The sequence below is a fragment of the Bos taurus genome, chromosome 1 (assembly GCF_002263795.3).
Source record: "Bos taurus isolate L1 Dominette 01449 registration number 42190680 breed Hereford chromosome 1, ARS-UCD2.0, whole genome shotgun sequence".
NCBI classification, from domain to species: Eukaryota; Metazoa; Chordata; class Mammalia; order Artiodactyla; family Bovidae; genus Bos; species Bos taurus.
In genome coordinates this window covers 5366659-5438747 of record NC_037328.1, presented here as the reverse complement: position 1 = coordinate 5438747, position 72089 = coordinate 5366659, and the positions used below count along the sequence as shown (strand labels likewise).

General features: G+C 38.0%; 2 protein-coding genes across 2 annotated transcripts; both read right to left on the bottom strand.

Moving 5' to 3' along the window:
- Positions 1–9861: 9861 nt before the first annotated feature.
- On the bottom strand, positions 9862–10091 carry LOC132346256 (keratin-associated protein 19-3-like). The gene has a single exon (XM_059890333.1). The coding sequence runs from the start codon at positions 10089–10091 to the stop codon at positions 9870–9872; it is 222 nt and encodes a 73-aa protein (XP_059746316.1). The 3' UTR covers positions 9862–9869.
- Positions 10092–49094: 39003 nt separating this feature from the next.
- LOC614544 (keratin-associated protein 19-5-like) lies at positions 49095–59681 on the bottom strand. The gene is made up of 2 exons (XM_005201136.1): positions 59558–59681; positions 49095–49336 (listed from the first exon to the last, which is right to left on the bottom strand). Exons 1-2 carry the CDS (start codon positions 59679–59681, stop codon positions 49095–49097), a joined length of 366 nt encoding a protein of 121 aa, XP_005201193.1.
- Positions 59682–72089: the final 12408 nt, after the last annotated feature.

Genomic DNA, 72089 nt, shown 5'->3' with positions numbered 1-72089 from the left:
ATGGACAGGGAGGCCTGGCGTGCTGCAATTCATGGGGTCGCAAAGAGTCGGACTCGACTGAGCGACTGATCTGATCTGATATACACATACCGAGTTAAATGAAACCCAAAGAGCCATAGTTTGTATTTTCAATTAGATAATTTATTGGTCATTAACATCAGTCATTTCTCAGGGCCCAAGCTAACAAATTCCAGGAAACATGAGACAGAGATGCTTATAACTAATAAATAAGTAATAAATTCTCTGAAATTCTTAAGGTTTGGGTGTATATAGGCCTAGGGAAATTTCAGTTCTTCGACTGAATAATGTTGTTTCAAATCCACTCATGGAAGCAGATGTTGGGTTACTAGAGCCAGAGTTTAGTAGAAGCTGGAGAAACCACATCTTCTAAAGAACAATGGACGGTGACAGCAGCCAGAGCCAAAGCTTCCGAAACCAGAGCCACATCCGTAGCCTCCGAAGCCAGAGCCAAAGCCCAGCGAGTGGAAGCTGCCGCATCCACAGCCACGGCCAAAGCCCAGGCCGCCAAAGCCTCCGTAGCCATAGCCCAGGCCTCCGTAGTGGTTGCTGTAATGGCACATGGTGTCAGGGGTGGGGAGTCCGGTTTGCTGATCAAGACCAGGTCCTGAGTGTGGGTGTCAGCTCGTGCGGAGGGATGCTTATATACCCTGGTCACAACACGTGGTGAAACACGTGGTCATTCCTTTGTTTCATTCCAAGTTAGGCATTTACCTGAAGCAAATTATTAACCTGCTAACACAAGGAGAGACACACATTAAATTGCTTGAGCTTGCATAACTGCCTGACTAAAAGGTCCTTGAACTCATTACATTCTTTTTTAATTAAAGAAAAGAAATTTGTCGTCAAAGTCACGAATTTGTGTTGGCACAGTCACAAAGTAAAAACTTCCTGAACAGAATTTTTCATTACTAAGCATATTGCATCATTCATATTTGACAATGTTTTCTCATAACATTTTTTTCTCATTTCTCCTTTTCCTAAAATTCTTTGGTTTCTCATGTATTAATTCCACCTGGATTTAAATACAATGATCTAAATTTAAAATTTAAATATGTAAAATTTTTCAAATAAATGTCAAATTTATTTCGCATTTGTATGTATATAATATATACATATACATATATATAATATATATGCATACACACACAAGAAAGCTATTTTGATTTTACATATGATGTACAAAACACCTTTTTTGTTAAAAATATAGTAAAATTTATCTCAAGAATGGAAAGGAGCTTTCCAAGGGAAAATACTTTCATAACCAGTTGAAAACCATTATAAAATATTGCCTCATATGATAATCCTCTTTTTCAGAATGGACAATACCCAAAATATGGTGTAAAAGTGCAGATGATCTTGGCTCTATGCTTTACAGTTACTATCTCTCTTCTCTTGTCTTCTTCATGATCCATGTATCCTTCTTCTGGAAAACCTCTCTTTAAATCCCACTCAGTATTCATCCCCAGACATGCTAGCATCAGCTAGGTCTTTTGTTTTTATCCGCTTGTTCCAATCAGTATTTTTTCTTTCTACTCATGTCTCTAATTTTATCATAATATTTTTGATCTTAAATTTTCTTTAGCAATTCCGTTCATCTCAGTCCCTTATCTTCTCTCAGGCAAAAGGCAAATATTTTTTTCCTAATACATTACCTGCTTATTAAAGTTTAGCCTTAAAATAAAGTTTTCTTCCCTTAAAATCATACAGCTTTTTCAACAGAGCATCTCAAAATCTTGATGTCCTGAAAATCTCCAAAAATGAATATGCAGTGATGAAATGACTGAGACAGGAGAAAGGTATTGGAAGCTGTTGGCTAGTCTTGCTGTTCCTTGGCTCACTCTGTGAAGAGAGCAGACCCAACCCATGTTTAAGCTCCTCTGGATCTAATCATATCTTGGACTTGGGTCTTTAACACCATTTCACTTTCCATGATTTAAATTACTACTGAGGCTTTTGATGTTTTGTTACTGTGGCTTTGTCTTGAGGCTTATAAATATCATTTTTACTGAAATATAAATGACATATATTATATTCATTTCAGATGTACAACATAATGATTCAGTATTTGCACACATTGCAAAGTGATCACCACAAAAAATCTAGTTAAATTCATCACCACACAGGAGTTAAATTTTTTCCTGTGTTAGAAGCTATTAAGATTTGCTGTCTTAATAACTTTCAAATTTACAATATAGTATCCCATGACATCTATTTTGTAACTGGAAGTTGTAACTTCTGACCACTTTTACCTATTTTGCCCACCCTTCACTCTTGCCTCTGCCAACCAACAACCTGTTCTCTGTATCTATGAGCTCAGATTTTTGTTTCTGTTTTTTAATTCCACACACAAGTGAAATCATATGATATCTGTCTTTCTTTTTCTTACCTATTTCACTTGGTGTAATACCTTCGAAATCCATCTATGTTCTTACAAGTAGAAAGATTTCTTTTTAAGACTGTGTAATGTTACACTTTGTGTATATATATATATATATATATATAATTCATTTTCTTTATTTATTTTGATTGTCTCTTAGGTTGATGCCATATCTGGGCTATTTTAAATAATGTTTCAGTGAACAAGAGGGTGCAAACATTTCTTTTTTTCATTTTTGCCCTGCTGCGTGGCTTGTGGGATATCAATTTCATAACCAGAGATTGAATCTGGCCAAGGCAGTAAAAGTTCACAATCCTAACCCCTAAGAAACCAGGGAACAATCCACGAATATCTTTTGAGTTATCATTTTTACAACATTCTTAATAATGAATTTACCCTACTGGATTTGTTTATTGTTTTTCCAAGCAAAAATATTTGGTGAATTAATGAAAAAAATTATTTCATATGTCACAACTTGTGATAATTCTTTAAGGTGACTTACAGACTGAAATGACTTTCAGGTTTTAAAGGAATATTTAACTCAAAGGACTAATCAATCTTACTGTTAATTCCTGTTTTCTCCTTAATCAAGTTTTATTTTTATTCTGAAAAAGAAAATAGTTGGCCAAAATTATATTTTTCACATTTAGTCATTTTGAAGTCAAATGATGATGAAAAATTTAACAAAGCTAAGAATCCCGTGAATGATTTAGTAAATCTACTAGGTTGAGTGTGATGGGAGCTAATTTATGTTATCTTCAGAGAAAATAGCTATGGTCACATGAAGTAAAATCCAGTAGATTCTACAATTTTTTTAAAACATGCTAAAAATGAAATATGGCATGATTTATTTGTGTAATTTCAAAGACAATAATAATATGAAAATATAAAATTAAAAATCAAGGTAAATTAGAAGTGGTCAAGAAGACATGGCAAGAGTGAACATTGACATTTTAGGAATCAGTGACCTAAAATAGACCAGAATGGGCAAATTTAAGAGGCCCATTATATCTACTTCTAGGGGAAAGAATCCCTTAGAAGAGGTGGAATGCTCCTCATAGTAGCAAAAGAGTCCAAATGCTGTACTTGGGTGCAATCTCAAAAATGACAGAATAATCTCTGTTCATTTCCAAGGCAAACCATTCAATAGCGCAGTAACCCATCTATGTCCCAACCACTATACCAAAGAAGCTGGAGTTGAATGGTTCCATGAAAATCTACCAGACCTTCTAGAATTAACATCAAAAAAAATGTGTCCTTTTCATGATAGGGGACTGGAATGCAAAAGAAGGAAGTCAAGAGATAACTCGAGTAACAGGCAAGTTTGGCCTTAGAGTACAAAATGAAGCAGGACAAAGGCTAATAGAGTTTTGCCAAGAGAACACATTGGTCATAGCAAACACCCTCTTCCAACAACACAAGAGACGAATCTACACACGTACATCACCAGACAGTCAATACCAAAGTCAGATGAATATATTAATTGCAGTCAAACCTGGAGAAGGTCTATACAGTTAGCAAAAACAAGACTGGGAGCTGACTGTGGCTCAGATCAGGAACACCTTATTGCCAAGTTCAGATTTGAATTGAAGAAAGTAGGGAATCAAATCCTTTATGATTCTACAGTAGAAGTGTCAAATAGATTCTAGGGATTAAATCTGATAGAGTGCCTAAAGAACTATAGATGAAGGTTCATGACATTGTACAGGAGGTGGTGATCAAAAGCATCCCCAAGAAAAAGAAATGCAAAAAGGCAAAATGGTTGCCTGAGGAGGCCTTACAAAGAGCTGAGAAAAGAAGAAAAGCTAAAGGCAAAGGAAGAAAGGAAGATATACCCATCTGAAGGTGAAGTTCCAAATAATATCAAGGACAGATAAGAAAGCTTTCCTAAGTGAACAATGCAAAGAAATAGGGGAAAACACAGAATGGGAAAGAATGGAGCTGTCTTGAAGAAAATTAGGGATACCAAGGGAACATTTCATGGAAAGATGGGCACAGTAATGCATAGAAAGAGCAAGGACCTAACAGAATCAGAAGGGATTAAGAAGAGGTGGAAAGAATACACAAAATACTATTAAAAAAAAAAAAATCTTATTGAACCAGATAACCACAATGGTGTGGTCACTCACCTAGAGCCAGCTATGTTAGACTGTAAAGTCAAGCGGGCCATAAGAAGCATCATTAAGAACAAAGCTATCAGAGGTGATGGAATCCCAGCTGAGCTATTTCAAATCCAAAAGATGATGTTGTGGAAGTCTTGCACTCAATATGACCAGCAAATTTGGAACACTCAGCAGAGTCCACAGGACTGGAAAAGGTCAGTTTTCATTCCAATTCCAAAGAAAGGCAATGACAAAAAATGTTCAAACTACTGCACAATTGCATTCATCTCACATGCTTGCAAATTAATTCTCAAAATTCTCCAAGCCAGCCTCAAGAGTACATGAACCGAGAACTTCCAGATGTTCAAGTTGGATTTAGAAAATACAGAGGATCCAGAGATCAAACTGCCAAGAATCACTGAATCATAGTAAAAGCAAGAGAATTCCAGAAAAAATAAACTACTTCTGTTTCATTGAATGTGCTAAAGCTTTGACTGTGTGGATCACAACACTGTGAGAATTCTTAAAGAGGTGAGAATATCAAACCCCCTTATCTGCCTCCTGAAAAACCTGTATGCAGATCGAGAAGCAACTGTTAAAACTTCACTTGGAACAATGGACTGGTTCAAAATTGGGAAAGGAGTACTTCAAGGCTATATATTGTCACCCTGCTTATTTAGCTTCTATACAGATTGATTATATTCTTTGCAGCCAAAGATGGAGAAGCTCTATGCAGTCAGCAAAAACAAGACTGGGAGCTGACTGTGGCTCAGATCAGAAACTTCTTATTGTCAAATTCAGTCTGAAATTGATGAAAGTGGAGAAAACCACTAAACCATTCAGGTATGACCTAAAGCAAATCCCTTATGACTATACAGTGGAAGTGAGAGATAGGTTTAAGGGACTAGATCTGATAGACAAAGTATCTGATGAACTATGGACAGAGGTTCATGATATTGTACAGGAGACAGGAATCAAGACATTTCCCAAGAAAAAGAAATGCAAAAAAGCCAAATGGCTGTCTGAGGAGGCCTTAAAAATAACTGTGAAAAGAAAGGAAGCAAAAAGCAAAGAAGAAAAGGAAAGATATACCCATTTGATGCAGAGTTCCAAAGAATAGCAAGGAGAGATAAGAAAACCTTCCTCAGGGATCAATGCAAAGAAATAGAGGAAAACAACAGAATGGGAAAGACTAGAGATCTCTTCAAGAAAATTAGAGATACCAAGGGAACATTTCATGCAAAGGTGGGCTCATTAAAGGACAGAAATGCTATGGACCTAACCTTCAGCTTTCTTTATAGTCCAACTCTAACATCCATACATGACCACTGGAAAAACCATAGCCTTGAATAGATGGACCTTTGTTGACAAAGTAATGTCAACTATAAAGAAGCAGAAGATATTAAGAAGAGGTGGCAAGAATACACAGAAGAACTGTACAAAAAAGATCTTCAGGACCCAGATAATCATGATGGTGTGATCACTCTCCTAGAGCCAGACATCCTGGAATGTGAAGTCAAGTGGGCCTTAGAAAGCATCACTACAAACAAAGCTAGTGGAGGTGATGGAATTCCAGTTGAGCTATTTCAAATCCTGAAGATGATGCTGTGAAAGTGCTGCACTCAATATGCCAGCAAATTTGGAAAACTCAGTAGTGGCCACAGGACTGGAAAAGGTCAGTTTTCATTCCAATCCCAAAGAAAGGCAATGCCAAAGAATGCCCAAACTACTGCACAACTGGCACTCATCTCACATGCTAATAGATTGATGCTTAAAATTCTCCAAGCCAGGCTTCAGCAATACATGAGCTGTGAACTTCCAGATGTTCAAGTTGGTTTTAGAAAAGGCAGAGGAACCAGAGATCAAATTGCCAACATCCACTGGATCATGGAGAAAGCAAGAGAGTTCCAAAAAAACATCTATTTCTGCTTTATTGACTATGCCAAAGCATTTAACTGTGTGGATCACAATCAACTGTGAAAAATTCTGAAAGAGAGGGGAATACCAGACCCCCTGACTTGCCTCATGAGACACCTGTATGTGGGTCAGGAAACAACAGTTAGAACTGGACATGGAACAACAGACTGGTTCCAAATAGGAAAAGGAGTACGTCAAGGCTGTATACTGTCACCCTGCTTATTTAACTTATATGCAGAGTACATCATGAGAAACGCTGGGCTGGAAGAAGCACAAGCTGGGATAAAGATTGCTGGGAGAAATATCAGTAACCTCAGATATGCAGATGACACCACCTTTATGGCAGAAAGTGAAGAACTAAAGAGCCTCTTGATGAAAGTGAAAGAGGAGAGTGAAAAAGTTGGCTTAAAGCTCAACATTAAGAAAACCAAGATCATGACATCTGGTTCCATCACTTCATGGCAAATAGATGGGGAAACAGCGGAAACAGTGGCAGACTTTATTTTTTGGGGCTCCAAAATCACTGCAGATGGTGACTACAGCCATGAAATTAAAAGATGCTTACTCCTTGGAAGGAAAGTTATGACCAACCTGGACAACATATTAAAAAGCAGAGACATTACTTTGTCAACAAAGGTTCATCTAGTCAAGGCTATGGTTTTTCCAGTGGTCATGTATGGGTGTTAGAGTCGGACTATAAAGAAAGCTGAGTGCAGAAGAATTGATGCTTTTGAACTGTGGTGTTGGAGAAGACTCTTGAGAGTCCCTTGGACTGCAGGAGATCCAACCAGTCCATCCTAAATGAGATCAGTCCTGGGTGTTCATTGGAAAGACTGATGCTGAAGCTGAAGCTCCAATATTTTGGCCACCTGATATGAAGAGCTGACTCATTGGAAAAGATCCTGATGCTGGGAGGAATTGGAGGCAGGAGGAGAAGGGGACAACAGAGGATGAGATAGTTGGATGGCATCACAGATTCAATGGACATGCGTTTGAGTGAACTCCAGGAGTTGGTTATGGACAGGGAGGCCTGGCGTGCTACAGTTCATGGGGTCACAAAGAATCGGACACGACTGAGTGACTCAACTAACTGAACTGATCAGAGTACATCATGTGAAATGCTGGGCTGGATGAAGCACAAACTGGAATCAAGATTGTCAGGGGAAATATCAATAACTTCAGATATACAGATGACACCACTCTTATGGCAGAAAGCAAAAAGGAACTAAAGAGCCTTTTTGATGAAAGTGAAAGAGGATAGTGAAAAAGCTGGCTTAAAACTCAACATTCAAAAAACGAAGATCATGGCATCTTCATGGCATCCCATCACTTCATGGCCAATAGATGGGAAACAATGGAAACAGTGACAGACATTATTTTTTGCGCTCCCAAATCACTGAAGATGGTGACAGCAGCCATGAAATTAAAAGATGCTTGTTCCTTGGAAGAAAAGCTATGTCAAACCTAGACAGCATATTAAAAAGTACAGACATTACTTTGCTGACAACGGTCCATATAGTCAAAGCTGTGGTTTCTCCAGTAGTCATATATGGATGTGGGAGTTGGACCGTAAAGAAGGTTGAGCACCAAAGAATTCATGTTTTCAAACTGTGGTGCTGGAGAAGACCCTTGAGAGTCCCTTTGACTTCAAGGAGATCAAACCAGTCAATCCTAAAGGAAATCAGTTCTGAATAGTCTTTGGAAGGACTGATGCTGAAGTTGAAGCTCCAATACTTTGGCCACCTGATGCAAAGAACTGATTCATTAGAAAAGACCCTGATGCTGGGAAAGATTGAAGGCAGGAGGAGAAGTGTTCAACAGAGGATGAGATGGTTGAATGGCATCACTGACTCAATGGACATGAGTTTGAGCAAGCTCTGGTAAAGGGTGAAGGACAGGAAAGCCTGGTGTACTGCAGTCCATGGGGTCTCAAAGAGACTGACATGACTGAGGGACTGAACAACAGCATTAGGGCTTGTCCATATACTAAGAACTATCATCTGATTGCAAGTGCGCATATTCAGTTAGTTCAGTCATGTCTGACTCTTTGTGACCCCATGGACCATAGCCCACCAAACTCCTCTCTCCATAGGGTTTTCCCGATAAGAATATTGCAGTGAATTGCCCACCTCTAGGGCATTTTCCTGACCCAAGCATTTAACCCACGTCTCCTGCCTTGGCAAGTAATTCATTACCACTGAGCCACCCATAAAGCCCTTTTTAAAACTATATTTGCTCAACTTATAACAAATATTATTTATTTTATATCATCATCTGAAGACATCACTGAGTTTTAGGAAAACAATTTAGAAAATCTGGTAGTTTACTTATTCCTTGTTTCTTAAATTGCAATGAAATGATTGTTTTGAAAGAATGATCTTTTATTTAAATTCCTCTTTAAATGATTTTAAAAAAATTATCAAATGAAAATTTTGATTGCTTGTAGATAAACAATTTTTTCTCCTTGATAACATTACTGTGCATTTAGTGTTTTTGTTTTTGTTGTTGTACAGTCACTAAATCATGTCCGTCTCTTTGTGACTCCATGAACTGAATGAAGTAGGACAGTCTTCCCTGTCTTCCTGTATCTCCCAAAGTCTCTTCAAACTCATATCCATTGAACTGGTGATGCCATCCAACCACCTTATTCTCTGCTGCCACCTTCTCCTCCTGTCCTCATCTTTCCCAGCATCCGTGTTTTTTCCAATGAGTTCTTACTGAATTACAAACACTTCAGTGCAGTAATGATGATGCAGATGATATAAGAGGGTGAGATGAGTAAGTTGAGTGACCAAAATTCGTATCTTTATTATTCAGTTTTTTAACTTTTAGATTTTATTATCCAGTTTTTTGACTTTTAGATCATTTTACTCCCTTATCTTACATGCATAACAAACTAGATGAAAGCAGAAGATGATGAATATAGGACAACATTATGACACACATTATAATTAATACATTCACAGAAAAACAGAGCTTATTTTTCCTAAAAATTTAGAAATGTGAATTTTAAGATTTGTGAAATGCCAAGTATGCTCTGACTACAGTTTTAATAATACAGATGACTACCAACTATAAAAAGATATATCTAACATGACCTGTTTTATAAAAATATTAAAGGAGATAATCCTTGTATTTCTAATTGACAAACAGAAAAATTACATACAGGTATATACACATACTGAGTTAAATGAAACCCAAAGAGCCATAGTTTGTATTTCCAATTAGATAATTTATTGGTCGTCAACATCAGTCATTTCTTAGGGCCCAAGCTAACAAATTCCAGGAAACATGAGACAGAGATGCTTATAACTAATAAATAAGTAATAAATTCTCTTTAATTCTTAAGGTTTGGGTGTATACAGGCCTAGGGAAATTTCAGTTTAAACAACTGAATAACGTTGTTTCAAATCCACTCATGGTAGCAGATGTTGGGTTATTACAGCCAGAGTTTAGTAGAAGCTGGAGAAACCACATCTTCTAAAGAATAGTGGACGGTGACAGCAGCCAGACCCAAAGCTTCCGAAACCAGAGCCACATCCGTAGCCTCCGAAGCCAGAGCCAAAGCCCAGCGAGCGGAAACTGCCACATCCACAGCCACGGCCAAAGCCCAGGCCGCCAAAGCCTCCGTAGCCATAGCCCAGGCCTCCATAGTGGTTGCTGTAATGGCACATGGTGTCAGGGGTGGGGAGTCTGGTTTGCTGTTCAAGACCAGGTCCCGAGTATGGATGTCAGCATGTGCGGAAGGATCTTATATACTCTGGTCACAACACATGGTGATACATGACGCCATTCCTTTGTACCATTCCAAACTGTGCATTTAAGGGAGGCCAATTGTTAATGTTTGCTGATACAAGGAGAGGCACACACTCATTATATTGCTTGACCTTGCATAACTGCCTGACTAAAAGTTCCTTGAACTCATTCCATTCTTTTTTAATTAAAAAAAAAAAAATTTGTTGTCAAAGTCACAAATTTGTGTTGGCATAGTCACAAAGTAAAAATTTCCTGAATAGAATTCTTCATTACTAAGCATATTGCATCATTCATATTTGATAGTGTTTTCTCATAAGTTTTTTTCTCATTTCTCATTTTCATAGCATTTTTTGGATTGTTGTGTATTAATTCCACCTAGATTTAAATACAATGATCAAAATTTAAAATTTTAAATTTATAAAAGTCTTCAAATAATTGTCAGTTTTATTGCCCATTTGCATATCTATAATATATATATAATATTCTAATTCAATATGTACAGATATGTAAATATATATAATATATATACATATACACACAAAGAAGCTATTTTGTTTTTACATATGACATACAAAGCATCCTTTCGGTTTATAAATTTAATAAAATTTATCTCAGGAGTGGCAAGGAACTTTCCAAGGGAAAATACTCACTTTCATAACCAGTCTGAAAACCATTATAAAATATTGCCTCACACCATAACCCTCTTTTCCAGAAGGGACAATAACCAAAATATGGCCTATAAGTGCAGATGATCCTGGCTCTATGCTTTTCAGTTACTATCTTGCTTCTCTTCTCTTCTTTATTATTCGTGTATCCTTCTTCTGGGAAACCTCTCTTTAAATCCCACTCAGCATTCATTCCCAGGCATGCTAGCATCAGCTATGTCTTTTGTTTTTATCCACTTGTTCCAATTAGTATTTTATCCTTCTACTCATGTCTTTACTTTTGTCATAATATTTTTGATCTTAAATTTTCTTTAGCAATTCTGTTTGTCTCAGTCCCTTATTTTCTCTCAGGCAATAGGCAAATATTTTTTTTCATAATCCATTACCTACTCATTAAAGTTTAGCCTTAAAATAAAGTTTGTCTTCCCTTAAAATCATACAGCTTTTTCAACAGAGCATCTCAAAATCTTGATCTCTTGAAAATCTCCAAAAATGAATGTGCAGTGATGAAATGACTGAGACAGGAGAAAGGTATTAGAAGCTGTTGGCCAGTCTTCTGCTGTTCCTTGGCTCACTCTGTGAAGAGAGCAGACCCAACCCATGTTTAAGCTCCTCTGGATCTAATCATATCTTGGACTTGGGTCTTTAATACCATATCACTTTCCACGATTTAAATTATTACTGATGATTTTGTTATTTTTTTTACTGTGGCTTCGTTTTAAGGCTTATAAATAGTATTTTTATTGAGTTATAAATGACATATATTATATTAGTTTCAGATGTACAACACAATGATTTAGTATTTGCATACCTTGCAAAGTGATCGCTATAATAAGTCTAGTTAAATACATCACCACACAGGAGTTAAATTTTTTCCTGTGTTAAAAACTATTCAATTTGTTGTCTTAGTAACTTTCAAATATACAATATAGTATCCAATGACATCTATTTTGTAACTGGAAGTTTGTAACTTCTGACTAGTTTCATCTATTTTGCCCACCCCTCACTCCTGCTCTGCCAACCAACAACCTGTTCTGTGTATCTATGAACTTTTTGTTTTGTTTTTTAATTCCACATGTAAGTGAAATCATACGATATATTTCTTTCTGTGTCTTACTTATTTCACTTAATGTAACGCCTTCAAAGTCCATCTATGTTCTTACAAGTAGAACGATTTAAGACTGTGTAATGTTACACTTTATATATATATAAAACACATTTTCTTTATCCATTTATTTTTATTGTCTCTTAGGTTGATGCCATATCTGGGCTATTGTAAATAATGCTTCAGTGAACAAGAGGGTGCAAACTGTTCTTTTTTAAATTTTTGCCCTCCTGCGTGGGTTGTGGGATATTAGTTTTGCAATCAGAGATTAAATCTGGCCAAGGCAGTAAAAGTTCACAATCCTAATCCCTAAGAAACCAGGGAACTCCCCATGAATATATTTTGAGTTACCATTTTTATAACATTCTTAATAATGCATTTACTCTACTGGATTTGTTTATTGTTTTACCAAGCAAGAATGTTTGTTGAATTAATGAAAAAATAAATTTTATATTGCACAACTTGTGATAATCCTTTAGGGTGAATTATGAACTGAAATGATTTTCAGGTTTTAAAGGTATATTTAACTCAAAGGACTTGTTAATCTTACTGTTAAATCCTGTTTTCTCCTTTATCAAGCTTTATTTTTATTCTGAAAAAGAAAATAGTTGGCAAAAATTATATTTTTCACAATGAGTCATTTTGAAATTAAATGATAAAAAAAAATCTAACAAAGCTAAGCATCCCATGAATGATTTAGTAAATCTATTGGTTGAATGTGATGCGTGCTAATTTATGTTATTTCCAGTGAAAAAAACTGTGCTCACGTGAGATAAAATGCAATACATTCTACAATTTTTTACAAAATGCTCAAAAATGAAATATGGCATGATTTATTTGTGTAATTACAAGACAATAATAATATAAAAACATAAAATTAAAAATCAAGGTAAATTGGAAGTGGTCAAGAGGAGATGGCAAGAGTGGACAATCGACATTTTAGGAATCAGCAAACTCAAATGGACCAGAATGGGCAAATTTAATTCAGATGTCCAGTATATCTACTACTAGGGGAAAGAATCCCTTAGAAGAAGTGGAATAGCCCTCATGGTAACAAAAGAGTCCAAAACGTTGTACTTGGATGCAATCTCAAAAAAGACAGAATAATCTCTGTTCATTTCCAAGGCAAACCATTCAGTATCACAGTAACCCAAGTCTATACCCCAACCACCAATTCCGAAGAAGCTGAAGTTGAATGGTTCCATGAAAACCTAGAAGACCTTCTAGAACTAACACCAAAAGAAGATGTCCTTTCATCATAGGGGACTGGAATACAAAAGAAGGAAGTCAAGAGATAACTCGAGTAACAGGCAAATATGGTCTTAGAGTACAAAATGAACCAGGACAAAGGCTAGTAGAATTTTGCCAAAGAACACATTGACCATAACAAACACCCTCTTCCAACAACACAAGAGACAAATCTACACATGTACATCACCAGACGGTCAATATTGAAGTCAGATGATTATATTCTTTGCAGCCAAAGATGGAGAAGCTCTATACAGTCAGCAAAAACAAGACTGGGAGCTGACTGTGGCTCAGATCAGGAACACCTTATTGCCAAGTTCAGATTTAAATTGAAGAAAGTAGGGAATCAAATCCCTTATGATTATACAGCAGAAGTGACAAATAGATTTCAAGGGATTAAATCTGATAAACAAATTGCCTAAAGAACTATGGACGGAGGTTCATGACATTTTAGAGGCGGTGGTAATCAAAAGCATCCCCAAGAAAAAGAAATGCAAAAAGGCAAGAGGGTTGCCTGAGGAGGCCTTACAAATAGCTGAGAAAAGAGAAACTAAAGGCAAAGGAAGAAAGGAAGATATACCCATCTGAAGGTGAAGTTCCAAAGAATATCAAGGACAGATAAGAAAGCTTTCCTAAGTGAACAATGCAAAGAAATAGAGGAAAACAATAGAGTGGGAAAGACTAGAGATCTCTTGAAGAAAATAAGAGATTTAAAGTGACTATTTCATGGAAGAATGGGCACAATAAAGAACAGAAACAGGATGGATCTAACAGAATCAGAAGAGATTAAGAAAAGGTAGAAAGAATACATGAAAGAACTATACAAAAAAGATCTTAATGAACCAAATAACCATGATGGTGTGGTCACTCACATAGAGTCAGCCATCTTGGAGTGCAAAGTCAAGTGAGCCTTAGGAAGAATCACTACAAACAAAGCTATTGGAGGTAATGGAATTTCAGCTGAGCTATTTCAAATCCTAAAAGACGATGCTATGAAAGTACTGCACTCAATATATCAGCAAGTTTGGAAAACTCAGCAGCAGCCACAGGACTGGAAAAGGTCAGTTTTCATTCCAATCACAAAGAAAGGCAATGCCAAAGAATATTCAAACTACTGCACAATTGTACTCATCTCACATGCTAGCAAATTAATTCACAAAATTCTCCGAGCCAGACTTCAATGATACGTAAACTGAGAACTTCCAGTTGTTCAAGCTGGATTTAGAAAATACAGAGGATCCAGATTTCAAATTGCCAAGAATCACTGAACCATAGAAAAAGCAAGAGCATTCCAGAAAAAAATCTACTTCTGCTTCAGTGACTGCACTAAAGCTTTTGACTGTGTGGATCACAACAAACTGTGGAAAATTCTTTAAGAGATGAGAATACAAAACCACCTTTCCTGCCTCCTGAGAAACCCATATGCAGATCAAGAAGCAACAGTTAAAACTTCACTTGAAACAATGGTCTGGTTGAAAATTGAGAAAGGAGTACTTCAAGGTTGTATGTTGTCACCCTGCTTATTTAGCTTTTTTACAGAGTACATCACGTGAAATGCTGGGCTAGATGAGGCACAAGCCAGAATCAAGATTTCTGGGATAAATATCAATAACCTCATATATGCAGATAACACCACTTTTATGACAGAAAGCAAAGAGGACTTAAAGAGCCTTTTGATGAAAGTGAAAGAGGATAGTGAAAAAGCTGTCTTAAAGCTCAACATTCAAAAAACTAAAAATATGGCATCCAGTCCCATCACTTCATGGAAAATAGATGGGAAAACAATGAAAACAGTGACAGACTTTATTTTCTTGGGCTCCAAAATCACTGAAGATGGTGACTGCAGCCATGAAATTAAAGGATACCTGCTCCTTGGAAGGAAAGCTATGATCAACCTAGACTGCATATTAAAAAGCAGAGATGTTACTTTCCAAGCAAAGGTCCATATAGTCAAAGCTATGGTTTAACAGGATTCCCTGTCGTTCTCTATCTCCACAGTTCCCTCAAACACATATCCATTGAGCTGGTGATGCCAATCACCTTATTCTCTGCTGCCACCTTCTCCTCCTGCCCACATCTTTTTTTCTCCAACGAGTTCTTACTAAATTACAAATACTTTAGTGTAGTAATGATGATGCAGGTGATATGAGGGTGAAATGATGAGTTGACTGGACAAAGTTCATATTTTTCCTCTCCAATTACTTAATGACTTTTAAATCATTTTACTCAGTCTTCTCTTACATGCTTAAACTAGATGAAAGCAAAGGATGATGATGAATACAGGACAACATTATAACACTAATTATATTTAATAGATTCACAGAAAAACAGAGCTTATTTTTTCTAAAAATTTAGAAATATGGATTTTAAGATTTGTGAAATGGAAGTGGGCTCTGACCAGAGTTTTAATAAAATAGAACGCTACCCACAGTTATATCTAACAAGATTTGTTTTTATAAAACTATTTAAGGAGAAAATTCTTGTATTTATAATCGATAAATAGAAAAATTACATACAGGTATGTATATGTACTAAATTAAATGACCCTGAAGATCCATATTTTGCATTTCCAATTAATTAATTTATTGGTCATCAACATCAGTCATCCATCAGTGCCCAAGCTAACAAAGGCCAGGAAACATGAGATAGACATGCTTATAACTAATACATAAATAATAAATTCTCTGAAATTCTTAAAGTTTGGGTGTATATAGGCCTAGGAAAATTTCAGTTCTTCAACTGAATAACATTGTTTCAAATCCATTCTTGGCAGCAGATGTTGGGTTACTAGAGCCAGCGTTTAGTAACAGCTGGAGAAACCACATCTTCTAAAGAACAGTGGACTGTAACAGCAGCCAGAGCCAAAGCTTCTGAAACCAGAGCCACATCCCTAGCCTCCGAAGCCAGAGCCAAAGCCGAAGCCAGAGCCAGAGCCAAAGCCCCGCGTGCGGAAGCTGCCGAATCCACAGCCACGGCCAAAGCCCAGGCCGCCAAAGCCTCCGTGGCCGTAGCCCAGGCCGCCGTAGTGGTTGCTGTAATGGCTCATGGTGTCAGGGGTGGGGAGTCCGGTTTGCTGATCGAGACCAGGTCCTGAGTGTGGGTGTCAGCTCGTGCGGAGGGATGCTTATATATTACTGGTCACAACACGTGGTAAAACACACGGTCATTCCCTTGTATCATTTGAAATTACGCATTTACTGGAGGCAAGTTGTTAATCAGTTTGTTGACACAAGGAGAGGCACACACTCATTAAATTGCTTGAGGTCGCAAAACTGCCTGACTAAAAGGTCCTTGAACTCATTGCATTCTTTTTTAATTAGAGAAAAAGAAAATTGTTGTCAAAGTCACAAATTTGTGTCATCAAAGTCACAAAGTAAAAATTTCCTGAATAGAATTCTTCCTTACTAAGCATATTTGACAGAATTTTCTCATAAAATAATCCCTCATTTCTCATTTTCATAGCATTCTTTGGATTGTTGTGTATTAATTCCACTTAGATTTAAGTACAATGATCAACATTTTTAAATTTAAATCTACAAAATATATAAAATTCTTCAAATAAATGTCAAATGTGTTTCCTATTTGCATATCCATAATATATACATTTAATATACAAATATTATGTGTACATAGAGCATACATATATATAATATATATGCATACACACACAAGAAAACTATTTTGATTTGGCATATGGCATACAAAGCATCCTTTTTGTTTATAAATATAGTAAAATTGCTCCCAGAAGTGGCAAGGAACTTTCCAAGGGAAAAAACTCAGTTGCATAACCAGTCTGAAAACCACTATAAAGTATTGCCTCACATGATAATCTTCTTTTTCAGAATGGACAATACCCAAATATGGTCTAAAATGCCGATGATCGTGACTCTATGCTTTATAGTTACTATCTTTCTTCTCTATTATTCTTTACGATCCACGTATCCTTCTTCTCTGAAACCTCTCTTTAAATCTCACTCACCATTCATTCCCAGTCAGTGGAAGTGATGGAATTCCAGCTGAGTTATTTTAAATCCTAAAAGACGGTGCTGTTAAAGTGCTGCACTCAATATGCCAGCTGCTGCTGCTGCTGCTGCTGCTAAGTCACTTCAGTCATGTGGGACTCTGTGCAACCCAGAGATGGCCAGCAGATTTGGAAAACTCAGCAATGGCCACAGGACAGGAAAAGGTCAGTTTTTATTCCAGTCCCAAAGAAAGAAAATGCCAAAGAATGTTCAAACTACTACACAATTGCACTTATCTCACATCCTAGCAAATTAATGCTCAAAATTCTCCAAGCCAGACTTCAACAATACATTAACCAAGAACTTCCAGATGTTCAAGCTGGCTTCAGAAATTACAGAGGAACCAGAAATCAAATTGCTAAGAATTGTTGAATCATCGAAAAAGCAAGAGCATTCCAGAAAAATATCTACATCTGCTTCATTTACTGCGCTAAAACCTTTGACTGTGTCGGTCAGGTCAGTTCAATCACTCAGTTGTGTCAAACTCTTTGTGACCCCGTTGGCTGCAGCATGCCCAGTCCTTCCTGTCCATCACCAATTCCCAGAGGAGTTTACACAAACTCATGTCCACTGAGTCAGTGATGCCATCCAACTGTATCACCACAAACTGTGCAAAATCTTTATTGAGATGAGAATATCAAACCACCCTACCTACCTCCTGAGAAACTTGTATGCAGGGCAAGAAGCAACAGTTAAAACCGCACTTGGAACCATGGACCGGTTCAAAATTGGGAAAGGAGTATATCAATGCTGTATATTGTCACCCTGCTAATTTAGCTTTTATGCATAGTACATCATGTGAAATGCTGGGCTGGATGAAGCACAAGCTGGAGTCAAGATTGCTGGGAGAAATATCAATAACCTCAGATATGCAGATGACACCAGCTTTATGGCAGAAAACAAAGAGGAACTAAAGAGCCTTTTGATGAAAGTGAAAGAGGATAGTGAAAAAGCTGACTTAAAACTCAACATTTATGAAACCAAAACCATGGCATCTGGTCCCATCACTTCATGACAAATAGATTGGAAAACAATGGAAAGAGTGAGTCTATATTTTCTTGGGCTCCAAAATCACTGAAGATGGTGACTGCAGCCATGAAATTAAAAGACATCTGCTCCTTGGAAGAAAAGCTAGACAGCATATTAAACCAACCTAGACAGCATATTAAAAATCAGCGACATTACTTTCCCGACAAAGTCCATATAGTCAAAGTTACGGTTTTTCCAGCAGTCATGTATGGATGCGTGAGTTGTACCATAAAGAAGGCTGAGAGCTGAAGAATTGATGCTTTTGTACTGTGGTAGTGGAGAGACTCTTAGGATTCCCTTGGACTGCAAGGCAATCAAACCTAAAGGAAATCGGTCCTGAGTAATCATTGAAATGACTGATGTTGAAGCTGAAGTTCCAATACTGTGGCCATGTGATGCAAAGAACTGATTCCTTAGAAAAGACCTTGATGCTGGGAAAGATTGAAGGAAGGAAGAGAAGTGTTTGACAGAGGATGAGATGGTTGAATGGCATCACCGACTCAATGGACATGAGTTTGAGCAAGCTCCAGGAAAGGGTGAAGGACAGGGAAGCCTGATGTGCTGCAGTCCATGGGGTCAGAAAGGGTCAGACATGACTGAGGGACTAAACAGCAACAGCAGGGCTTGTCCATATACTAGGAACCATTACCTGATTGCATGCGTGCAGACTTGGTCGCTTCAGTCATCTCTGACATCTTTGTGACCCCATGGACCGTAACCGACCAGGCATAGCTCTCCAAGGCATTTTCCCAACAAGAATATTATAGTGAGTTGCCCACCTCAAGGGGATCTTCCTGACCCAAGCATCTAACCCACATCTCGTGCCTTGGCAAGTAATTCACTAGCACAGAGCCACCCAGAAAGCCCTTTTTAAAAGTATATTTGCCCAATTTATACCAAATACTCTTTGGTTTATATCTTTACTTGAAAATAACATGAAGTTTTAGGAAAACAATTTAGAAAATCTGGAATTTTACCTACTCCTCATTTCTTATATTGCAATGAAATGATTGTTTTTGAAAGAATAGTTTTTTATTTGCATTCCTCTTTATATAACTTTTAAGAAAATTATCAAATGGAAATTTTGATCAGTTCTAGATAAACAACTTTTTGCTCCTTGATAATATTTCTGTGGGTTTCGTGTTTTTGTTTGTGTTCCCGTTGTCACTAAAACATGTCCGTTTCTTTGTGACCCCATGAACTGAAGTAGGCCAGGATTCCCTGTCCTTCTCTATCTCCACAGTTTCCTCAAACTCATGTCCACTGAGCTGGTGACGCCAGACAATCACCCTGTTCTCTGCTGCCACCTTCTCCTCCTGCCCTCATCTTTCCTAGCATCAGGGTTTTTTCCAATGAATTCTTACTGAATTACAAATACTTCAATGCAGTGATGTTTATGAAGATGATTTAAGAGCATGAGATGAGTAAGTTGAGTGGCCAAAGTTCATATTTTTACTATCCAGTTTCTTAATGACTTTTAGATCATTTTACGCAGGCTTATCTTACATACGTAACACACTAGATGCCAGCAGAAAATGATGAATATAGGACAATATTATAATACTTTATAATTAATAGATTCACAGAAAAACAGAGCTTATCCTTCCTAAAAATTTAGAAATATGGATTTTAAGATTTGTGAAATGCAAGTATGCTCTGACTACAGGTTTAATAAAACAGAACACTGCTGCTGCTGCCACTTAGTTGCTTCAGTCGTGTCCGACTCTGTGTGACCCCATAGACGGCAGCCCACCAGGCTCCTCTGTCCCTGGGATTCTCCAGGCAAGAACACTGGAGTGGGTTGCCATTTCCTTCTCCAATGCATGAAAGTGAAAAGCGGAAGTGAAGTTGCTCAGTCGTGTCCGACTCTTCGTGACCCCATGGACTGCAGCCTACCAAGGCTCCTCTGTCCATGGGATTTTCCAGGCAAGAGTACTGGAGTGGGGTGCCGTTGCCTTCTCCGAAACAGAACACTACCAACTATCAACAGGTATATATATAACATGTCCTGTTTTATAAAAATATTAAAGGAGAAAATTCTTGTATTTATGATTGACAAATAAGAAAATTATACACAGGTATGTATACATACTGAGTTAAATGAACCCCAAAGATCCATATTTTGTATTTCCAATTAGATAATTTATTGGTTGTCAACATCGGTCATCCTTCAGTGCCCAAGCTAACAAAGGCCAGGAAACATGAGATAGACATGCTTATAACTAATACATAAATAATAAATTCTCTGAAATTCTTAAAGTTTGGGTGTATATAGGCCTAGGAAAATTTCAGTTCTTCAACTGCATAACATTGTTTCAAATCCATTCTTGGCAGCAGGTGTTGGGTTACTAGAGCCAGCGATTAGAAAAAGCTGGAGAAAACACATCTTCTAAAGAACAGTGGACTGTAACAGCAGCCAGAGCCAAAGCTTCTGAAACCAGAGCCACATCCCTAGCCTCCGAAGCCAGAGCCAAAGCCGAAGCCAGAGCCAGAGCCAAAGCCCCGCGTGCGGAAGCTGCCGAATCCACAGCCACGGCCAAAGCCCAGGCCGCCAAAGCCTCCGTAGCTGTAGCCCAGGCCGCCGTAGTGGTTACTGTAATGGCTCATGGTGTCAGGGGTGGGGAGTCCGGTTTGCTGATCGAGACCAGGTCCTGAGTGTGGGTGTCAGCTCGTGCGGAGGGATGCTTATATACCCTGGTCAGAACACGTGGTAAAACACACGGTCATTCCCTTGTATCATTTGAAATTATGCATTTACCGGAGGCAAATTGTTAATCAGTTCGTTGACACAAGGAGAGGCACACACTCATTAAATTTCTTGAGGTTGCATAACTGTCTGACTAAAAGGTCTTTGAACTCATTGCATTCTTTTTTAGTTAGAGAAAAAAAATTTGTGGTCAAAGTCACAAATTTAGTCGGCACAGTCACAAAGTAAAAATTTCCTGAATAGAATTCTTCATTACTAAGCATATTGCATCATTCATATTTGATAGTGTTTTCACATAAATTTTTTTCTCATTTCTCATTTTCATAGCACTCTTTGGATAGTCATGTATTAATTCCATCTAGATTTAAATACAATGATCAAAATTTTTAAATTTGAATGTATAAAGTTCTTCAAATAACTTATTTCCCATTTGCATGTATATAATATATAACTATAATAAACAAAATCAAAATGTACATATAATGTAAATATATATAATATATATATATACACAGATGAAAAATATTTTGATTTTACATATGGCATACAAAGCATCCTTTCCGTTTATAAATATAGTAAAATTTATCTCAGGAGTGGCATGGATCTTTCTAAGGGAAAAAATTAACTTTCATAACTGTGAAAACCATTTCACAGTCTGAAAACCATTATAAAATATTTCCTCACACCATATCCCTCTTTTCCAGAATGGACAATACCCAAAATATGGTCTACAAGTGCAGATGATCCTGGCTCTATACTTTACCGTCATTGTCTTTCTTCTCTTCTGTTCATCATGATCCATGTGTCATTCTTCCATGAAATCTCTCTTTAAATCTCACTCAGCATTCATTCCGAGCCACCCTAGCATCAGCTAGGTCTTTTGCTCTTATCCACTTGCATTTTTATTGAGATATGAATGGCATATTATCGTTGTTTCAGATGTACAATGTAATGATTCAGTATTTGCATACGTTACAAAGAGATCATCATAATAAGCCTAGTTAAATTCATCACCACACAGGAGTTACATTTTTTCCTGTGTTAAAAACTATTAGGACTTGCTGTCTTAATAACTTTCAAATGTACAATAGTATCCCCATGACATCTGTTTTGTAACTGGAAGTTTGTAACTTCTGACCACTTTCACCTATTTTACCCATCCCTCACTCCTGCCTCTGCCAACCAGCAATCTGTTCTCTGTATCTATGAGCTCAGATTTTTGTTTTTGCTTTTGTTTTTTAATTCCACACATAAGTGGAATCATATGATATTTGTCTTTCTTTGTCTTACCTATTTCAATTCACATAATGCCTTCAAAGTCCATCTATGTTGTTACAAGTAGAACGTTTTTTTATGACTGTGTAATGTTTCACTTTATATGTATATAACAGTTTCTTTATCCATTCATTTTTCCATTTTTATTTTAGGTTGATGCCGTATTTGGCTATTGTAAAAATGATGCTTCAATGTACAAGAAGGTGTAAATATATATATATATTTGGCCTGCTCTGTGGCTTGTGGGTTACCAGTTTTGCAACCAGAGATTGAATCTGGCCATGGCAGTAAAAGTTCAAAATCCTAACCCCTAATAAACTAGGGAACTTTTCATGAATATCTTTTGAGTTATTGTTTTTATAACATTTTTGATAATGCATTTTCCTAATTGGATTTGTTTATTGTTTTCCAAGCAAAAATGTTTGATGAATTAATGAAAAAGTAAATTTTATATGGCAAAACTTTTGATAATTCTTTAAGGTGAATTGTGGACTGAAATGACTTTCAGGTTTTAAAGGAATATTTAACTCAAAGGACTAATTAATCTTACTGTCAAATCCTGTTTTCTCCTTTATCAGCTTTATTTTTTATTTTTATTCTGAAAAAGAAAATAATTGGCAAAAATTATATTTTTCTCAATGAGTCATTTTGAAGTCAAATGATGACAAATAATCTAACAAAGTTAAGAATCCCATGAATGATTCAGTATACACTAGGTTGAGTGTGATGGGGGCTAGTTTATGTTACTTCCAGTGAAAATAGCTATGGTCACATAAGATAAAATCCAATAGATTTTACAAAATTTTTAAAATGCTCAAAAATGAGCATTTTAAAATCTGGCATGATTTATTTGTGTAATTTCAAAGAAAATAATAATATGTAAATATATAATTAAAAATCATGGTAAATTGGAAGTGGTCAAGAGAGATGGCAAGAGTACACATTGACGTTTTAGAAATCAGTGACCTAAAGTGGACCAAAATGGGCAATTTAACTCAGATGGCCATTATATCTACTACTAGTGACAAGAACTCATTAGAAGAAATGGAATAGTCCTCATAGTAACAAAAGAGTCCAAAATGCTGTACTGGGGTGTAATCTCAAAAACAACAGAATAATCTCTGTTCATTTCCAAGGCAAACCATTCAATATCACAGTAACCCAAATCTATTTTGCATAGGAAACTGGAATGCTAGGTCCATGAATCACGGCAAATTGGAAGTGGTCAAACAGGAGATGGCAAGAGTGAACATTGACATTCTAGGAATCAGAGAACTAAAATGGACTGGAATGGGTGAATTTAACTCAGATGACCACTATATACTACTCTGGACAGGAATGCCTTAGAAGAAATGGAGTAGCCATCATGGTCAACAAAAGAGTCCAAAATGCAGTACTTGGATGCAATCTCAAAAACAACAGAATGATCTCTGTTCATTTCCAAGGCAAACCATTCAATATCACAGTAATCCAAGCCTATGCCCCAACCAATAATGCTGAAGAAGCTGAACTTGAAAGGTTCTATGAAGACCTACAAGACCTTTTAGAACTAAAACCCCAAAAAGATGTCCTTTTCATTATAGGGGGCTGGAATGCAAAAGTAGGAAGCCAAGAAATACTTGGGGTAACAGGCAAATTTGGCATTGGAGTATGGAATGAAGCAGGGCAAAGGCTAATAGAGTTTTGCCAAGAGAACACACTGGTCATAGCAAACACCCTCTTCCAACAACACAAGAGAAGACTCTACACATGGACATCACCAGACAGTCAACACTGAAATCAGATTGATCATATTCTTTGCAGACAAAGATGGAGAAGCTCTATACAGTCAGCAAAAACAAGACAGGGAGCTGACTGTGGCTCAGATCATGAACTCCTTGTTGCCAAATTCAGACTTAATTGAAGAAAGTAGGGAAACCACTAGACCACTCAGGTATTACCTAAAGCAAATCCCTTATGACTATATGGTGGAAGTGAGAAATAGATTTAAGGGACTAGATCTGATAGAGTGCCTGATCAACTATGGACAGAGGTTAGTGACATTGTACAGGAGACAGGGATCAAGACCATCCCCAAGAAAAAGAAATGCAAAAAAGCAAAATGGCTGTCTGAGGAGGCCTTACAAATAGTTGTGAAAAGAAGAGAAGTGACAAGTAAAAGAGAAAAGGAAAGATATAAGCATCTGAATGCAGAATTCCAAAGAATAGCAAAGAGAGATAAGAAAGCCTTCCTTAGCAATCCATGCAAAAAAATAGAGGAAAACAACAGAATGGGAAAGACTAGAGATCTCTTCAAAAAATTTGAGATATCAAGGGAACATTCCATGCAAAGATGGGGCTTGATAAAGGTGGCAAGAATACACAGAAGAACTGTACAAAAAAGATCTTCATGACCCAGATGATCATGATGGTGTGATCACTAACCTAGAGCCAGACATCCTGGAATGAAGAGTCAAGTGGGCCTTAGAAAGCATCACTACAAACAAAGCTAGTGGAGGTTATGGAATTCCAGTTGAGTTCTTTCAAATCCTGAAAGATGATGCTGTGAAAGTGCTACACTCAATATGCCAGCAAATTTGGAAAACTCACCAGTGGCCACAAGACTGGAAAAGGTCAGTTTTCATTCCAACACAAAAGAAAGGTAATGCCAAAGAATGCACAAACTACCGCACAATTGCACTCATCTCACACGCTAGTAAAGTAATGCTCAAAATTCTCTAGGCCAGGCTTCAGCAATATGTGAACTGTGAACTTCATGATGTTCAAGCTGGTTTTAGAAAAGGCAGAGGAACCAGAGATCAAATTGCCAACATACACTGGATCATGGAAAAAGCAAGAGAGTTCCAGAAAAACATCTATTTCTACTTTATTGACTATGCCAAAGCCTTTGACTGTGTGAATCGCAATAAACTGTGGAAAATTCTTCAAGAGATGGGAATACCAGAACCCCTGACCTGCCTGTTGAGAAACCTATACGCAGGTCAGGAAGCAACAGTTAGAACTGGACATGGAACAACAGACTGGTTCCAAATAGGAAAAGGAGTAGGTCAAGGCTGTATATTGTCATCCTGCTTATTTAACTTATATGCAGAGTACATCATGAGAAACGCTGGGCTGGAAGAAGCACAAGCTGGAATCAAGATTGCTGGGAGAAATATCAATAACCTCAGGTATGCAGATGACACCACCCTTATGGCAGAAAGTGAAGAGGTACTAAAGAGCCTCTTGATGAAGGTGAAAGCGGAGAGTGAAAAAGTTGGATTAAAGCTCAACATTCAGAAAACGAAGATCATGGCATCTGGTCCCACCACTTCATGGGAAATAGATGGGGAAACAGTGTCAGACTTTATTTTTTGGTCTCCAAAATCACTGGAGATGGTGACTACAGCCATGAAATTAAAAAACGCTTACTCCTTTGAAGGAAAGTTATGACCAACCTAGATAGCATATTCAAAAGCAGAGACATTACTTTGCCATCAAAGGTCCGTCTAGTCAAGACTATGGTTTTTCCTATAGTCATGTATGGATGTGAGAGTTGGACTGTGAAGAAAGCTGAGCGCCGAAGAATTGATGCCTTTGAACTGTGATGTTGGAGAAGACTCTTGAGAGTCCCTTGGACTGCAAGGAGATCCAACCAGTTCATTCTGAAGGACATCAGTCCTGGGTGTTCATTGGATGGCTTGATGCTAAAGCTGAAACACCAATACTTTGGCCACTTCATGTAAAGAGTTGATTCATTGGTAAAGACCCTGATGCTGGGAGGGATTTGGGGGCAGGAGGAGAAGGGGACGACAGAGGGCTAGATGGCTGGATGGCATCACTGACTCGATGGATGTGAGTTTGAGTGAACTCCAGGAGTTGGTGATGGACAGGGAGGCCTGGCGTGCTGCGATTCATGGGGTCACAAAGAGTAGGACACGACTGAGGAACTGAACTGAACTGAATCCAAGTCCATGCCCTTAGGGGAAGCACTCTGACTGAAACCACCCACCTGGCCAGGCATCATAGACACCATTTCATGAGTTGTTTTATGACAGGAGGTCCTGGTAAGGAACTGAGAACTAATAAATCACCCCCAACTGGAAGAGTTCAGGAAAGGTCAAAAGGAGACACCACATGTCCGACCACCTCCCAGAATCCTTCTCTCTGGCATCCATCTTGGCTGAACATGATGCAGCACCACTTGCACCACCAGAAAGTACTCTGAGTCAGAATGATTGGCTAAAGACAACCGGGAAATTACTCCCATCACCATAAAACCAGGTGCAGAGCAGTTCTCCTGGGTTCTCTTACCTTACTGCTCTCCACCCAGTGCCCTTTCCCAATAAAATCTCTTGCTTTGTCAGCACATGTGTCTCCTCAGACAATTCATTTCTGAGTGTCAGACAAGAGCCTAGTTTCAGGCCCTGGAAGGGGTCCCCATTCCTGCAATAAGTGGCGACTCTGGCGGGGACTCTGCTGCGATTGACATGCTGACCACTCAGGGTACTCAGGGACCAGCTTGCCCACCAAAGGACCAGACCCAGTGGCTGCAACTGGGACCCTTTCGACCCTGGTCTCCTCCTGACCCAGACAATTGGCCGGAATGCCCCGACTGGGTAAGGAACAAGGGACTTTATTGACCTCCCTTCCCCTTCCCTCTCTCTTTCCTCTCTGTAACCCTTCCCATCCTTCCCCTTTTTTCTTGTCCCCCGGTCCTGGATGCAGGAATCTGGTAGAAGGGCCTCAACATGAGCTGAGGATTGGAGACTGATCACCTCGTTTTGGCAGAGAACTCGAATTCTGGTTCTGTTCTGGTCTGGTTTCTGGTAGGGCTGAGTTCCAGCCCTCCCTTCTCTGGAGGCCCAAGGTAAAGTCCCATAATGCCTGGGTATCTGCAGGTGACAGGCGATGTATGTAAGGCCACTCCTTTTGCCCCCCTCTCCTGCCTCCTCCCCCTTCTTCTTTCAACCTGGTTTCCTTTCTTCTCTTTAAAATCTTTGAAGATCTGGGATATTTTCATTTACTATGTTAATACTTGGATCTCAAGTTTTGTGTCTTTATAAGAGGTTTTCAGAGACTGTATACTTGTATTTAAGGGAGTATCTGATAAGGACTGCCAGGTATATGTGTGTATTTTATTTTATTTTTTAAATTTATTTTAATTTTTTATTTTTTAATATAAATTTATTTATTTTAATTGGAAGCTAATTACTTTACAATATTGTATTGGTTTTGCCATACATCCATATGAATCTGCCATGGGTATACACGTGTTCCCCATCCTGAAACCCCCTTCCATCTCCCTCTCTGTACCATCCCTCTGGGTCATCCCAGTGCACCAGCCCCGAGCATCCTGTATCCTGCATCGAACCTGGACTGGCAATTCATTTCTTATATGATATTATACGTGTTTCAATGCCATTCTCTCAAATCATCCCACCCTCACCCACAGAGTCCAAAAGACTGTTCTATACATCTGTGTCTCTTTTGCTGTCTCGTACACAGGGTTGTTGTTACCATCTTTCTAAATTCCATATACGTGCGTTAGTATACTGTATTGGTGTTTGTCCTTCTGGCTTACTTCACTCTGTATAATAGGCTCCAGTTTCATCCACCTCATTAGAACTGATTCAAATGTATTCTTTTTAATGGCTGAGTAATACTCCATTGTGTATATGTACCACTGCTTTCTTATCCATTCATCTGCTGATGGACACCTAGGTTGCTTCTATGTCCTGGCTATTATAAACAGTGCTGCAATGAACATTGGGATACTTGTGTCTCTTTCAATTCTGGTTTCCTCACTGTATATGCCCAGTAGTGGGATTGCTGGGTCATAAGGCAGTTCTATTTCCAATTTTTTAAGGAATCTCCACACTGTTCTCCATAGTGGTTGTCCTAGTTTGCATTCCCACCAACAGTGTAAGAGGGTTCCCTTTTCTCCACACCCTCTCCAGCATTTATTGCTTGTAGATTTTTGGATCACAGCCATTCTGACTGGCGTGACATGATACCTCATTGTGGTTTTGATTTGCATTTCTCTGATAATGAGTGATGTTGAGCATCTTTTCATGTGTTTGTTAGCCATCTATATGTCTTCTTTGGAGAAATGTCTATTTAGTTCTTTGGCCCATTTTTTGATTGGGTTGTTTATTTTTCTGGAATTGAGCTGCAGGAGTTGCTTGTATATTTTTGAGATTAGTTGTTTGTCAGTTGCTTCATTTGCTATTATTTTCTCCCATTCTGAAGGCTGTCTTTTCATCTTGCTTATAGTTTCCTTTGTTGTGCAGAAGCTTTTAAGTTTAATTAGGTCCAATTTGTTTATTTTTGCTTTTATTTCCAATATTCTGGGAGGTGGGTCATAGAGGATCTTGCTGTGATGTATGTCGGAGAGTGTTTTGCCTATGTTCTCCTCTAGGAGTTTTATAGTTTCTGGTCTTACATTGAGATCTTTAATCCATTTTGAGTTTATTTTTGTGTATGGTGTTAGAAAGTGTTCTAGTTTCATTCTTTTACAAGTGGTTGACTTCAGTTTTCACTGAAGTGACTTAACAGCAGCAGCAGCAGCAGACCTTGTGATGTACGCCCATTGTGGCATGTCAACAAGCTAAATGATACACCCATCAACATTGACTAAATCTGACCAAATGTTCTAAACCCTTTTAATTGATTTTTTTTGACAAAACTTCCTAAATCGAATTCTTCTGAAGTTCCTTTGACCTCTAGCTAACTTTGGGGTGCTTCAGAGGACCCTTGAAACATCCCAAAGAGAGATATTAAAATAATTGTGCTTATTTGGTTGGTTAAATTACATGAAAAATATTATCAAAAGAGTAATAAATCCTCTCATGTATAATGTATGGTATAATTACTAATATAGATATCCTAGAAATTATATGGAGTTTGTAACATTCTGATATATCCTGGTATTCTAATCAAAAACCTGATGACTTCACAAAAGTTAACAAAGGACTGAATGAACCAGCGAATATGCTTATAACTTTTATGGTTTCTATCTGAAAAATTATGGGTTTAAATCTTGTGTATTCCTGGAGTAGGGAAAACTTTCCTCTCAAACTAATTATGACAATAATTTGATAAAATTATACATTAGAAACAAAACAATTATATTTTCTTTCTGTCTGACTCCTCCAGAAATTGGAAACTCTTAGGTTTCCAGTAAGTTTATCATGTGAATTAGGAAGGTTATCTCATAACAGGTACAAAAATATCAAGGAATTTTTGAGACCTTAAAAATGGAAGAATTCACTTAAATTTGTTAGGTGAAATCTGTGATAAGCCTTTGGTGTGAGTTTCTGAGCCCTATTTTATTTTAAAAGTTCAGTCTGAGACTCTATAAATGTTTCAGCAAAATAAAAAGTCTATGATCAATTATGATTATATATATCATCAGGCCAAAATTAGTAATAGCAGGCCTATTTTGCAAACAAACTAGCCTTAATTTGGTTATATTTGATAAAAATGAAGGTAATTTTAGGGGGAAAAATGTTTCAATAAAGGTTAAATCCCAGTTTGTTAATGGAGATCTGCATCTAGTAAGACTCAATTCTTGGATAGTTCTTTGCTGTTATGAGATATTAATGTAAAATTTAATTGAATTCTTAAAGAACACACTGTTTGTTTCTGAAGCTTATCTCAGTAATTTATCTTTGGATGAAGATCAGTCGCCTCATGACCTGCAACCAGGACTGGAAAAAGACATAATTTAAGGGACTATCTCCAACCTGGATGGAAGGACTCTTTTTTCAGGTACTCTTAACTAGCTCATACACAATGAAACTGAAGGGAAATTGACTTAGATTAATTCCAACTTCCAAAGGCCTCTACACTGGACTGGTCTATAGACAAGATAGCTGACCTGATCTCACCTTAAAATGATGCTCAAACAGAGGAGAAACTACCCTAAACCAGGATGAGAAGACGATGACATCAGAGGTAGACAGCTTGCCCAAGATGCTAGGCCTGATTTATATGATCATTTAAAATGTTTTCTTGACTTCTTAGACCTTTGCATATAAATCAAATGTTTTTCTATCATAGGCCTGATCCTATGCTAGTTTTAGAAATCCATGCAGTTGTTGGGTCTGGGGCCAATTGCTTGTGTCTAGTTCAGGGTTACCTTGGTAAATTTCTCTACTACAAGACTCTAACCTGATGGCCCTGAGAAAATTTACTTAAAAAAAAATTATAGTCATATTCAGGTCCTTATTGACATTACTAGATGGGATCTCTTCACCTGGCCAATTAATAATGCCTGCTCTGACTTGGCCATAAATTTGAGCTTTCTTCTATTACTCAAGCTCAATCAGAGCAACAAGCAAAGTTTCAGCAAAGGGAAAAATCTCCTACAATTATGGGATGGACTTATATAGATAACACCAGGCTATGGTAATTTAGGTTTAAAGTCTCCTCTATGTTGGAAACAATTAAATCATACTAAGGATAATCAGTCTAGTAATGCTAGAAAACTGGGCTATGTGCCTATAGACAGTGCCAATATATAATTTCCCTGAAAGATAAAGATTCGTACAGAGTAGACTAAGTCATATGACCTGGGATATACTGGCCTACATCTAGTGGAATCTCTTAAGTCTTACTTATGACTTTACTAATACTGCTGGCTATGTTATTTGTATTTCACCTGCTTTACAAAATTGCTGTTTCTTACACTGCCAAATGTGTGACTGAGGCCTCTGATAAAATAATGTATAGTTCTATGTGAGATAGATGATGGTAACAGTGTAACTCTAGATATGGGAAAAAGCAACAAGAGGGAATGTTTTATGGGACCCAGAGGCTAGTAAGACAGGTGGTCCAGAGAATTTTGGATACTATTTTATGGGCTAGTCCAGTAACGGCACATTGAGTGGCTTGTCAACAAAATATTTGCCAAACCTGAGAATGGACTTTCTCAACACCATGGGATAAAATGGTCATGAAATGCCCCCCCTTGAAATCATGGTCAAGTTTATGAGCAAAAAGGGGCGCTGCCAGCTGAAAACTGACACTTGCCATCTACGTCTACAAAGATTAAATCATGGCCACTGCAACAGCTGACCTTCAACTCCCCCGAAAGGAGTTCAGGGTGAAAATCAGGAATGAAGCACTCTGTGCTCTGAGAAAAACTGGCAGAACAGGCCTTCGGATAGTTAGATCTTTTCAGGAGAAGATTTTATGAGTCCCAATTCTTGCATCTTCTCATACCTAGAGAAACACTGACATCATTAATGGTGACATCTGCTTTGGCCAATACAGGAAATTTTACAATTAAAAGTCAAAATAGAGTAGCTATGGTTCAGACATCCTGGGAAATAACTAGATGATACGATGTGTGTAATTTCAGACTAGACCTTGTATTGCTAAACACTTGAGTTTTCTGCGTCGTGTTAGGCTTTGATGCCACCATTCTCAAAACAATGTCTGCTGGAAGCTAGTAACTGCAACCTTAACTTTTTATAAAACTAGGCAACTGGCTATCTGGCTACAAGTCTCCCCCAAGTGCCAGGTCCAGCCTGGGTTTCAGGTCTATTCTTCTAAGAAGAAATGAGATTTATTTTGTCTATTACACGTGTACATCTGTGGCAGATTCATATTGATGTATGGAAAAACCAATACAATATTGTAAAATAATTAGCCTACAATTAAAATAAATAAATTTATATTAAAAATAAATAAATAAATAAAATAAAATTCCAGCTATCATTCCTCCAACTACTTCTAATTGGGTCTGTTACACCAAAATGGCAGACTAAGGGGTTGAGATTTTAATTATACAAGGCTCAGATTTAGGACTTGGAACTCAGGAATACTTTCAATTCAGTGTCTATTCTCCAAGCTGAGGCAGTCCTATGCCCTATTTTGACAGGAAGTTAGGACAGTCATAGTTGCCTAATTCTCTAAATTAAAACTGAGCAGGACTCTGTGGGGCTCTGGAGTAGAGATCTGTTCTGTGTTCTCCATTTCTTGTCTATAAAATATAGTCTTCATTCAGCCTCCTTGACCTTCCCTGAGTTCCAAAGAGTGGATTCAAGCAATTGCTAATCAGGGAAGGGAGGGGATACAGAAACAGAGGAGGAGCAATCAAATGGTGGTACAGCCTTGAGACAGGGTCCTGGTTCCTACTCAAAGAAATATGCATAATGATGTCTTTGAGTTCTACAGAACTGGGGCCCCCACCCAGGTGGAGGAAGGTAACTTCAGAATGAGCACAAGATTCCTGGAGCGCAGTTATTTTGCATCACCACCAACCAATCAAAGTCACAAAACCTGCAGCCCTCACCCGAAATGTTGCCTTCTGTTTCCAGGGACCAGAGATGACCATCTTGTTAGGTCTCCTGTTTGGCCCCTGTCTATTTCATCTCTGAGAGGAGCCAATAGTTTCAAACTAAATTGCTGTTATTACAAGGGTGATTGCTGGTTTCAGGCAAAAACATACCTCAACTTAGATCAGGTAGAGAAAGACTTCTGCTCTGCCAGGCAGGCCTACACCCTTGCACAGCAGGAAGAAGTTACAGAAGAAAGAGACCTTCACCCAAATTCCCAAGAAGTATCTTGAGTATGAAGTCTCTCAGGGGGGAGTTGTTAGGGGAAGCACACTGACTGAAACTGCCCACCCTGGCCAGGCCCTTTAGTAATCATTCAACATGAGTTGTTTTATGACAGGAGATCCTGGTAAGGAATATGGAACTAATAAGCCACCACCAACCAGGAGAGTTCGAGAAAGGTCAAAAGGAGACACCACTTGTCCGACCACCTCCCAGAATCCTTCTCACTGGCATGCATCTTTGCTGAATGAGATACACCACCACTTGCACCACCAGGAAGGACTCTGAGTCAGAATGCTTGGCTAAAGAAAACCTGGAAACCAATCCCATCACCATCAAACCCTAGACTGCAAAGCCACAGGGAAGAGCAGTTCTCCTGGGTTCCCTTGCCCTACTGCTCTCCACCCGGGTGCCCTTTCCCAATAAAATCATTTGCTTTGTCAGCACATGTGTCTCCTTGGACAATTCATTTCTGAGTGTTAGACAATAACTCAGTTTTGGGCCCTGAAAGGGGTCCCCATTCCTGCAACACAACCACTAATTCTGAAGAAGCTGAAGTTGAATGGTTCCATGAAAACCTACAAGATCTTCTAGAACTAACACCAAAAGAAGATGTCCATTTCATCATAGGGGACTGGAATGCAAAAGAAGGAAGTCAAGAGACAACTTGAGTAACAGGCAAGTTTGGCCTTGGAATACAAAATGAAGCAGGAAAAGGGCTAACAGAGTTTTGCAAAAATAACACATTGGTCGTAGCAAACACCCTCTTCTAGCAACACAAGAGACGTCTCTACACATGTACATCACCAGATGGTCAATACCAAAGTCAGATTGGTTATGTTCTTTGCAGCCAAAGATGGAGAAGCTCTATACTGTCAGAAGAAAAAACACTGGGAGCTGACTGTGGCTCAGATCATGAACACCTTATTGACAAGTTCAGATTTAAATTGAAGAAACTAGAGAATAAAATCCCTTATGACTATACAGTAGAAGTGACAAATAGATTCAAGGGATTAAATCTGATAAACAGAGTGATTGAAGAACTATGGATGTAGGTTCATGACATTGTACAGGAAGTGGTGATCAAAAGTATCACCAAGAAAAAGAAATGCAAAAAGGCAAGAGGGTTGCCTGAGGAGGTCTTACAAATAGCTGAGAAAAGAAGAGAAGCTAAAGGAAAAGGAAGAAAGGAAGATATACCCATCTGAATGCAGAGTTCCAAAGAACAGCAAGGAGAGATAAGAAAGCTTTCCTAAGTGAGCAATGCAAAGAAATAGAGGAAACAATAGAATGGGAAAGACTAGAGATCTCTTGAAGAAAATTAGAGACACCAAGGTAACATTTCATGCAAAGGTGGGCACAATAAAAATAGAAACAGCATGGACCTAACAGAAGCAGAAGAGATTAAGAAGAGGTGGAAAGAATACACAGAAGAAGAATACAAAAAAGCTCTTGATGAACCAAATAATCATGATGCTGTGGTCACTCACCTAGACCCAGCCATCTCAGAGTGCAAAGTCAAGAGGGCCTTAGGAAGCATCACTAAGAACAAAGTTATAGGAGGTGATGGAATTCCAGCTGAGCTATTTCAAATCCTAGAAGATGATGCTATTAAAGTGTTGCACTCAATACACCAGCAAATTTGGAAAACTTAGCAGAAGCCACTGGACTGGAAAAGATCAGTTTTCATTCCAATCACAAAGAAAGGCCAAAGAATGTTCAAACTACTGCACAACTGCATTCATCTCACATCCTTGCCGAGGTCCAGCCCCGGTGGATCCAGGGAATTCGAAGCGGGGGCGGCGTCGGCGAGGATCAGGAAACAACTGCTTAATTAAACTTTAATTAAGGATATAAAGAGTAATGGAATAAGGATAGCTCAGTTAGGAAATTCAGTGGAGAAAAGAGGCTGAATAATTCAGCCAGAAGGTAAGAGAAAGAACGACATGGTGAGACCAAGTTTCGGTGAACAAGGCCCGCACTTTATTTTCCAAAGTAGTTTTTATACCTTAAGTTATGCATAAAGGATAATGGGGGAAGGGGTAGAGTCATGCAGCAAGCCAGGCTTTCTTCCTGAAAACTTATCATATGCAAAAGCTTAGGTGATTTGCATCATCTTCTGGCCCAGAGGCCTGTTAACATTTTAAGACCCTTTCTTCAGAAAACTTATTTTTCTCTAAAGGTGATAAGTCAAGCGCCACCCTCCAAAAGCATTAGATAAAGTTGCATTCCTACAGAGCAAAGGTGTGGTGGGCTATAACAAGAAAAAGAATTAACTCAAGGGTCCCCGGTTACAAACATTAAAGCTACTATTTACACCAATTATATTAATCAATACACTGCCAGGGACACAGCAGGTAAGGGATATGGAGACTTAGCAGCAAACATTGGCCCAACAAGTGAAAATCCCTTCACCAATACAATTTCTAATCAATCTTTTAACTACTCAAAGGGATCTGTGTTTAGACAGTTTAGAACATCTCCTGCCTCTCACAGTTGGGAGGCTCTGAACAATCACATGTGGCCGGAAAAACCTATTCAGGCAGGCTAGAGGATTTCCAAAGGAGTTTGTAGGTTAAACACTACATAATAATTCACACCCAGGAATTATTAACGGAACTGTAAGCTAACTCTTTTTTCAGAGAGGTAGTGGGGGACAGCCCCCCGTAAAGTCAGAGGTGTAGGTGAAAGCACAAAGCAGAAAGTAGGCAGACTCTGGTTTTGGGGGTAGATGCTCGAGAATTTCCAGGGGGACTCCAGAAGCTCGATCCCGCCTTTGCGTATGCCGAGCCTCCTTCCTCATGACCTTTGTCATGGGCGGAGTTCCTCACGCTGGCTCCCGGCAGTGATAGAATTCCAGTTGAGCTATTCCAGATCCTGAAAGATGATGCTGTGGAAAGTGCTGCACTCAATATGCAATATGCACTCAATATGCAATATGCTGGCTCCCGGCACATCCTAGCAAATTAATGCTCAAAATTCTCCAAGCCAGGCTTCAACAGTACATGAACTGAGAACTTCCAGATGTGCAAACTGGTTTTAAAAAATCAGAGGAACCAGAGATCAAATTGCCAAGAATTGTTGGATCATAGAAAAAGCAAGAAAATTCCAGAAAAACATCTGCTTCAGTGACTGTGCTGAAGCCTTTGACTGTGTGGATCACAACAAACTGGAAAATTCTTCAAGAGATGAGAATACCAAACCACCTTACCTGCCTCCTGAGAAACCTGTATGCAGGTCAAGAAGCAACAGTTAAAACTGCACTTGGAACAAAGGACTGGTTCAAAATTGGGAAAAGAGTACTTTCAGGCTGTATATTGTCACCCTGCTTATTTAGCTTCTATACAGAGTCAGTTCAGTCAGTCAGTTCAGTCGCTCAGTCGTGTCTGACTCTTTGTGACCCCATGAATCGCAGCATGACAGACCTCCCTGTCCATCACCAACTCCCGGAGTTCACCCAAACTCATGTCCATTGAGCTGGTGATGCCATCCAGCCATCTCATCCTCTGTCGTCCCCTTCTCTTCCTGCCCCAATCCCTCCCAGCATCAGGGTTTTCCAATGAGTCAACTCTTTGCATGAGGTGGCCAAAGTATTGGAGTTTCAGCTTCAGCATCAGTCCTTCCAAAGAAATCCCAGGGTTGATCTCCTTCAGAATGGACTGGTTGGATCTCCTTGCTGTCGAAGGGACTCTCAAGAGTCTTCTCCAAGACCACAGTTCAAAAGCATCAATTCTTCAGTGCTCAGCTTTCTTCACAGTCCAACTCTCATATTCATACATGACCACTGGAAAAACCACAGCCCTGACTAGTTGGACCTTTGTTGACAAAGTAATGTCTCTGCTCTTTTAATATGCTGTCTAGGTTGGTCATAACTTTCCTTCCAAGGAGTAAGCGTCTTTTAATTTCATGGCTGCAATCACCATCTGCAGTGATTTTGGAGCCCCAGAAAATAAAGTCTGACACTGTTTCCACTGTTTCCCCATCTATTTGCCATGAAGTAATGGGACCAGATGCCATGATCTTAGTTTTCTGAATGTTGAGCTTTAAGCCAACTTTTTCACTCTCCTCTTTCACTTTCATCAAGTGGCTTTTTAGAGTACATCATATTAAATGTTGGGCTGGATGAGGCACAAGCTGGAATCAAGATTGCTGGGAGAAATATCAATAACCTCATGTATGCAAATGACACTATTCTTATGGGAGAAAGCAAAGAGGAACTAAAAAGCCTCTTAATGAAAGTGAAAAAGGAGAGTGAAAAAGCTGGCTTAAAACTCAACATTCAGAAAACTAAGATCATGGTATCCAGTCCCATCACTTATGGGCAAATAGATCGGGAGACAATGGAAACAATGAGAGACTTGATTTTCTTGGGCTCCAAAATAGCTGAAAATGTTGACTGCAGCCATGAAATTAAGACACCTACCTCTTGGAAGGAAAGCTATGACCAACCTAGACTGCATATCAAAAAGCAGAGATATTACTTTCCCGACAAATGTCCATATAGTCAAAGCTATGGTTTCTCTAGTAGTCATGTATGGATGTATGAGTTATACCATAAAGAACGCTGAGAGCTGAAGAACTGATGCTTTTGAACTGTGGTGCTGGAAAAGACACTTGAGATTCTCTTGGACAGCAAGGAGATCAAGCCAGTCAATCCTAAAGGAAATCAGTCCTGAATAATCATTGAAGTGACTGATGTTGAAGCTGAAGCTCCAATACTTTGGCCACCTGATGCAAGGAACTGATTCATTATAAAAGACCCTGGTGCTGGGAAAGACTGAAGACTGGAAGAGAAGGGGAAGACAAAGAATGAGATAATTGGATGGCATCACTGACTCAATGAACATGAGTTTGAGCAAGCTTAATAAATGGTGAAGGACAGGGAAGCCTGCCGTGCTGCAGTCCATGGGATTGCAAAGAGTTGGACACGACTGAGGGAATGAACAAGAACAATAATATTAAGAACAAAGAATTGTGAAACAATGCTGTGAAATATATGAATGAGGTATTTTTATTGATTTCATTCTGTGTTAAATAATAGAACAATGACAATATCCTGTGGATATTAATTATCTTTGAAAACTGAGAAATGTACATTTCTTTTGAGTGTTTTTTTTTTTTTTTGAAGTGTGGTTTTGTTAATTCAATGGACTCTAAGATTGAGCCGGCTTCCCTGATAGCTCAGTTGGTGAAGAATCCACCTGCAGCAGAGGAGACCCCAGTTGCCTTCCTGAGTCGGGAAGATCTGCTGTAGAAGGGATAGGCTACCCACTCCAGTACTCTTGGGCTTCCCTTGTGGCTCAGCTGGTAGTGAATCTGCCTGCAATATGGGAGACCTGGGTTCGATCCCGGGTTGGGAACATCTCCTGGAGAAGGGAAAGGCTACCCACTCTAGTATTCTGCCTGGAGAATTCCATGGACCGTATAGGGGTTGCAAAGAATTGGACATGACTGAGTGACTTTCACTAATACCAAGATAGAGTAATTCTCTGTTAATGTTTTTGGGAACTGTCTACAAGAAGACAATGAGTTGATTGTGAAGCTCAGATCTTGTTTTGATGAGCTAAATGATTAAAATATATTCTTCCATTGCCAAATTGTAGCTTTTATTTGGAAGCCAAAGGCACTTCTGGTGGCTCAGCAGTAAAAAAATCTGTGTGCTAATTCAGCAGATACAGGTTTGATCTCTTGGTAAGGAAGTTCCCCTGGAGAAGGAAATGGCAACCCACTCCAGTATTCTTGCCTGGAAAATCCTCCTTTTCCTCCTGGAAGAGGAGCCTGTTGGGCAACATACAGTTCATGGAGCTGCAAAAGATTCAGGCGTGAATCGCTGACTAAACAGCAACAACGGGCATGTCCACCATGAATTCAAAATGTGATTCTTAGACAAAATTAATGGAATCATAAAATAGGATGTAACAAATTAGGATAGTATATTTTGCTAAGAGTGTCATACACAATGCTTTTCTATATAATGATATTGATGGGTGTTTTATTTTTAGCCCTATAGGGCATGTTCATAGACTAGGAACTATTACCTGATCAAGTGAGCTATAAGCTAAGCTAAGTCATTTCAGTCATGTCTGACTCTGTGCGACCCCATAGACAGCAGCCCGCCAGGCTCCCCCGTCCCTGGGATTCTCCAGGCAAGAACACTGGATTGGGTTGCCATTTCCTTCTCCAATGCATGAAAGTCAAAAGTGAAAGTGAAGTTGCTCAGTTGTATCTGACTCTTAGAGACCCCATGGACTGCAGCCTACCAGGCTCCTCCGTCCATGGGATTTTCCAGACAAGAGTACTGGAGTGGAGTGCCATTGCCTTCTCCAAAGTGTGCTATAAGGGAGTCATTAATGTATAATACCTCACCTGTTCTGTATATTGAAACTCTGTAATATTCAGACTGGATTGACTGAAAGGATAGATGATAACTCACGCCTGAGCAAGTTTCTTTATATGTAGATGGTCTGTACCTTTCAAATGAAGACTCTCATCTTCTATAGACAAAGGTATATACATACATATATAAATATAAATATAATAGATATGCATATAAATATAGGCTTCCCCAGTGGCTCAGCAGTAAAGAATCCACCTGCAATACAGGAGCTGCAGGAGCTGCAGTTTCAATCCCTGGGTTTGGAAGATGCCCTGGAGGAGGGCATGGTGGCCCACTCCAATATTCTTGCCTGGGGAATCCCATGAACAGAGGACGTTGGCAGGCTACAGTCCATGGAGTCACAAAGAGTCGGACACAACTGAAGCGACTTAGCATGCAAGCACACACGTAGGTAAAATCTAGCTAAAGCTAGCACTGAAATTGCATTTCAGTTTTTTATAGATTCTACAATAATAAAATATAAAAATGGTAATTCTATCTGAGAAAATCTTCTTTCACATCCCCCATAAATTCAGCTAAGTTCAGGGAAGCTAAGCAAAACTTTCAAGATGCTCTGCTTACCTGCATGGATTGGGGGAAATACACTGAAGAAGGAAACATTCAGATCTTGGCCTTAGTCCTGATGCTACCACTAGAGATGATATAACTCTTTAGAAACCAATTGCTTCACTGACATTTTTTTTTTTTTTTTAAGCTGCAAGATGAGCGGCAAAGCACTACTGATATTTAATGTTTGTTTATGAGGTTGCTGTCTGACTGAATCAAATATATTTGATCAATTTAAACAGAAATCCCTTCATAGATACAGAGAACAGATTGGTGGCTGACAGAGAGAAGGAGGTGGGAAAACTGGGATGGGAAAAATGGGTGAAGGAGGTCAAAAGCTACAAACTTTTAGTTACAAACTAAGTAAATCATTGTACATCATGATGATTATGGTTAATAATCACACTATATTACATATTTGAAAGTTGCCAAAGAATAATGTTAAAAGTTCTCATAGGAAAAATATGAGACCATGTGGTGATGGATGCTAACTAGACTTATTGTGATGTATATTTTGCAATGTATATAGATACTGTAACTTGGTTGGTAAAGAATCCGCCTGCAATGCAGGGGACCCCGGTTTGATTCCTGGGTCTGGAAGATCCACTTGGAGAAGGGATAGGTTACGCACTCCAGTATACTTGGGCTTCCCTTGAAGTTCAGCTGATAAAGAATCTGCCTGCAATGTGGGAAACCTGGGTTCGATCCTTGGGTTGGGAAGATCCTGTGGAGAAAGAAAGGCTACCCAATCCAGTATTCTGGCCTAGAGAATTCCATGGACTATATAGTCCATGGGGTCACAAAGAGTCAGCCACGACTGAGCAATTTTCACTTTCACTTCACTCTCACAAATTATGTTGTACACCTGAAACCAATATAATGTTATATGCCAAGTATACCACAATGAAAAAAAAAACCTAAGTTTATGTTATTACCTGAATACATCATTTGATTTCAGACAAAAATTGGTATTTGTTTACATATTTTTCTTATTTCATCAATAAAATGTTCCCTTCTGCCCAGTTTTATAACGAGAAATTCAGATTTAACCGAAATTAAGATTTATAGCAAAGCTCTTTGAATTTATCTGTGCTTGTCATCAGGGTCAGCTAAAAAATAAATTAGTTCACAATTACATCATGTTGTTTCTTTTTCTTGTTAGGTTGAAAAAATGGTCAATATAATGAAAGTAGAAAAGAAAAATATCATATCAAGTCATGAAGATTCAGTAATAATATAGGAAAGCTAACAGAAAAATCTCATTTAAAATATTTTTAGTTAAATGATGTCTTATGAAAAATATTACCATAATTCTTATTTACTTATAGATCAGGTGCTTGATGAAAATATCAAATAAGATAATTATGCAGAACAGAGTGATATAAAAGGTAGATTAAATTTTTGGATAGGTGGTTTACTTTCCTAATTAGCCTAGTGATGGTTTAATCTACTACCATTTGTTTGCACTTACAATAAGCCAAATATTAATAAATTTTGAGTAAATGGAAAGATTTTTTATACATTTGGACTAAATTGAGAAATGTGAGCTAAATTACATAAAACATTTTTTGTTAAATAAATTTAAAACTATGTTTAATCAATATTGCCTTTTGTTGACTTAAATCTGAATACTGTCTAAATAAAAGCAAGAGATAGAAAAATATTGAATCACTAATTGAAAAACCTGTTCATTTTAGTCTAGAATTAGTCCTTTTGTCAATCTTTCTATCTGTGCAGATAACTTGTGAGTAAAAAATGATTCTAAACTAAAGCAATACCATCCTTTACTGACAGTTGAGTAGGATGAAAACTTCATAACTTTCATATAATTGACTTTCATGAACAAAACAAAAACCAAATTTTATTTTCAAATTTAATGTTTTATTTGAAATCGAACAGATAATCCAATCAGTTTCAAAAGCAAAATTAGAGGATTCTAAGCTTATGATGGAGATATAGAAGTATATTGAAAAAGTGTGCAAAATTCTAAGAAGTTAGATGTTTCTGTGCAAGTAACTCTAGAATGATCTTTCTTGTCCTACTATTGAGATCAGATTTGGAAAGTCCCTATAACTTCAGATGTTGGAGTGGGATATCAGTAGAAGCTGGAGAATCCATATCTTCCAAAGAAGGACGGGCAGTGATTGTAGCCATATCCAAAGCTTCCAAATCCAGAGCCACATCCGTAGCCTCCGAAGCCCGAGCCAAAGCCCAGCCTGCGGAAGCTCCCGCATCCACAGCCATGGCCAAAGCCCAGGCCGCCAAAGCCTCCGTAGCCGTAGCCCAGGCCACCGTAGTGGTTGCTGTAATGGCTCATGGTGTCAGGGGTGGTGAGTTTGGTTTGCTGTTCAAAGCAAGAACCTGCGTGTGGATGTCAGCACGTGTAGAAGGATGCTTATATACCCTGGTCAGAGCATGTGATAAATCACATGTATGCCCTCGTATCAGTCATGTTTTCATTATACATACTTGGCAGGCAACATACTTGGCACAACTCATTAATTCATTGCTCCCTAACACAGGGAGAAGGCCTTACACTCATTAAAATATTTAACATCACTTTGATGCCTAGTAATGTGTCCCTTAAAAGTCAGGGCATCACTTTATCTTAAAAGTTATTGCATCACTTTATCAAATCATCACTTGGCACGCTTTAAATACATACAATTATTTTTGTCAATTATACATCAAAAAAAGCAGGTGAAAAAAGTTATTGCATCATTTTGTAAGAAGGAATGCTATACCTTCAAAGTCTAGACACATCAGACCCCAAATAACACTCTTCATTGTCAGGCATACCAATCATGTTTGATCGTGCTGTGTTTTTCAATTAAATATTTCTCCATCTGTTTTTTTTTTTTTTTTCCCCTTAGATACTTCACTTGCAAATTAAACCAAAGGAACTAGGTAAAATTTAAAGACCTATAATCCATCATATCCTTTTAAATCATTTTTCCTCTGTTCCAATACTAAATTATTTCTTTCAAAAATAAAACAAACATTTGAGAGCCATAAAGAATTAACTTGACTTTTGCAAACACAAGTAAGGACCTCTAGAAAAATAAATCTATTTTTTAATTTAGTTTTAGAATGTTGACAATCACAACTGACACACATATTCTTTTTCATGCTACTTTAAAAATTAAAAAAAATATTTTGCTTTTTATAATTGATGAGCCAATACTAATGTATAATTATTAATTAAAATCCATAGGTTACTCTTCGTGCTTTGACAATCATAGAATAAAACTGTTCAGAAACTGATGGCAAAACAGTAATCAGAACTTTATTTCAGAAGTTCTGCTTTAAAAGCAGATTAAAAGTTATCTTCTCAAATCCTCACCCTCTTCTCTAGCCTGTCATCCATCCAAGTTGCCTCCAAAGGGCATGTTGCATCTCCCTCCTTGTCTTTACATTCACCATCTCCTCCTGTGTACTCACCCACATATCTATCTTATACAATACCCTTTTTTAATTAATAAATTTTATTTGAAGAACAGTTTTAAGTTTACAGACTAATTGAGCAGGAAATACAGAATTCCTATATAACCCCTCATACACACAATTTCCCCCATTATTGAACACCTTGAATCATATGATATATTGATTATAATTAATGAACCAATAATGACACATTACTAATTAAAATCTATGGATTAGCATTCACTCTGTGTTGTCCTGTCCTGTGGGTTGTGACAAATGCATGTCACTGACCTCTATTACAATATCATGCAGAATAATTTCTCTGTTCTAAAAATCTCCTGTGCTCCAATTATTCTTCCCTCCTTCTTCAGAACTCTGGGAAACACTAACCTTTTGACTATCTTCATAGTTTTTTCTTTTCAAGATTGTCAGACAGTATTTAGCCTTTTCACATTGACTTCTTTCACTTAGCAATAAGCCTTTATGAGTCCTCCATATCCTTCCATGGCTTGATACCTCATTTCTTTCTATTGCTGAAAAATATTCCGTTGCCTGGATGTACCACAGATGATTTATCCATTCAGCCTTTGAAGGACACCTTGATTACTTCCAAAGTTTGACAAATAGCAATAAAACTTGAATAAACATCTACGTTCAGGTTTTTGTGTGGATATAAGTTTTCAAGTCATTTGGGTAAACACCAGGGAAAGTGCTTGTTGAGTCTTTTTCATAAGACCATCTTTAGCTTTGTGAAAAACTGCCAGACTCTCTTGCAAAATTGCTGTACCATTTTTCATTTCCATTAGCAATGAATAATAGCTTCTGTTGTTCCACAGTCAAGCCAGCATTTGCGGTTTTCAGTGTTTTAAAATTTAATCCTTCTAACAGATATTTGGGCTTCCCTTGTGGCTCAGCTGGTAAAGAATTCACCTGCAATGCAGGAGACCTGTGTTTGATCCCTGGGTTGGGAAGATACCTTGGAGACAGGAACAGTTACCCACTCCAGTATTCTGGCCTGGAGAATTCTGTGGAGGGTATAGTCCATGGGGTCGCAAAGAGTTAGACACAACTGAGCGACTTACACTTTCACTTCACTTTCAACAGATATGTTGTAATCTCTTTTAAAATATCAACTATCAATATCATGCCTCAGTTCTGCAGTTAGCCATTAGGCTAAGTGGCTAGGTAAAATCGTGATGTATGTAAAATTTCTTTTTGACACCTATCAATTTTCACTCAGTCATAGTTTATTAGTTAATTCCTTCCTCTTCCTTCTTCTTGTATCATTTTTGTTGTAATTCAGTCACTAAGTCATGTCCAACTCTTTGAGACCCCGTGGAATGTAGCGCATCAGCTCCACTCTTTCATTATCTTCTGGAGTTTGCTCAAATTCAAGTCCACTGAGTTGCTGATGATAACTAAACATCTCATCCTCTGCTGCCCCTTTCTCATTTTGCCTTCAATCTTTCCCAGCATTAAGAGTCTTTTCCAGTGAGTCTGCTCTTCACATCAGGTGGCCAAAGTATTAGAGCTTCAGCATCAGTCCTTCCAATGCATATTCAAGGTTGATTTCCTTCAGGACTGATTGTTTTGATCCCCTTTCAGTCCAAGGGACTCTCAGGAATCTCTGCAATTCAAAAGCATAATTCTTTTGTGCTCAGTCTTCTTTATGGTCCCACTCTCACGTCCGTACATGACTACTAGAAAACCATAGCTCTGACTTACTAGTATGCGAAATGAGAACAACTGTACTATATATAGTTTGAGCATTCTTTGGCATTGTCCTTCTTTGGGTTGGAATGAAAACTGAACTTTTCCAGTCCTGTGGCCACTTCTAAGTTTTCCAAATTTGCTGGCATATTGAGTGCAGCACTTTAACAGTATCACGTTTTAAGATTTGAATTAAATTCCATCAAATTAAAGATTTGAACTGTAATTCCATCACAGCTTTTTTTGTAGTAATGCTGCCTAAGTCACACTTGATTTCACATTCTAGGATGTCTTGCTCTAGGTGAGTGGCAACACCATTGTGGTTAAGACCTTTCTTGTATAGTTCTTCTGTGTATTCTTGTTATTTCTTCTTAATCTCTCTGCTTCTGTTATGTCCATGGTGTTTCCGTCATTTAGAGCTCATGACCTAAGCAGCAGTCAGCTCCATGTCTTCTTTTTGTTGATTGTGGTATTGACAGTTTGGTGATGTTCACATATAGAGTTGTCTCTTGTTTTGTTGTAAAAGGTTGTTCGCTATGACCGGTATAGAACAAAGTAATTATCCTTTGCCCTGCTTCATTTTTTACTCCAAGGCCAAACTTGTATCTTTACTTTTATGAAAACAGTTTGCCCTTTTATTTATTTCTTTTGTTTGCTTTTCTGTGCTTTTTTTTTTTTTTTGAGGGGGAGTTCCCTTATTTTTAGGAAATAACATTCAATAAGATCCCATTAACATTGGAAATGTCTCCAGAATCACCTCATTGTAGACATAATGTTGAAAGATAAGGGATAGAAAAAGACAGCGAGAGCTGAAGTCCCTCAGTTGATTCTAAGAAGTTAGTCACTTATAGCCAATGCTGATCTCAAATCTGGGTAAGTTTTTCTTGTTATTCTTTTTTTTTTTTTTAATTATTAAACTATAACTTTTTTATAAGGCTGTGTTAGTTTCTGCTGTTCAAAAAAACTGAATCAGCCATATGCAAACATATATCCCTTCCCCCTTGGGCCACCCTCCCACTACCCTCATCCCATCCCTCTAGGTCAACACAGAGCACCGAGCTAAGCTCCCTGTGCTATACAGCAACTTCCTACTAGCCATCTATTTTACTCATTTTAGTGTCTATATGTCAATCCCAATCTCTCGATTCATCCAACCCTCCTCTTCCCCTGCATGTACACATGTCTCTTCTCTCCACCTGCATCTTTATTCCTGACTTGGAAATAGTTTCATCTGTACCATTTTTCTAGATGTCACATGTATGTGTTAATAAATGATGCTTGTTTTTCTCGTTCTGCTTATCTCAGTTTGTATGACAGACACTGGTTCCCTCCATTCTCTAGATATGATACTACATATTTTATACTGAAATTTATACATAATGTATATTTCATTATTAGGGCTTCCCTGGTAGCTCAGCTGGTAAAGAAATCTGCCTGCAATGCAGGAGAGCCTGGTTTGATTCCTGGGTTGGGAAGATCCCCTGGAGAAGGAATAGGTTACCCATTCCAGTATTTTTGGGCTTCCCTGGTAACTCACCTGGTAAAGAATTCACCTGCAATGCAGGAGACCTGGGTTCGATCCCTGGGTTTGGAAGATCCCCTGGAGAAGGGAATGACTACCCACTCCAAAATGTTCTAGCCTGAAGAATTCTGGGTTGCAAAGTGTTGGATACAACTAAGCAACTTTCACTTTCACTTTTCATGCTTCATTATTATGCTTAAAAAAGAACCAATGCAAATGAAATGATGATTATATATTTCTCTAAATTAAGAAAGACATTTGAGGTTATTTCTCCTTACACTTTTGGGAACTTCCCTAGTGGCTCAGTCTGTAAAGAGCCGCTTGCAATACGGAAGACCTGGGTTCGATCTCTGGGTTGGGAAGGTCCCCTGGAGAAGGAAATGGCAACCTGCTCCAGTATTCTTGCCCGAGAAATCCTACGGACAGAGGAGACTGGTGGACCACAGTCCATGGGGTCTCAAGAGGCAGACACAACTTGGTGACTAAACCACTACCACCACCACCTCCTTTACTGTTCAGATGCTGTCACAGAGCTACCCATGACTGTCAGAACTGTGATGCTTACTTTTAAATACCTTAGAATTCATTCATCCTTTCAACTCTTATTTTTCATTTTCTTATTATATGGTTGTTATTAAGAGAAGCAACTAATTTCAGTTGGGGAAATGTATCATTTGAAAATTACATATAAGACTAAAAGAATAGAATCTGAACACTGCATTTGAGGTTATATAATGTTCACAAGAACTTAAGGACTGGAGCCTAATGCTAAACCATAACTAAACCTTACTACTCACCCACTAAAAGGAACTAAATAGACACTATTTTGGTAGGTTTTGCAGTCCCCCAGCCAGCTTCCCTTGTAGCTCAGTGGGTAAAGAATCTGCTTGTAATGCAGAAGACCTGGGTTTGATTCCTGAGTTCGTATGATCCTCTGGAGAAGGAAATGACAAGCCACTTGAGTATGCTTGCCTGGAGAATCCCATGGACAGAGGACCTTGGCAGGCTATGGTCCATGGGTTAGCAAGAGCTAGTCATGACTTAGTGACTAAATCACCACCACAAGTCGGCTTCATAATTCTACCATTATGTTATTACCTTGGTTTAGTTGAATTTGGTAACTCAAAAGATATTCAGTTTCTTTTCACTACCTACATATATAACAGTTTGGGGAGGGGGGGATGATGATATTTTATTATATGATTTTTCACAGGCAAATAATACTTATTTGTAGTACTAGCAAGAAATAACCCACTTTTTGAATGTCAGCATTATGAGACCCTCGTTAGACTGCACAAGGGCTTCCCAGGTGGCAATAGTGGTAAAGAATCCATCTGCCAGTGCACGAAATGGAAGAGACGCATGTTTGATCCCTGGGCCAGGAAGATCCCCTGGAGGAGGAAATGGCAACTCACTTCAGTATTCTTGCCTGGAGAATCCCACGGACAGAGAAGCCTGGCGGGCTGTGGTCCACGAGGTCGCAAAGAATCAGACACAACTGAAGCAACTTAGCATAGTACATAGAATGTACAAGGTTTCAGATCAACCATAACCTCAATACAGGTTATTTCACAAGTAATGGCAGTGACTTTTAAATTTCCTTGGTGAATTACAAAATATTTCAATGTTCTGATAACACTGAAGAAAAATGTCATGTCACACCATGGCATACCATGAGGAAAACATGGTAGAGATTCACCAAAAGAAGTTCATTTTTCAGCATATATTTGGAGATAGGTTTTATTCTATCATCATGTTTTCTTATTACTGAAATGGTTAAATAAATATTAATTTTGAACAAAACAGAAAAGCATTTATTCTTCATGGTACTTCATTCCAGAATGGAAAACATGTAAAGCTGATATTTCAGTGCTAGATTTAAATGCCAAAGTTCTCTAACTAAAAGCATTGAGTAAGATGTGGTTTCATGTTGAAAGAAAAAAAAGTTACTTCAGCTGAGTGTTGTGGTTTGCAAGTATGTATTTAGACATATGAGTGAGTGTGGAAGCTCCTATTGCCTTAACTCTTCATTGAGTAGCTTCTTTTTTTTTTCATTTTTAGTGAAAATTACTCAGTTGTGTTGACTCTTTGCAAACGCATGGACTGTATAGTCTATGGACTTTTCCAGGCCAGAATACTGGAGTGGGTAGCCTTTTCCTTCTCCAGGGGATTTTCCCAACCCAGGGATCAAACCTAGGTCTCTCACATTGCAGTCAGATTCTTTACCCAGCTGAGCCACAAGGGAAGCCCCAAAATAATGGAGTGGGTAGCCTATACCTTCTCCAGCAGACCATCCCAACCCAGGAATTGAACCAGGGTCTCCTGCATTGCAGGCGGATTCTTTACCAACTGAGCTATGAGGGAAGCCCTTATCATTGTTGATTGGGTGCAATTACAAATAATCACTTTGATCTTCCAAGTTAAATTAAAAAATAAAACCCATGTATGCTGTTTCAGGGAAAATTTATTGCAAAATGCTTAGAGGAATTCCCACAGTTATGAAAGCACAAATCAGAGACAACAAAAGACATGATGTAGACAATTATGAAGTGATAAAATATCCCTAAAATCTGAGACACTAAATATTATTTTTGATCTTGGCCTTAATCTTAGATACTAAATAATATTTTTTATCTTGGCTTGGCCCCAGGTATCTTGTTTAGTATAGTTATTGTAGTCAGATAATTCGTTTATGGGCTCAAATGTTGGGCTCCTGGGAAAGGATTTCAGTAGTAGCTAGAGAATCCATATCTTCCAAAGAAGGATGGGTAGAGATTGTAGCCATATCCAAAGCTTCCATAGCCAGAGCCAAGTCCATAGGCTCCAAAGCCAGAGCCGTAGCCCAGCCTACGGAAGCTGCCACAGCCACGGCCAAAGCCCAGGCCGCCAAAGCCTCCGTAGCCATGGCCCAGGCCTCTATAGTGGCTGCTGCAATGGCACACGGTGTCAGGGGTGGTGAGTTGGTTTGCTGTTCAAAGCAAGAACGTGGATGTCAGCACGTGTAGAGGGATGCTTATTGACAATGGTCAGCTGCTGCTGCTGGTCAGAGCATGTGATAAATCATGTGTCATTGTCTCTATCACCTGCACAGCCTTCCTATGAGGCATTTCTCATGTTACCTGAAATGTTATAATTCAGTAATTTGCTGTCTCCAGACACACAGAGGGACCCTCATTAAAACATTTGAGCTTACTTTAGCTTTCTATTTATAACGTCCTTGAGCCTGTTGTTTTGATCATATGGGAAAAAAAATGACTGATTCTTCAAAATTTGTAAGTTTCAAACTCTGAATTGAATCACTTATTATTGTGCATATTACATCATTTACAATTGATGGCATTTCTTTTATAATTAAACATTTGCTCTATTCTGTCATCTCCTGAATGAATAACTCCATCTCCAATGAAATTCACAGATACTTGTTCAGGCTACAGATGTTAAATCTATATTTTTTTAGAATGCAAGCCTATGTACTGGGTTGAGGACTGAAGGAAATGCTTCTATCCAGAATATATGAAAAAGTTAATTAGAAAAAAACAAGGCATGTTGATTTTTTTTAGCATTTAAATCACAATAACCTTTATAATTTTGACTTTACACACCCATTTCAGAACATTTTGGTTACAAAACATGGAACAATTTTAATTTCAGAAATTGAGAGTACAAAATCCATCTCAAAGCCTGGCATATCAGAAAAGCAGTTAAATTTCCATTTCCAATCCTAAAACCTTCCTCCATAATTTTTTCTGTTCAAAGTCCTACTAAAGTTGCAGATTGCATCTGCATCTACAATTTTTCACAAGCCAGCCAATTCCTCCTTTTTTTGTCCTTCTTTAATTATCCATGAGTGGTTTCTATTTTCAATCTCACTTTAGCTTTCATTCTCCTTCTTTTGCTCCCAGTACCTACAAAGAACAACCAGGTAAAATTTTTAAGTTGCAAATAGATCCCTTCCAAAGTCTGTTCTTTACATCTGTGTTTCTTTTGCTGCCTTGCATATAGAATTGTCGTTACTGTCTTTCTAAATTCCATATATGTGCATTAATATACTGCATTGGTGTCTCTCTTTCTGACTTACTTCACGCTGTATAATAGGCAGATATAAAGAACAGACTTTTGGATTATGTGGGAGAAGGAGAAGGTGGAATGATTTGAAAGAATAACATTGAAACATGTATATTACCATATGTAAAATAGATGATTAGTGCAGGTTTGATACATGAAGCACAGCACTCAAAGCCACTGTTCTGGGACAACTCAGAGGGATGGGGTGGGGAGGAAGGTGGGAGGGGGGTTCAGGATGCGGGGGACACATGTGCAGTTCAGTTCAGTTCAGTCACTCACTTGTGTCCAACTCTTTGCAACCACATGAACTGTAGCCCACCAGGCTCTTCTGTCCATGGGATTTTCCAGGCAAGAATATTGGAGTGGGTTGCCATTTCCTTCTCCATAACCACTCTATGAATCTATTAATTGTTCATTAAGGTCTTATATATTAAAATATACAAAAACTCCTAGGGTCTTCTGAATGTTAAAATAGTATCTTAAAATTGAAAACATCTTCAAACTTTTGCAAAGGAAAACAGAATGATACAAAGCTGAAATGATACAAACCAAGAAATATATGTGAAGACGTTCGGCTTGGACTTCATGGAGTTCCCCTGCTAAGTTCATTGAGTTAGTCAGTGAGGTCCAAGGTTGACCCTACACCTGCCCAATCTCCATGCAGCACTTGCATCTTGACTTGGGTCAGTAAAAACTTATTTAACTGACATCATCTTGAACATGTAATTGAGCTTTTGTAATATTTCCAAGTATTTTATCAAAGATGAATTTCTTCAAATGGATGTTTTTTATTCTAAGCAGCAGAGTAGGAAATTAAAAAATGTTTATAGAATTCATAAATGAAGTGTAAGTAAATTACAGTTGCTATCGTGGCTACCATATTCTGTGCAGTTCTTTCTACACTCTAGCAAACTAGCTGTTTAAAGTCACAATAAGGCTCAGTATGTCATAATTCATGTATCATATCTCTTTTATCCAAACACTGTTCTGTTACATCTCATTCTGAATCACAAACAATTGATAAGCTCGAATTTTATTTTCAATGAATCCTTTTGAAGACATAGAATCACAAACAATTCAGATAGAATTAAGGGTATCACATTTTTCTAATGTAACTCAAACCATATCATGTAAGAGTGATCAATGTCCAGTCTTGTTTGTTTGGAATAAAAAGGATGCATCTTCCTGAGACAGGAAAAGGAAAACTTCAACAGTCAAATAAACATCAAAACAATTCCAAGGAAAAACATGTGAGTTTTGCACGGAACCAATTAGTGATCATTGGCAGCAAAATATCAACCCTAAAATATTATAGACTATATAGGACAAATACTTGTTTTTTTTCTAAGCGAAAACGCTAATCAAAATAAAAATATCCATTGGACAAAGAGGGATACATATTTCTTTAGAGAAGTATTGGTTTTATGCTTAGTTGTTAGATTCTAAACACCAATAAATTGAATGATGATTTTTTTCTTCATTTCACATTTGGGAAGACTCCTTTGAAATATTTGTCAATTCTATGATAAAGGATGAAGAAGAATAAAACGTTTTCATTAGGGATATGTAATAGCCTTTACCTATATATAATAGAAACTTTTGTTATGCATTCCAAAGTGTTTCCTTAAAATTCATACACAGGTCAGTAACATATGAAAATGTAGTTTACAAAAATATTTTATTATACTAGCAGTACGACACATGCAGGGCTTCCCTGGTGGTGCTGGTGGTGAAGTAAGAGATGCGTGTTCAGTCCCTGGGTTGGGAAGATCCCCTGGAGGAGGAAATGGCAACCCACTCCAGTGTTCTTGCCTGGAGAATCCCATGGAGGAGCCTGGTGGTCTACAGTCCATAGGGTCACAAAGAATTGGATATGACTGAAGTGACTTAGTACCCACCACACATGCATTTTTCTTATTCCAATTTTTAACAAGTCTTTTTTTTTTCTTTGCAACTTTCCAACACAATCTTTAGGCTGTGAAGATACTGACCTGTGTGTGAATGCAGTAGCTTCAAATGAAATTTAGTTATATGTGTCAAAGTCCCTTTAATGGAATGACCAAACTTTATCTAGCATAATTGTTGGGGGCCAGCGTGAGGCACTCCGCCCATGGCAAAGGTCATGAGGAAGGAGGCTTGACATACGCAAAGGCGGGATCGAGCCTCAGGAGTCCCCCTGGAAATCCTTGAGCATCTACCCCCATAACCAGAGCCTGCCTACTTTACTACTTTGTGCTCTCACCTACACCTCTGACTTTACGGGGGCTGTCCCCCACCACCTCTTTTGGAGAAGGAGTTAACTTAGAGCTCCAGTTAATAATAATTCCTGGGCGTGACAGGAGTGTTTCAACTTACAAACTCCTCTGAAGGTTCTCTAGCCTGCCTGACAGGCTTGTCCGGCCACATGTGATTGCTCACAGCCTCCCAACCGTGAGAGGCACGAGATGCTTTAAACCTTCTAAAAACAGGTTCTTTGGAGAAGTTAGAAAATTATTAGTATAAGTATAGTGGGCTGATTAGAAATTGTATTGGTGAAGAGTTTTTCATTTGTTGAGCCAATGTTTACTGCTAAGTTTCCACATCCCCTGCCCTTATACACATTAATCAATATATAGAAGAAATAAGTATTAACCTTTGATATAAATCACATTAGACCTTAGGCCAAGTAAATTCTTTCCTTAACTAAAACCCACTACACCCTCACCCCATAGGAATGTAACTTTATTTGAGTGACGTCTGTTTTAAGAATAATCACCCCTGGAGAAATAAGTGTTGACTGACCGCTGTCACAAGAAGAGGGTCATAAATTGTCAGCAGGCCCCCCTGGCCAGAAGATGATGTAACACCCCTAAGACCTCTGTATACATTTATGTGAAGCACCTGACTTTAATAAAAGTCAGGACTGCTGTCCCCGCGTGACTTTCGTATAACATCTCAGTGTATAAAAACAGACTCTGAAAAATAAAGAATGGGGATCAGTTCCTCGAAATACTGGTCTCCCCATGTCTCTCTCCCTCTCAAACTCTGGCTGAGTCTCCATCTGGAGCGCGGAACCCACCAAGCTTACTAATTTTGCCTGGGCTTCTAAGATCCAACTGGGGAGGCCTCAGTGTCTCCTCTCCTTCGGGAGAACAGAAGGACGCCTGCGGCCTACGTAAGTGGCGCAAGCTTCTTGTCTTGAAGTTTTATTGGTCTCCCGCGTAAACCAAGCTACTCAGCCTCTTTTCTCCGCTGAATTTTCCTACTGAGCTATCCTCATTCTATTACTCTTTACATCTCTAATTAATGTCTAATTGAAGCTATTGTATCCTGATCCTCGCCGAAGCCATCTCCCCTTCGAATACCCTGGATCAGCTGGGGCTGGACCCCGGCACATAATCTCTTTTGTGAAAGGACAACAAGTGACCAGAACTGGCCATTTTATTTTTCTAACCTTGATGCAATTCAAAGAAATTCAAATCGAATAAAAAGTCATGATCTTGAGAACTGAGCTTTAACATTATTCATTCTTCATTTGCCTCAAAGTAAAACTAAGTTATAAATTGAGAAGCAGGAGATTATATACAATATAATAAAACTGTAACAACAAAAATAAAAGAAAACAGAATAAGGGGTAGTTAATCTAACAGAGAGAAATAATCCCCATAAATTTAGCTATAAAAGCATAGCTGTTCATGAAAATATGATGAGAACTTTCCAGATGGTATTCAAATTTTAAAATATATAATGAAAAAGAATCAGCATAATGGAGTAGAACCCCAGGATTCAGGTGAACTACTTCTGATCTTGGCTCTGACACTTGTGCTTGTAGGTTGCTGTTTAGTCACTCAGTCATATCCTAATCTTTGCGACCCCATGGACTGCACCATGCCAGGCTCCCCTCACCATCTCCTGGAGCTTGCTCAAACTCATGTTCATTGAGTTGGTGTTGTGATCTAACCATCTCGTCCTCTGTTGTCCCATCCCCCTCCTTCCTTAAATCTTTCACAGCATCAGGGTCTTTTCTAAGGAGTCAGTTTTTCACATCACATGGCCAAAGCATTGAAGCTTCAGTATCAGTCCTTCCAGTGAATATTCAGGGTTGATTTCCTTTAGGATTGACTGGTTTGATCTCTTTGCAGTACAAGGGATTCTCAATGGTCTTCTCTAACACCACAGTTCAAAAGCATCAAGCTTTGATGCTTGGAAAGATTGAAGGCAGAAGAGAAGGGGACGACAAACCAGCTCTCAGCCTTCTTTATGTTTCAACTCTCACATCCATACATGACTACTGAAAAAATCATACCTTTGACTATATGGACCTCTGTAGGCAAAGTGAAGTTTGTGATTTTTAACATGCTATCTAGATTTCTCATAGCTTTCCTTCCAAGGAGAAAACATCTCTGAGTTCAGTTCAGTTCAGTCACTGATTCATGTCTGACTCTTTGTGACCCTGTAGACTGCAGCACACCAGGCCCCCCTGCCCATCACCAACTTCTGGAACCTGCTCAAACTCATGTCCATTGAGTCCCAGGGATGCAATCCAACCATTTCATTCTCTGTTGTCCCCTTCTCGTCCTGCCTTCAATCTTTCCCAGCATCAAGGTTTTTCAAATGAGTCAGTTATTCACATCAGGTGGCCAAAGTATTGGAATTTCAGCTTCAGCATCAGTCCTTTCAATGAATATTCTGGACTGATTTCCATTAGGATGGACTGGCTGGGTTCCTTGAAGGTTGAAGGATTCTCAAGAATCTTCAACATCACAGTTCAAAAGCATCAATTCTTCGGTGCTCAGCTTTCTTTATAGTGCAACTCTCACATCCATACATGACTACTGGAAAAACCATAGCTTTGACTATATGAATCTTTCTTGTCAAAGTAATGTCTCTACTTTTTAATATGCTGTCTAGGTTGGTCATAGCTTTTCTTCCAAGGAGCAAGCATCTTTTAATTTCATGGCTGCAATCACCATCTGCAGTGATTTTGAAGCCCCCCAAAATAAAGTCTGTCACTGTTTCTATTGTTTCCCTATCTATTTGCCATGAAGTGATGGGACCAGATGCCATGATCTTAGTTTTCTGAATGTTGAGTTTAAGCCAACTTTTTCACTCTCCTCTTTCACTTTCATCAAGAGGCTCTTTAGTTCTTCACTTTCTGCAGGGTGGTGTCATCTGCATATCTGAGGTTACTGATATTTCTCCCAGAAATCTTGATTCCAGATTGTGCTTCAGCCACTCCAAGGTTTCCCATGATGTACTTTGCATATAAGTTAAATAAGCAGGGTGACAATATAGTCTTGATGTACCCCTTTCCTGATTTGGAACCAGTCTGTTGTTCCATGTCCAGTTCTAACTGTTGCTTCCTGACCTACATACAGATCTCTCAAGAGACAGGTCAGGTGGTCTGGTATTCCCATCTCTTTCAGAATTTTCCAGTTTGTTGTGGTGCACACAGTCAAAAAAGCAGAAGTAGATGTTTTTTATGAAACTCTCTTGCTTATTCAATGATCCAAAGGATGTTGGCAATTTGATCTCTGGTCCCTCTGCCTTTTCTAATACCAGCTTGAACATCTGGAAGTTCATGGCTCATGTACTGTTGAAGCCTGGCTTGGAGAATTTTGAGCATTACTTTACTTGCATGTATGATGAGTGCAATTGTGTGGTAGTTTGAGCATTCTTTGACATCGTCTTTCTTTGGGATTGGAATGATAACTGACCTTTTCCAGTCCTGTGGCCCCTGCTGAGTTTTCCAAATTTGCTGGCATATTGAGTGCAGCACTTTCACAGCATCATCTTTTAGGAATTGAAATAGCTCATCTGGAATTCCATCACCTCCACTAGCTTTGTTCATAGTGATGCTTCCTAAGGCCCACTTGACTTAGCATCCCAGGATGTCTGGCTCTAGGTGAGTGATCACACCATCATAATTATCTGGGTCATGAAGATCTGTTTTGTACAGTTCTGTAAATTCTTGCCACCTCTTCTTAATATCTTCTGCTTCTGTTAGGTCCATACAATTTCTGTCCTTTATTGTGCCCATCTTCGCATGAAATGTTCCCTTAGTATCTCTAATTTTCTTGAAGAGATCTCTAGTCTTTCCCATTCTACTGTTTTCCTCTATTTCTTTGCATTTATCACTGAGGAAGACTTTCTCATCTCTCCTTACTATTCTTTGGAACTCTTCATTCAAATGGGTATATCTTTCCTTTTCTCCTTTGCCTTTCACTTTTCTTCTTTTCTCAGATATTTGTAAGGCCTCCTCAGACAACCTTTTTGCATTTTTGCATTTATTTTTCTTGGGAATGCCTCTTTCTTCTGCCTCCTGTATAATGCCATGAACCTCTGTCCATAGTTCTTCAGGCACTCTGTCTATCGGATCTAATCCCTTGAGTCTATTTGTCACTTCCACTATATAATTGCAAAGGATATGATTTAGGTCATACCTGGATGGCCCAGTGGTTTTCCCTACTTTCTTCAATATAAGTCTGGATTTGACAATGAGTAGTTCATGATCTGAGCCACAGTCAGCTCCCAGTGTTGTTTTTGCTGACTGTATAGAGCTTCTCCATCTTTGGCTGCAAAGAATATAATCAATCTGATTTTGGTATTGACTCTCTGGTCATGTCCATGTGTAGAGTCTTCTCTTGTGTTGTTGGGAGTGGGAGTTTGCTATGACCAGTGTGTTCTCTTGGCAAAACTCTGTTAGCCTTTGCCTTGCTTCATTTTGTACTGCAAGGCCAAAAATGCCTGTTACTCCAGGTATGTCTTGACTTCCTACTTTTGCATTCCAGTCCCCTACAATGAAAAGGACATCTTTCTTTGGTGTTAGTTCTAGTAAGTCTTGTAGGTCTCATAGAACCATTCAGTTTCTTCAGCATTACTGGTCAGGGCATAGACTTGGATTACCGTAATATTGAACAGTTTGCCTTGGAAAAGAACAGAGATCCTTCTGCCGTTTTTGAGATTGCATCCAAGTACTGCATTTCAGACTCTTTTGTTGACTATGATGGCTACTCCATTTCTTCTAAGGGATTCTTGCCCACACTAGTAGATATAATAGCCATCTGAGTTAAATTCACCCATTCCAGTCCATTTTATTTCACTGATTCTTAAAATATCGATGTTCACTCTTGCCATCTCCTGTTTGAGCACCTCTAATTTGCCTTGATTCATGGACCTAACATTCCAGGTTCCTATGCAATATTGCTCTTTACAGCATTGGACTTTATTTCCATCACCAGTCACATCCACAACTGGGTGTTGTTTTTGCTTGGCTTCATCTTTTCATTCTTTCTGGAGTTTTTCTCCATTCTTCTCCAGGAGCATATGGAGCACCTACTGACCTGGGGAGTTCATCTTTCAGTGTCCTATCTTTCAGTGTCCAGTGTAGCATCTCTAGGCAAGTCATTTAACCATTTACAGTTCCCCTACTTGCTCTATAGGGAGCAATACTATACAACAGTAGTGCTAGGTCCAGGACCTACTTACATTGTTGTCCTTGTGTTATTAGATTTCATCAACTAAAATAACAACAAACTTTGCTTATACCATCACCTGAATATGAAATTCAAATTTGAAATGGCAATATATTTATATTGCATGGTGTATATATTCAATCATATGAAACACCAACAATCAAATGCTTGCTTTTCCTTTTGTGTTAATTGATGGAAATTCCACTTTAAAAAAGCAAACTCTTTTCTTCATTCTCATCAAATAAAGCCACGGAATAATAAATTTGTTATAACTAGATGTTTACATTCCATATACAGCTGCAAAGGTCTTTAATGCCATGATTTTGAGAATGATATTAAAGAAGAATATCATTACATGCCACTGAAGAACAGTAACAAAAAACTTGACCTAATGTATTTTAATACTACACATATTTTAACTAGCTTGTGATACTTTTAGTAATTTTATAAAATTACTATTTTCATAGTGATATCAAATGAAATAACAGGAAATAGAGAAAATAATATATAATGAAATTAATTTAAAAGTAGTTTTCTTTCATAGATGCTTGGCGTTTATCACTGTTCTTACCACAGGTCAAATTTTGAAAGAAGGGATGTATTTTATATGTTTTGAACTTCATTGATAAATAAAATTGCATAAAATATAAAAATAATTTTTATTTGTTACCATGGATATGTTACTCAAAATTGTCAAAGTTGAATTTTTTATTGTTGTTGAAATAAACTCTAAGTATTATCTGATTAAAATCAAGGAAATAAAAATTCAACAGTTGCATCTGGGTAATTATTTTTCATTTCAATTCATATTTATTTCTCTTTTTTAAATGTTTCTGTTCATGAAATAAATATTTAATAAATAAGAAAGTATATTAAAATAATCATTTACAGTTGACCAGTGTTTACACCTAATTGAGATTAAATAAATTAAACCAAAACTGTATTTGCTGTTTCAAGTTAAGAGATTTAAAGAAATTGAGGAGAACTGATGAAGTCAGAATTTTGTAATTATAAATGTACTAAAGGGGGTTCCCTAGTGGCTCAGTAGTAAAGAATCCTCCTGTCAATGAAGGAGACCCAGGTTCAATCCCTGGGTTGGGAAAACACCCTGGAGAACAAAATGGCAATCCACTCCAGTATTCTTGCCTGGAAAATTATGTGGACAGAGGAGCCTGGTGGTTTACAGTCCATGGGACTGCAAAGAGTCAGACATGACTTAGCAAGTAAACAACAACAGCAAAAATGTACTAAAATACTTAGGTACTAATTTTTTGGAACAAGTGGACCCAGCATAATCTTGTCCCAGTGGTTGAAATCAAGTGAAGCAAGTCAACTTATGGAGCCAGATTTTAGATTGACAAAGAATAATTTTAATGGAAGCTAGAGAAAGTCCCATGGATGGAGGAGCCTGGTAGGCTACAGTCCATGGGGTCGCTAGGAGTCGGACACGACTGAATGATTTCACTTTCACTTTTCACTTTCATACATTGGAGAAGGAAATGGCAACCCACTCCAGTGTTCCTGCCTGGAGAATCCCAGGGACAGGGGAGCCTGGTGGGCTGTTGTTTATGGGGTCGCACAGAGTCAGACATGACTGAAGCGACTTAGCAGCAGCAGCAGAGAATCCATATCCTCTGTAGTCCAATGGACAACAGCAGCTGTATCTATACCTTCCATGCCAGAGCCAAACCCATAGCCTCCATGGCCATAGCCATAGCTCAGTCTGTGGAAGCTACCACATCCTCGAGCATAGCCATAGCCCAGGCCTCCATAGAAATTGCCATAGAAGCTCATGGTGTGGGAGCTAAAGTCTTGGTTTGCTACTGAATGTGTGTTTCCTGAGTATGGATCTAAAGACCCGTTCTAAAGTTTTTATACCCTAAGTTACTGACATGGTAAATCATTTTCATTCTTCAGAAGATATTTTATGAAACAAATAGTTTTGGCTATTTGCTTTGTTTAATTCTCATGGAGTCTGAGAAGTCTCTACAGTCTCTACAGTCCAGTCAACTGGCTGACAACACCATGAAGATAATACTCCTTAGCTGTGAGTGCTCTCTGTCTTTATTTTTCCATAATAGTGACTATATCTTCTCATCTGAGGTAATCAAGGCTCTCACTAATTGTACTTCTAAATCCATGTCTCATTTAAAATTATAATCACTTCAGTTCAGTTCCATTCAGTCGCTCAGTCGTGTCTCACTCTTTGTGACCCCATGAATCGCAGCATGCCAGGCCTCTCTGTCCATCACCAACTCCTGGAGTTCATTAAAACTCAGGTCCATCAAGTTGGTGATGCCATCCAGCCATCTCATCCTCTGTTGTCCCCTTTTCCTCTTGCCCCCAATCCCTTCCCGCATCAGAGTCTTTTCCAATGAGTCAACTCTTCGCATGAGGTGGCCAAAGTACTGCAGTTTCAGCTTTGCATCATTCCTTCCAAAGAACACCCAGGGCTTATCTCCTTCAGAATGGACTGGTTGGATCTCCTTGCAGTCCAAGGGACTCTCAAAAGTCTTCTCCAACACCACAGTTCAAAAGCATCAATTCTTTGGTGCTCAGCTTTTTTCACAGTCCAACTCTCACATCCATACATGACCACTGGATAATCACTTAGATGTCAAATATCTAAAAATAATGAAATACAGACAAATTTTACTGATTGTGTAGTTTGAAACCACCATAGGATCAATCTTGTTTAAAGTGTCCAATGTAGACTTTTTCTTAATTTTTAGCAGACAATATCAAAACCTTGATGCCTTCTTAAAAAAGGCATTTCCAAGCCTGAGAAGAGCTAGAAAGAAGAGAGAGAAAATAAAACAAATAAATGTTTCCTGCCCCTATATTTATATTTAGTCAAAATTGGTGGTGACCCATTAAATGAATCTTGACACTCCTTTTGCAATGTTTTCCTCAAAACTTTCAAGGGGGGCATTCTGCAAATTTAAAACTAGTTCCTGAAATTCAGGATTATGATACCATGCTGAAAATAAATGGCTCTATTGATCTTTTGCAGAAAGTAGAGGAACAAAATTGTAAACAATGTAAGTCTACAATAGTGATTTCTTTCAGAGATTAATAATGGATGTATTTAATATTACAAATATTTTAAAAAAATTTGGACACATTTTTAAAATTTATCACCATCAAAGATTGAAGAAATTAAATAACTGTTAGGAATTTATACATGATGTCATTGGGATTTTTGATACTCCACTGTCTGATACCCATGTGTTTCATTTTTGAGAACGTGCTACTTAATGACTAGAAACATATTTGAAGTTCTTTGAAGAGAGATTACAACAGGGCTTCAAGTTAATTCAGCTCAGTTCAGTCACTCAGTCATGTCCAACTCTTTGTGACCCCATGAACCACAGCACGCCAGGCCTCCCTGTCCATCACCAACTCCTGGAGTTCACACAAACTCATGTCCATTGAGTCAGTGATACCATCCAACCATCTCATCCTCTGTCATCCCCTTCTCCTCCTTCCCTCAATCTTTCCCAGCATCAGGGTCTTTTCAAATGAGTCAGCTCTTTGCATTCGGTGGCCAAAGTACTGGAGTTTCAGCTTCAGCATCAGTCCTTCCAATGAATATCCAGGACTGATCTCCTTTAGGATGGACTGGTTGGATCTCCTTGCAGTCCAAGGGACTCTCAAGAGTCTTCTCCAACACCACAGTTCAAAAGCATCAATTCTTCAGCACTCCGATTTCTTCATAGTCCAACTCTCACATTCATACATGACTACTGGAAAAACCATAGCCTTGACTAGATGGGCCTTTGTTGACATTGCTTTTCAATATGCTGTCTAGGTTGGTCATAATTATGGTGCCTTAAAGAGTCACAAAATACTTCATGGCAGTGTTTTATTCTGAAACTTCAATTTTGGATTTTATTAAACAAGGTCAATATTACAATTACCACTCCCCACCCCCCAAAAAAAATTACTTTGCAGTCCAGTGATTAGGACTCGTGCTTCCACTACAGAGGACATGGGGGACACAGTATCCATCCCTGGTGGGGGAAATAAAATCCCGCATGTTATGCAGTGCAACCTATATATAGCTTTGTTTAATCTCTTAGTCTTGTCGACTTTTTTGCAACCCCATAGACTGTACCTTCTCAACCTAGGGATCAAACCTGCATCTCCTTCATTGGCTGGCAAGTTGTTTACCACTGAGCCCCCAGGGAAGCCATATATATATACATATATATATTCTATGTATATCAATCAGTTGATCAAAACATTAGTATTAGTACTGGTTCTACCTCAGACAGGAATAATACATAGAAAACAAATTAACCTGATTTTCTAAAAGTTTTCTTAATACCAAATGAGATAGAAATCAAGTGCTCTGTACTCATTTCTAAACTGCACACTGCATGGACGAAGTCAACAAATTCTTCAAAATAAAACAGTTACTAAAACTGGCCCAAAAGAAAATAATGACCTGTAAGATTATCTCTCTTAAGAAAATAGAATTTGTAGGAAAAAAATTATACTTCTCACAAAGAAAACTGCAGGTCTACCTTGCTTTAATGATTAATGTCAACAACTATTTAAATAATTCTGATTAGTGAAAGAAGTGATACTAATTTTGCACTATTTCATAAAATTAACCCAAATGTAATTATATACAAATATATAGCACAATTATATGTGAAAGTTGGAAAACAAAATGGAAAAATACCTTTCAAAAAACAAAATCTATAAATTCACCATGAAATTATATATTAAAAATTAGAAAATCAATGCATAAATGCCATTTACAATATTATCAGAAAACATAAAATAATTTCAAGGAGACATGCAAGATCTAGTCCTTGATAGTTACAAATTAATAAAAATATATGTATATATATGTACATATATATGGAATACATCAAAGATATATTTTATGTGTTCTAATAATATACAAAATTATCAGAACACACAAAATATATTGTAAATTAGATGTTTTTGTTTGTTTTGTTTTAGACAGAAAACACTGACTATAAAAAAACATTGTGCAATGAACTTCATTAACAGCAAGTCACAGACTGGAAGAAATAAAGCATAGATATAGATGACATAGATGATATAGATATAGATTAGATGAAGAAATTAGAGATCGAGATGAATATATTCATCAAAAGTAAAGATATCCTACAACTCATAAGCCCAAAGATAAAGCATCACCAAAAACCTGGGCACAGTGAAACAAAGATATACAAATGTCCAAAAAGCAAATGAAGTGTTTGACATCGTTAGCTATCTGAGTTATCAGGAAAATGTAAATTAAAACCATAATTATATACTGATCCACTAGAAGCACTAAAATGAAAGGAAACAGTTATAGTTTTTGCACTCAATGGATTATGATTTATATTAACTATGATTTACATGAAATCTCCTATCAGAGTAATTTTTAATGTTTCTAACTGATTTTTTACTCTCAATTCATTTCCCAATGTAATTTCTCAATTTGATTCCCAAGAGTTTGAGTCTAAGGTCCGGGTGCAGAGTCCCATATTTCAAAAGACACTGTTAGCATGCTTTTAAAAGGTGCATTCATGCATGTTCAGTTGTGTCCCACTTTTTGTGACCCCAAGGACTATAGTCCACTAGGAAGATGAAAATAGCAAAAATTTGGGGAAAGAAAATCAGTCAAAATTTCTGATAATGAGCAGATCAGTAGTCCTCAGCCTATAAATAACTCATGAGTCAGATAGTCAAAAGGCAACAGGGTGTGTTGATAGGATAGATACACTCTGATTCAGTGATTCATTTTAAAGCTCTCACATAGCTCCGTGATAGCAATTTCCCTTCGGTGATTCAGATTTTTTTTTTTTTTTGAATGCATGCATGCATGTTCAGTCATGTCTGACTCTTTGAGATAGCATGGACTGTAGCCCACCAGGCTCCTCTCTCCATGGAACTTTTCAGGCAAGAATACTGCAGTGGCTTGCCATTGCCTTCATCAGGGGATTGAACCCGCATCTCCTGTGTCTCCTGAACTCACATCTGTTGCATCTCCTTCATTGGCAGGCAGATTCTTTACCACTGTGCCACCTGGTAAGACCCCACGTGATTCAAAATACTATGGACATAATCAGAGGCTAAGTGACCAAAGAAACTAACATCAGGACTTTATAAGCAGGATCTCATTCTAGGGATATTAGCACCAAAAATCATTGCCATAAACTGGAATTCATATGGATATAAATTTTGATTAAGAACTTAAAAAGCCATATTTGCTGTCTAATAAGTATTTTCAGTGATGACTGATGAGACCACTTAGGTCTGGAAATCTGGATTCTGACTCATAAATACAGAATAGAGAAGAAAAATAACAAACCAGGAAAGATCAGCCATTTCTCCCTCTCAAACTTAATCTGTGCTATTTGTATTTCACTGATTTAATAATTGGTATAAATGAGGCCTTCAGGAAATGAAAGAGTTGCCCTCATTTCAAACACCATAAAACAAAGCAAATTTATTAAGATAAATAACTAAAGTTAAGACCATATTGTGATGCTATCCTAAACACATGAATTGACAAATGATTATAGAGATGTCTCCCAGTGTAAAAATACACTAAAGAAATTTCAGATGAAAAATCATTCTCTTGAGAGTGCAAGGAGAAATAACTCTTGTAGCAAAATATCCACTATTTATAAAATAAGTCCAAATTGCTATTGAACAGCTGTACATATACAGACAGCTCTTAAATCTTATGCCAACAAGTTTGTAAGCTGGCAACTCATCCTTTCTGCTTGTTACAATCTGGAAGAAGGAACTGAAAGAATGAAACACTTGAAAAGTTCAATTTTGTTGTTGGTTCATTCTCCCAAGGATCTTTGGTCCTAAGTAGAAACTAGAGGTCCAGCATTTTCCATAACTGACTGGCAGCACTCACATCCACAACCACCATAATCAAAGTCATATCCATATGCTGTTCTCAAAAGCTACCACATCCACAGTCATTAGCAACATCCCTGGCCAAAGAAGCCAGAGCCCAGTGCCATCTATCACATTGTGTAGAGTTGCAATTTGATGTTGAAAGACATTTAAACATCTTCAGTGGTGTGACATGTCTAAGGCACTGTAAGTATATTTATACCAAAGTCATAACATACATGAAAAAAATCTCAGTAGTTAAGTCATGCATCTATTAAAACTAGGTTTATTCTGATAGCTTAATCAATATTTCCCAATTAGTGCTATTAGGTTTTATTTCTGTTTGCCACTTATTCTTCTTCAGTACAGATTTTATACTTCTCATGTCTTCAAGGGCTTCATGATATTATGCTTCTGAATGTGTGCTCAGTTGCTCAGTTGAGTCCAATTTTTGCAACCTCATGGACTGTAGGCCACCAAGGCTCCTCTGTCCGTGAAATTTTCCAAGCAAGAATACTGGAGTGGATTGTCATTTTCTTCTCTAGAGTATCAAGGAATCGAATTCATGTCTCTTGTGCCTCCTGCATTGGCAGGTAAATTCTTTACCACTGCACCAGCTGGGAAGTCCTATGCTTTTAAATAATAGTGCATATTTTTTTCTGGTGAAATATATTCAGCATGTTTTAAAAAGACGATGACAAAAATACCATGCTGATGGTGTCTTGAATTTATGTTTTGTGGAGGGTTTGTAGTCACCACATGAATGATATTATCATTTTGCTTTTAGGAAAAAAAAAATCTATAGCTCCATTTAAACCTTTATTTTAAGCTGCATCTCTACTTCTCTTCTGTCACTGATTGTAACATGTTATGTTGCAGATATTTGATGGCAGGTCCCTGGTGGCTCAGATGGTAAATTGTCTGCCTGCAATACAGGAGACCCAGGTTCTATCTCTGGGTTGGGAAGATCCCCTGGAGAAGGAAATGGCAGCCCACTCCAGTATTCTTGCCTGGAAAATCCCATGGATGGCGGAGCCTGGTAGGCAACTGTCCATGGGGTTCCAGATTCGGACACGACTGAACAACTTCACTTTCAACCTCCACTAGTTATCAGTAAGTGCAAGATAAGATCTACTAGAGTCTATATTGGATTGATGCTTTTATCCATTGGATGCTTAGCACATAAAGTCTGTGTTTAATAAATGTTTTTGAGTGAAAAAATGTACTTTCATTTGATTCAGTTATATACTCAAATCTCCATCATCACGACAGTGTATTTGGCGCTCTAAAGACAATAATGTTCTGCTTTTTTACCCAGAAGTTGATTAATGCTCACTTTGGAAAAGTCCAACTTTCTTTGAAATTCCAAGAAAACAGATCTTCATTTAAACTTAAGAGTATCTCTCTTCTTTCTTACTCTTTAAACCTCAAACTAATTTACTAGAGAGAAAAAAAATCCCTGAAAGAATTTTCCTTAATATGTTAAGAGAAAGTCTTAGTCATTCAGTCGTGTCTGACTCTTTGCAACCCCATAGACTGTAGCCCACCAGGCTCCTGTCCATGGAATTCTCCAGGCAAGAATACTGGAGTGAGTTGCCATTCCTTCTCTAGGGGATCTTGCTGAACCAGATATCAAACTCAGGTCTTCCGTATTGTGAACAGATTCTTTACCATCTGAGCTACCAGGGAAGCCCTTAAATCTGCTAAGAATTCACCAAAAAATGGAATATCTTTAGTGATACAATTTTCCCATTTACCATTATTTTACAAAAAAGAGGCATCATCTGATTTTGTAAGAGGGTAATAAGTATCATTATAACTTCTATTATGAAGATCTGAAATGCTTAAAATTCTTAATTTATAGCTTTTAAAAAAAAGAAGTACCAGTAAACAAAATGCAAATATTCCTTGGAATATCTCAATTCAGTTGCTTGAAAGGCTTATGGCCAAGGAAGCAATCTTGGAAAAAGATCCCACTCCAGAAAGGAAATTTATTTTTCTGATTAGACACTTTCTTTATTTTTAATCAGTTGGTAGGGGATGGGGGGGTGGTGAGGAGATGAGAATTTATGGCTTTGTAACAAGCTTTATCAGAAAATACCATTTTGATATTTGGCAAAACTAATACAATATTGTAAAGTTTAAAAATAAATTAAATTTAAAAAATAAAATAAAATGGAAATAAAAAAAGAAAATAAATGCAAAAATGGAAGCAATAACTGTATATGAATAACTGAATGAATTCAGAGACGGCCCTCAGTTTTGCCAATGAAATCCATGATTTCTCTGTTGATGCCATTGGCACTGCCAGTTGCTATCCCTATTTCTTGTGGAATATTCCCCCAGAGTCATGAAGGCTTCTTATAAAATCCAAAAAGAATATGTTTGAAAATCGTTCAGGCTAAAGGATCTAGAAGTTGACCTTTCTATTTCTGAAGTCCCAAAACATTAATCGATTTTTTCAGTGCAAATCAGATCTGCTTATCTTAGGGCCAGAGCAAAAACCAAGACTTCCACAAGGTGAACAAAGTCGTAGAACAGGCAGTGGAAGCTCCCTAAACCACAGCCAGAACCCGTGTCCAGGCCATTATTGTCAAAGCCCAAGTCCTCTGTCACAGTTTAGAGTGACAAGGCTTGTGGGCCTGGTTGAAATTCCTCTGTGTGATAATACCCACAGAAAGAAGCTTCTATGCCCTCTCAGAGGCAGCAAACCATGCTGCTTTATTTCAAGAGACTCAGCTATACATATTCTTTGTTTGTGTTTGATTTTCTGCAGTTTGAAGGTGATATATATGCCTAGGTGTAGGGGTTTTGCTGATTATTAATTTTGCCTTTTTAAATTTTTCTTTGGTCTTCTCAAAATTATCTCGATCAATAATTTGGTGTGTGAATAATGTCGGGAATTTCAGCCATCATTGCTTCAAATATTTTTTCTCTATTTTATTATTCCTTCTCTTAAATTGTTACAGTTATGTACATATTACACATTTAATATTGCCCCACAGTTCTTGGATGTTTTCTTATTTTTTCTCTTTACATTTCTTTTTCTCTGGTTGATACAGATCTATCTTCAAGTTCAAAGGCATTCTTTATTTCTGTTGCTGTCTTCTATTTCTAGCATTTCTTTTTGTTTCTATTTTGGAGTTTCCATCTCTGCTTCCATTGCTCATCCATTTTTGCCATTGGAGTACTTAACACATTTATTATTACATGTAGAAATTTCATGTTTATTCATCTACATCATATTTAAGCCTAGTTCAGATTATTGTTTTCTTCAAAATTTGTTCTTTCTTGTCTGTAGCTATGCCTTGAATGTTTTTGTTGAAAGTCAATGATGATGTTGTTGTTGTCGTTGTTTAGTCACTAAGTTGTGTCCCACTCTTTTGTGACATCAAGACTGTCACTGCAGCCCACCAGGCTCTGCTGTCCATGGGATTTTCCAGGCAAAAACACTGGAATAGGTTGCCATTTCCTCCTCCAAGGGAGCTTCCTGACCCAGGGGTTTAACCCGCTTTGCCTGCATTGGTAGGTGCATTCTTTACCACTACGCCACCAGGCTTCCTTCATAGCTCACTTGGTAAAGAATATGCCTGCATTGCAGGAGTCCTGGGTTGGGGAGACCCCCTGGAGGAGGGCATAGCAACCCACCCCAGCATCCTTACCTGGAGAATCCCCATGGAGAGAGGAGCCTGGGGGGCTACAGTCTATGGGGTCACAAAGAGTCAGACAGGACTAAGTAACTTTCACTGAAGCCACCAGGAAAGCCTCCAGTCATGAAGTATTAGTTAGTAAAAACTGAATTGATATAAACAGGATTTTAGTTTAAGGAGTTATGTTTACCTTGCTATGGATTTGGCTTTTTAAATGTTTCCTGTAGTTCCAGGTGCCAGCAGTTTCAAGGCTTCAAATTCCTCCAGCATTCTTTTCTGTTTTCAACCCTCTAGACCTTGGTTTTCCTAATAAGCCCCTCCTCAGAGAGAATCTGTGTACCACATGTCTTTCAATTTGAACACACTTCAATTTGTTACACTAAAGCCCTTCAGTGTAATAGTTTGGTGATAAAATGTGGGGAAGGGGACCATTCTACAGCCTTCTGATTAAATATCAAATTTTTACAGGGACTGGTCTTAACGTTATGAACTTAAATTTTTCTACAGGTTCTACATGTATATGGCTTCCCTTCCACTTCTCCCTACTCTCTTCCTTGACTGCTGCATTCATCATCTGTTTCCTTGGAGCCCTTATATATTCTCCTTACTCTACTTTGCTGCTGCTGCTGCTAAATCCCTTCAGTTGTGTCCGACTCTGTGCGACCCCATAGACGGCAGCCCACCAGGCTCCGCTGTCGCTGGGATTCTCAAGGCAAGAACACTGGAGTGGGTTGCCATTTCCTTCTCCGTGCTCTACTCTAGGTAAAACCAAAAGTCTGGAGGAAGCTGGAGTTGTACGAATTTCCTTCTCTTATCTGGGGTAGTTTCAGAATTAAACTCTGCCAAAGTTTTTAATTTTGAACTGTTTTTCTCTCTCTTGAAGGTTAGACCATTTTGATCCAGAAGACTCTGGGCATATTTTACTCCGGTGACTCTTCCCTCCCCCTTCCAGAATCAAAAAGGGATCCTTCTTGTTTTCACAGTGGAAACTCAATGGAGTTCTTAAAGGGAAACCCAAAAATGGTATGAGGACTTCCTCATACTGTCCCCCTCAATAGTTTCTCACTTATGCTTGTCTATACTTAGCCTCTAGAAATTCACCAAACATTATCACTGAAGTGTTCCCATCAGTGTATGACTGCAGCAGCTTCTGCTCCAGGTAAGCAGATTTTGGTAGCTGACTTTCTCAATGTACATGTCTTTTTAGTTGTGGGTGATAGTTTTCCCAGTGACTTTATCTATCTGAAGAATCTAAGAAAATTCATTGAGTCTCAGTTTGTCCAAAGTCCTCCAAGCTCTTTACTTGCCAGAACTGAAACTGGATGTCCTGTATATCACCTTTTAATATATGCATAGGATATTTTTCAAGCAGGTCACTTGAGGGTCGTATGACTATCTAGTGGAATCAAATTTTATCTGAATAATGGATTAGGGCCTAGCATTTTAAAATAATAAAACTAAAGAAGTGTGATGATGCTCTTTTCCATGAATGTAGAAAACTACAAATATTATTCATTGCCTGTTTGCAAATTAATAATTTTGGCAGGGGGGGGTCTAAGTTAGCCATCTCGGTATTTATTTTATTCACTAATAATGGATATCTTGCTTTTTCACATATTCTTTTGAAACCAAGTTTACCATTCTGTTGGTTCCCTGCTAATATATGAAATAAAAATTTTATGCAATCTTACTGTTTTTTTAATTATGATTTTTAAACTTTGTAGAATCTATGCTTTCATGGTGTCAGACTATAAAAGACTTTCTGATATGATCCAAAAAATTACTAATTTTATGGTTTGCTTATTGAATTTGTATTGCTCATGGCTGGGCACCATTTCTCATGCTAATTAGCACATCTTGTTTCTTTCAAACTTCTTACTTGCCAAGGATGAAATATATCTTTCAATACTTAACTTGGGACTCACATCTTTTTAATGAAGATATAGTCTTTTATTTGAAGCATAGTCAATTTGCAATATTGTGATAGTTTCAAGTAAACAGCACAGTGATTCAGTTTTATTAAAAAAAAATGAAGAATTTTCACCCAACTTTAAGGTTAAAAAGTATTACATATAAAATAACTACTATGCTATGTATTTTTCTCTCCTCAAAGTTGCACAATATTTACTCCTTCTTGAAATAATGAATTTTTGCTTGCTCATTTTAAATCTCCCTGTAGTTACCATTTTCTTTAGAATGCAGTAGAAAAAGAGCAATGTGTCTACTAAATTGAATGGAATATAAAAATGACAGAAATACAGTCATGTCTCAACATATTTCATTCCAAATGGGGAGATAAATGAAGAATAAAATTAACTTTACTGGGTATTAGCATGTATATGTTTAATGATGGAAGTATAGGTAAAATATACTCAAGAGTAGAGTAACACATAGGTTATAATAAAAAAAAATACTTGGAGTTAATTGAAGGAATAGAATTTGACCAGTGTTTTGAGAAGTATAGACACAGAATAAGAAAAATCTTTTAAAAGAAAGAAAACAGTAAACAGTAATGAAGAAATACTAAGACACTCAAGGAAGTTTATACTTTAGACAAAATATATTTTCCCAGTAAACTTTATTTATTTAGATCTGGCAGTTCTGCTGCTGCTGCTAAGTCACTTCAGTCGTGTCCGACTCTGTGCAACCCCATAGACAGTAGCCCACCAGGCTCCCCCGTCCCTGGGATTCTCCAGGCAAGAACACTGGAGTGGGTTGCCGTTGCCTTCTCCACTGGCAGTTCTAGAGAACAATAATAAAAAATATATAAAATAGGAAAAAATTTAAAAAACATTTAATGATATTATAGTTCAAAAAATTATATGTAAGATCTTTGCCTGGAAGAATTAATAAAAAGGGAGCATTTTTTTTTTTTTTTTTTTTGCTTTATAAGCTAAGGACATTTTTTTTATTAGTAATCAACAGAGAATGTGCATTGGAGAGGCCTTTTTAAGAATAGTTGGACAATGATGTGATAGAACGTTTTCCTGATCGGGCAAGGGTGTATGAGGCATGAGATCCTGCTTATTTGTACTAGCACTTATCCAAAAGCACACATTCTTCATCATTAGGCTGCCTGTGACAAAGATTCTTTTCTTCATGAAACTATTTCCAGATTCTTCTGAGCTCCCTTCTAAACAGAGCCTCAGCCTTAACCTGTAAGAAGAGCAGCTCTCAGCCTTCCAACACAGTCTGCCTGAGAAAACTCAGTGCTGCTAAAAGAAGGTGGTTTGTTCCAATCAGAAGCTGACCATAAGCCTCAGACCACTCTTTACTTGGAAGCACTTACTTTAAAAAGTTGTGGTTGTTGGGACTTCCTGGTGGTCCAGTGGTTAAAACTTTGCCTTCCAACATAGGAGATATAGGTTCAGTTCCTACTCAGGGGGCTAAGATCCCCCATGCCTTGTGGCCAAAAAACAAAAACATAAACAACAGAAGAAATACTGTAACAAATTTAACAAAGACAATTAAAAATGGCCCACTTCAAAAAAATCTTAAGGAAAAAAAAAAAAGGTTGTAAATCCCTTCTCTATCCCTTTTAGAGACAGGACTCTAAACCTATGACTCTCTCCTCAAAGAGACGGGAGTCCTCTCTCTGAAATGTAAACCTTCAAGCTTTTGCATTGTCTCCAGTCCCTAGAGGAGGATAAGGGACTAACTTAGACTGAGTGCC

What these genes read in the sequence shown, in the direction of transcription:
- LOC132346256 (XM_059890333.1), bottom strand. Translation starts at nt 10,091, where the DNA reads ATGTGCCATTACAGCAACCACTATGGAGGCCTGGGCTATGGCTACGGA.
- LOC614544 (XM_005201136.1), bottom strand. Translation starts at nt 59,681, where the DNA reads ATGAGCTTCTATGGCAATTTCTATGGAGGCCTGGGCTATGGCTATGCT. An exon ending in GTTTGGCTCTGGCATGGAAG is followed by an intron (nt 49,337 to 59,557) that starts GTATAGATACAG and finishes TGCTTTGAACAG; the next exon opens with CAAACCAACTCACCACCCCT.